Here is a 72,089-nt window from a genome sequence, read left to right on the forward strand (position 1 = left end):
GATATTTCCTCCTACAAACCTTTGACACATTGTCAAAGAGCTATTAAAAATATTAGAAGAAAAGTACTTGGTGATTTGAAAGAGTGATTTGATGATTTTAATGATGATGAAAAGAAGGAAGTTGAACAGCAATTTATCAATTATTTATGTATTAATGACCAATGGCCATCAGAAATTAAATCTGAGACACCTGATTCTTTGTATAATTCTTTAGATAACAAGTGGCACATTGCCATAGAAAAGGAACAAGAAATAAGAGAGGAAGTATTTGCACAATACTTTCCTAATGTGCCCAAAACTGAACTTTATGAAGTAGTGGAAAGATATAAGGGCCTCTTATTCATGAGAAGAAGGAGACTCTTGTTTCCAGAAGGAAAAGTTCCTGTAGTGGTCAAAGATACCCACTCCCTTGCTCAATCAGCTTTGCATCAAGTGGCTGAAGCCAACAAAAAGGCTGAGCAAGAACCGAAAAACACTCAACCAAATGAAGTATATGACAGTGAAGGAGAATCGGTCACTACTCAATTGGACCCAATTGATGTTGATGCCTTGAATGGTGAAAATGTTGCTCCAGATGCACCAATAGAAACATGAGGAAGACAAGAGAAAACAGGCAGAGAAAGAGAAGAAGAAACAGGAGGAAGAAAATAGAAAATAGGCAGAAATGGAAAAGAAGAAAAAGGAAGAAGAGAAGAAAAAAGCAGAAGAGGAGAGAAAAGAGGAAGAAAAGAGAAAAGAAGAGGAGAATAAGAAACAAGAAGAAGAGAAGAAGAAGATGGAAGCGGAATAGGAAAAGGAGAAGAAAAAGGAAGAGGAGAAGAAAAAGGAAGAGGAGAAGAGAAAGGAAGAGGAGAAGAGAAAGGAGCAAGAGAAGAAGAAGCAGGAAGAGGAGAAGAAGAAAGAGGATGAAGATGAAGAAAAGTGGAAAGAAGAGGAGAAAAAGAAGGCAGAAGAGGACAAGAAAAGAGCTAAAGAGAAAGAGGGAGTGGCACAGAGCACTCAGACGGAGACCCCAAAGGCAACCGATAGTCAAGCCAAATCACCTGACATTACCAATCCCATTGACCTCCAGTTTGGAAATGAATCAGAGTTGCTGCAGAGCATTAAGGTTGCCGAACAATGCATGGAAGTAATAAGGAGGAAGAAAGAGCAAGATGTGATCCAAGCTACGGTGGACACTCTTACTAGTTTGATACCCAGTACCAACCTCCCTAGTACCGATTCCTCTCTTGCACAATTAAAGCTCCTATGCACAGTTGTAGAAGACCAGGTGTAAATCCTGGAAGAGGTTGCAGAAGCAAATGCCAAGAAGGAGCATCAAAAGGCTCTGGACACTTCCTTGGTGAAAAAGTTAACAGAGCTTCGGTCTGATCTACAGAAGGTACAGAAGGACATTAGAGATGCAATGGATGAGGGCAAATTATTGCTAAGTAAGATATGTCAACCTCATTTATTCTGTGATGATGTGCTTGCTCAGAAAGCCAAACTGCAATCTGATATGAGGTCATTTATAAGCACCTTCAAGACGCCATATGATTTCTTCTCCACATATGGATAAACTGCTCACCGGTTTCAACTCCAGTCTGCAAGAATAGAGGTAGAGATAAGCAACCAGACACATAATTTGTAGGAACTTCAATTGGTCCTACTGCCAAGACTACAAATTCTTCATAAATGCTATCTAAATATGGATGCCCTAATGGTCACTCAAGAGATGAGTACCTTGGGTGCCATGGAAGAGCAGGTCTATCAGATGCAAACGGAGAATGAGGTTGCTACCTCATTGCTTGAATCATGGTCTTTATCCATGAAGACATTTATGCAGGACTTTAAATTAGTTTTTGAAAAGTTTCACTCTTTATTCTCATAAACTCTTTAAATTAGTTTTTAATGCTAATGGAACAGGGGTTTTTCAGTTGTACTTTGTCATTGTTGGCAAAGGGGGAGTAGTATTTTGTATTTTGATGCATGCTATGTATACTTTCATGTTTATCTTAGTAAGGAAGTAGTATACATTGTATTTTCTGCAAAAGGGATAGTGTATATGCTTAGGGGGAGTAATGTTGATTATGGCATAATTTTGTTGTAAAACACTTAGATGTCAAAATTTTTCTTAAGTGTTGCCATCAATGCCAAAGGGGGAGATTTTTGGCATTTTGATGATTATGTTGTGATTGTCATTGATGGACACACACTTGCTATGAGATCACTTTGTGAATGTATGAATTATGCTCAATAGGTAATTGTTCCAAACCAGTATCATGTTATAGTCTTTAGACTATTGATGTTATGTAGAAAGTGTTTACCGATATCAAGTGGTATAAAGACCCAAGCAGCATAGAGAGATCAAGTGGTTTAAGGATCTCAAGCAGAGTGGAGCAAAGGAGCCAGAAGTGGCAGTTATCTTTTTCCCAGTCTTCAATTTTTGTCAACCGGAAATCTATTTGAACTGGTATTTCTCTAAGTTACCAATCGGTAACCAGAAAAGTTGTATAAACTAGTAATACTCCGTGATGAGTTACCAACCAGTATATTTTTGTGATGAGTTACCATCCACTGACACTTTGATGGTGATTTTGTGTTGTGTTACCAAATGTGTCTAGATACAATTAACCTAGGAACTTGCAATGTAATCCTATTGGACCGACATGAAATCAGATTCCTTTTAAGGACATCATGTCTAGGGTTTTGTATGTGTATGTATGAGTGTAGCTGTTTGGTTTTGGTGGTCATCGAAGCTCTTGTATGTGTAATCTTAACTGAGAAGATCAAGTCTTTGTACTGAAACAAAGTGTGGATTTACTTAAGACTGAAGAAATGCTGAAGAGCATTAGCTATGAGCTACAATGGATCTAATCAAGAAGACTGTGCCATTTGCTAGATCATTCACTTATTGATTAATCACATCTTTGACAAGTCAGAAACTCTTAATCGAGTAAGCCCAGATATGCCTTTGTAAATCCTCTAACAAAGTGGTTCACATTTGTGGATCTGAAATCCTCTCACAAGGTAGTCTTTAATCGGACTTATCTCCTAATAGAGATTGAGATTCCTAACAGGATCTATTCTGGTAAAGAACATTGTATGACCTTAACCGGTCTGGTTACTATTCTGCAGATAGTTACTTGTGAGTTTCATCTCACCGTGGTTTTTCCCATTTAGGTTTCCATGTCAAAATCTCTTGTGTTATGGTGATTGTGCTTCTATGGGTGAATGCCTTATTTTCTATTTGGTTTGCATGTGCATTAGCCAGTTTGCTTGTTAAACTGTTTTACCGATTTACTGCTAGACTGTTAAAGTGTTTAAGTACAGTATTTTTTGGTATACTAATTCACTCCCCCCCTCTTAGTATTCATCATTAATAACTAGACACAGTTAATTTTTGAGAGTGTTGATGATCATGTGGATGAATTTCCTAAAGTCTCAGAAGGAACCAATTCAGAGAAAAAGGATGAAGATCCTTGCATTTTGTTTTTGGAACCAGAAACTATGAAATCTGAAACCGGCAAAGCAAATTATGATACCAATCCAACTAGAACAGATAAATTCAGAAGAGATGATGACAATGAAGAAGCTGAACCTAAAGATAATGATCATGTTATTCCTAGATATGTGATATTGAATCACAATCCTGAGCAAATTATTGGAGATAAGGATGTTGGAGTGCTAACTAGAAGAAGAATCAGAGAGAATTCTTGTATGATCTCCACCATTGAACCAAGAAGTGCTAAGGAGGCATTTGGTGATGATCATTGGGTTAAAGCTATGGAGGAGGAATTGGATCAAATTGAGAAAAAAAACACTTGGACCCTAGTAGCTCGACCGGTAAATAAAAATGTTATAGGTACTAAATGGGTATACAAGAAAAAGTTGAATGAAGATGGTGTTGTAGTTCACAACAAGGCAAGATTAGTCTGCAAGGGATATGCACAAGAAGAAGGAGAATATTATGGTGAAACTTTTGTAACAGTAGCAAGACTAGGTGTCAGAACTTTACTTGCATTTGTAGCCCATAAAAAGTTCAAGGTATATCAGATGGATGTTAAGTCTGCATTTTGGAATGGGATATTGGAAGAAGAGGTATACAGAGCAGCCAGATGGTTATGCTTTCACTAATGAGAAAGACATGGTATGCAAATTGCATAAGGATTTATATGGATTAAAGCAAGCACCCAGAGCATGGTATGAAAGGCTTCATACACATCTAATGAAGATAGGATTTCTGAGAACCAGTGATGATAGTAACATATATCTCAAGTCTGAAGGAGATGAAATACTGGTTAGTGAAGTATTTGTTGATGATATTATAGTTGGAGGTAATGATGTCATGAACAATAGTTTTGTAGAGGAAATGAAAAATGAGTTCGAAATGTCTTTAGTAGGGGAAATAAAAAATTTCATATGCTTGCAGATACAACAAATGAAGAATGGTATTTTCATTACACAGTCTAAGTATGTGAAAGAGGTTTTGAAGACATTTGGCATGAGTGACTGTAAACCAATTAGGAAACCAATGGTTATAGGTTGTAAGTTGTCCAAGGAAGATGAATCTAAGTTTGTTGATGAGAAGGAATATAGGTCAATGATTGACAAATTGCACTATGTTGTTCATATCAGACCGGACATAGCCCATGCAGTTGGCATAGTCACTAGATCTAGAAGAATCCTAAGGAGACACACCTGATAGCAACCAAGAGAATCTTTAGATACTTGAAAGGTACTGTTGACTATGGATTATGGTGTCCTTATGAAGGAAACTTTGATTTGAAGGCATACACAGATGTTGATTGGGCAGCAAATGTAGATGACCGGAAAAGCACAACCAGTGGAGCATTTTTTCTTGGAGGAAGGCTTGTTTCATGGAGTAGTAAAAAGTAGAGTTGTACTTCACAATATACTATTGAAGCTGAGTATGTTGCAGCTTATATGAATTGTACACAGGCTATTTGGATGAAGCACATTTTGGAAGGTTTTAAGATGAAGATTTCAGAACCTATAAAGATTTTTTGTGATAACACAAGTGCCATAAATATTTCCAAGAATATTGTTTTGCATGCACGAACCAAGCACATTGAATTGAAGTATCATTTCTTAAGGGAAAAAGTTTAGAGCAAAGATGTTATCTTAGAGCATGTTTCTACCAAGGAATAGCTTGTAGATATTTTTACCAAACCTCTGCCTAAGACTACTTTTGAGTATCTTATAAGTTTGTTAGGGGCTGTCCCTCTTTATGAAGTTAGTTGAACATGATGTTGACTGCATTAGTCCCTGAATCACTTGCAGAATTTTACAAGGGTTGATGTAGAAGTGGATGCATTCCACAGGGGGAGCATCAAGTTGCAGTATGTTGTTGATACACAGTGAAAATTTAACATTACATATTTTACTTTCAATTTGGCATTGTTGTCAAAGGGGGAGAAGAATTATGTGATTATGGGAAGGAAAACTAGTGACAGACTGAAGAAAGAGAGAGCATGTGAATACTTAGTAATGTAAACCAGGATTCCTATTCACAATCACAACAACAAAGTAATGGCATTGATATTTGTATTGCCATCACTGCCAAAGTGGGACATTGTTCGCATTTGCTTGAAAATTGCATTAATGATATGTTATGTTGTCATTGATGTCAATTGAACGGGTAATGATATTGTTGATATTGTCGTTATTGTTCGTATTGTCTTAACTGGTATGAAGAGCTTAGTGAAGGTTATTGTAAACTGGTATGGAAGTTTGTGAGTTGAACTGGTAATCAGAGTAAAAGGTTAAACCCTTTCTATGTTATGTAACTAGTAAACCCTACTAGTTGTTTTTGTTAAACCCTAACCAATTAAGGTTGTTGAATTGGTTATGTTGGTTTATGATATGATGTTGAGCGGTAATGTTGGTGACACGTAAGGTCATTGTATAAAGAAAAGTTCAAAATGTTTTCGTGCAATTGTTTGTCTAGGGAATGAGAAAAGTATATTGTATCTAATGCCAAACGTGTGATGAGTTACTGAGCTTGATGAAGCGGTAATCAAGGAGCGGTTAAGGTTTTCTTGATTGATGTGTAGAGATTGCTATGAAATCCAACGTGTTGGCAAATGCACACTCCAATGAGACATAGTAGATGATTGAAGGTTTTGTCATTGATGGCAACCTTACAATCCTATGACACCGGCAAGGAAATCCACTAACACCAGCAAAGTTAGATTCTACATCGGCACACAGACCACCAGCACCGACAGTGAAAGGAAGCATACCGGTACAGAAGCCGATAGGAATTTTATTGTTAATATATTTTGTTTATTATTGAAAAATCATTGTAAGCCAACTTGGCAATTTGTAAAATGACTCTTATATAAGAGAGATCATTGTAGAACATTTTGTAATAGATAGAGGAATGTAATTAGGCAAAATAAGGTAGACCTATTATGCGAATTATAGGTTAAGGGTTTATGTAAGAAGAAGAGCAGAAACCGGTACTAGATCTGGCATTATAGATGCTATTTTGAAGCAGTACAAAACACTGAATTTATATAATCCATTTTGTAAGTCAGTGAGACTTCCTATTTTGTATTTGAGCAGTGAGCTCTAGGCACTTGGCCTTACTGCATGTGCAGGCCCCTCTTGTAGCAGTAATATTCTCTTATTGGCCAGTAAGTGAATATTGTGGGTCACAAATCCCACTGAGGTTTTTCCCACACCGAGTTTCCTCATTAAAATATTGTGTTATGGTGTGTTTTTCATGTGGTTGCTTTTGTCTCTGTTTATTGCATTACTTTCTATTTACCGGTACACAATATTAATATGCTCTACCTATTTTAAGTTAAGAAAATCTTACAACCGGTTAGATACTAATTCACCCCTCCCCCTCTCAGTATCTGTGGGAATCCTAACAATTGGTATCAGAGCTTAGTCCTCTATTTTTAGAAGCCTAATAGCTTGAGGAAGATCTTGACACCGGTAGAGATGGAAAACTTGATGAAGCAACTTGAAGGAGCTCTCTCAGACTATGATGTAGAAAAATTGAAAAATATCAAACTTGAAGATGATCTAAAGGCTACTCAGGATATCATTCAAGCACTTCAAGAAAATATTAGTATTTCTAGAAACAAGAGAAGAGAACTTTGTGAAAAGATGCAAAATGAGAATGATGAAAAGGAAACTCTTAGTGATCTGATGAATAAGTTGAAACAAGAAAACATGACAACAAAGAATGAGATGCAAGATATGACTATGAGATTTTGTAAAGAAATTGAAGATAGAAATAAGAATGAAGAAGACTGAATGATGCTGCAAATGAAAACACAAGACTTAGTTATGAAAATGATATGTTGAAGACAGATCTGATGCATGCACAAAATGACTCGAATGAAATCATGAGACAAAAAGGTAACTTGGAAGGAGAACTGGCTGCTGCAAATCAACATAAAGAGAAATTCAAGAAAATCTCAGAAGAACTTGGTGACTTATTGAAGAATCAGAAACCTAATGGTGACACTAATGGCCTTGGCTTTGAAACTGGTGAAAGCTCTGGTACTGCAAACACACAGGATCATAGCAAACCAGTAAGACAACCTACTGCTTATAACTTTAATGGAAAATGCTTTAACTGTAACAAGTATGGTCATAGAGAAAATCAATGTAGATCTAGAAATTATCAAAATACCAATGCACCCACCGGTCAATGTTCAAAATGCAACAAAATTGGTCATAATTCTGAGAATTGCATAATGAATGTAAGATGTTATGTTTGTGGAAGATTTGGACATTTATCTAAGAAATGCAGAACACAAACAAAACTCCACCGGTAGAATAGAGTAGCACTCCACTGGCAGGAATCTCTTCATCTAATTGAAGAAAATTATTTTGAGGGTTTGGCAATCAATGAGAAATATGCTATTATTCCCTCAGTTCATGGTAAGAAGTTGAAATTACTTCTATACCCGCAGATATGTTAAGTAAGTACTTAACCGGCAAGCATTAAATGTGGTAGTTGGCAAATTGACATTATAAATTAGTGCTTTTGGCTTCATTTTACTTCATCGAGCATTCAAACATTCAAAGAGCGTGAAATTTCCAAAGCTAAGGCATTTCAAGCAAAGAGGCAAAGCATTTCAATAATCAATCTTTCCAAAGGTAGAAAAAGGTATTTATCATGGCATCCTCTTCTATACCTAAATTCATAGAAAACCCTACTGTAGTGGAAGTAATCAAGTGCCCTAGGCCCATTTTTCAGTTAGTTCCCGAGATAGCTAAAAAGGATGACAATGTTGGTGTATTTTCCCAAATTCCCAAAGGAGTTGTTTTTGCAGAAGACCCTAGAATGTACATCCATTGTCATATAGAAGAATTAGGTGATGAGGAAATCAAGAACATGTACAAGACTATCATATGTGATGATTCTGGTAATGTGAAACCTGAACACAAAATTATTGAAACCCTAGGATTCACTGAAATTCTCTGCATTCCTAAATTCCCCAAGGAAGTGATAAGGATAGTGTTGAGCAAGGTACATGGTGAATTTTTCCAACTGGATTCAATTCACAAAATCACTAAGGAAGTTGTAAAAGTTGTAATAGGGTTACCCTCCACCAGTAACAGACCTGACAAGACAAAGAAGGTCTCAAATGACCTGGTAATGAACCTAATAGGTGCAACATCTGACAAAAGGTCTTTAAGGATGAATGATGTAACTGACATAAATGTGAGATTCATTAGCATGATTTTAGGTTACAAAACAACACATGCAAACAGACTAAATTCAGTTTCTAGCTTATGCATAAAAAGTGCTCATGATATGGTTAAAGATAATGTGAAAATTGATATATGTGAATGGTTAAAGGATGAACTTATTGACAATATGGGAAAGATCAAGAAGGATAAGAAAGGGACATTTAGATTTGGTAACTTATGTGTTTGCTTAATGCTACATATAACCAAATGGGTGCCCGGTATAGGTAATAAGAACCTTGGATTTGACATATCGGTAGGCATACAACTATCTGACTTATTGAACAACATGGGTGAAAACAGAGAAAAGAATATTAATGAATACTTTCAAGCATTAAAGGCTAGAATGAACACTAGAGTAAGATTATCACAAACAATTGTAGATAAATATAAGGATGACATATGCTTTGTGATTAAGAAGGATGAGATCTAGATGGAAGCAGTTATCCCAAGAACAATTTGGGTTACTGAAATGGGTTATGAGACAGATGATCACATCATTGAAACATATGCTAAAGCCCTTCTGGAAGCACCCAATGAACCTAAGGAAGAGGTATTTCGCAGTGCGGAAACCATTGAAAATCAAATTTAATCCAAGAAGAGAGTGAAGAAAGTAGAAGCAATAGTGAGGAGAGATTCAAGGCAGGCTAAGGCTATCAAAGAAGATGTATTGAAACAAACTGGTATCACTGAAGATGAGTTACAGGCACAACAACCAGAAACTCGCCTTTCACCGGTAGCAACTTCTTCAGAGAGTGACATACCAGCAACATTTAGAATAATTGTAAGGAAAAGACAACCTTCATCGATATCCACACCTTCACCTAGAAGAACTAGACAAAAACAACAGGCAGTGAGGCCCCCGGTCAAGAAGACTACTCCTAAGAAGAAAAACTTGACACCAAAGAAAAGGACTCGACAAAATATTACTCTGATTGATAGACTGCTAGATGAAATAACAGAGGAAGGATAGCTGAAAAAATATCAACAAACTATATGACTCACTATCAGTTGATGATAAAGAAAAGGTTGAAAATAGTGTTATTTTACACTTGGATATCTACAAGAAGTTCTTGATGCAAGTTGTAGATGAATTACCAAATGAACTATTCAAGAGATTGGAAGCAAGAAGACAAGTTGTTGTAGAGCTTAACAAGAAAATTAAAGTTGAAAAATTGCTTGTTGTCTACCGAGTGAACTCTTTGAAAGAAATAGATGATCTAATTGCAGAGGCTAATCGATCAGTATTCTCTACTGCACACCAGCATATTGCACTAATGGTTGGAAGAGTAAATGAGGTAACAGAGGAAACTGAAAATGCATGGGATATATTCCTTGTTGAGAAGGAAAAATAGGAAGAGTATAGAAACCCTAAACCAATCAAGGTATATCAGAAAGACAAGGATAAGGGAAAAGGAAAGGTTGGTGGACCTCCAAGAATCAAAATAAGAGATAATTTATCCCCACCACCTCTGATTACTCCACTGGTAACAACAACTAAAGATCAATCGGTTGATGAGAGTATGGATATATCACAGGAGGATACAAATCCTAATTCTGAGGTACTATATACAGTAGATGTTGATACTCAGAAGGTCAACATTGTGGTAGATAAGGACACAACTGGTAAGATAGATAAGGCTAGTGAGCCACCGGTAACTGATAACATAGAAGGTAAACCGACAGATGGGAAAATACAACAACATGAAGAACAACAAACAGAGCAACAAGTAGAGAAACAAGCTCCAACACAGGAACAAGTTAATACAGAATCAATGCCACCGGCAACTACTGAGCAAAACAAACCATTTCTTAAGGAAATGGAAACACAGACTAACCTACCAGCGGTCACTACAAACAAGGATATTGCTCCCACCAGTGGAATTCAGAATGTTAGCTCTTCAACTGCAGGATTTAAATCAACAAATGTAACTGAAGTTCTTTTAGATTCTTTAAAGAAAATAACAGATTGTAGTTCACAGGCATATAAAGCTATAGATGACACAATTCCAATTTTGAAGATGATAGCTCCAAAATGCAATGTAGATAATAAGGATTCTTTGAGTCAACTTGACACTTTGTCTAAGTATATTATAGACAACACAGTGACAGTTGAACAAATAAAGGAGGAAGCATTCAAAGAGAAGTTAGAAAAAGAAAAATAGAAATTCTTTGAGGAACAAATAAAGAAGTGTACAAGGTAGTTTGACACACTTCTACCGGAACTGTGCATCACACTTAAGGAGTTCAGAACTTTGTATAGAGACACTTGTAAGACAAACTTTTTGACAGTTGACATAGACAAGAAAATGAGCAAGATACTGGAGGAAATTAATAAGCTAGCTGACAATTTTATTAATTTATCTGACTCATTATCAATTGTTGAGCAAAAGATAACAGGTCTTGAGGAAGAGTTACTAAAGCTAGAAAGGGAAAAGGAGAAAATAAAAAGTAAGGCTAAGGATCTTAAATGGAGATTAAGTCCAAAGTTGGACTACCTCACATGTTTAAGGAAAGAAATATTTAATGCATTAGTAAAGGGACAGAAAACACTGGCAGAGCAAATGCAACACCTCACTGGTATAGTTCAAAGGACAGAGGTCGCAATAAAAGACAGTAAAAAGTTCATTGAGAACTTGAATTTGGTTCTAGTAGAACTTTTTCAAATTGTAACCAATCGGTTACAAGGTTGAGACAGCAAACTACACTCTATTGACACTTTGACAACCTTTGTCATTGATGACAAAGGGGGAGTAGTGGTATGAGAAAAATCCAATAACTTAGGGATCATCTGCTCAAGGGGAGCACACATTTTTGGTAACAATTTTTGGACTTCAATTTTTGGATACACTTCTGAATTTTTCTCATGAGCGTTGCCATCAATGCCAAAGGGGGAGATTGTTGGCAAATGCACACTCCAATGAGACATCGTAGGTGATTGAAGGTTTTGTCATTGATGGCAGCCTTACAATCCTATGACACCAACAAGACAATCCACTAGCACCAGCAAAGTTAGATTCTACAATGGCACATAGACCACCGACATCAATAGTGAAAGGAAGCATATCGACACAGAAGCCAACAGGAATTTTATTGTTAATATATTTTGTTTATTATTGAAAAATCATTGTAAGCCGACTTGGCAATTTGTAAAATGACTCTTATATAAGAGAGATCATTGTAGAACATTTTGTAATAGATAGAGGAATATAATTAGGTGAAATAAGGTAGACCTATTATGTGAATTATAGGTTAAGGGTTTATGGAAGAAGCAGAGCAGAAACCGGTACTGGATCTGGCATTATAGATGCTATTTTGAAGCAGTACAAGACACTAGATTTATATAATCCATTTTGTAAGTCAATGAGACTTTCCATTTTGTATTTGAGTAGTGAGCTCTAGGCACTTGGCCTTCCTGCATGTCCAGGCCCCTCTTGTAGCAGTAATATTCTCTTATTGGCTAGTAAGTGAATATTGTGGGTCACAAATCCCACCGAGGTTTTTCCCACACCGGGTTTCCTCGTTAAAATATTGTATTATGGTGTGTTTTTTATGTGGTTGCTTTTTTCTCTATTTATTGCATTACTTTCTGTTTATCAGTACATAGTATTAATATGCTCTACATGTTTTAAGTTAAGAAAATCTTACAACCAGTTAGATACTAATTCACCCCCCCCTCTCAGTATCTGTGGGAATCCTAACACAACGGTCATGCTTGTACCGACTTGTTTGTAATTGCGATGAGAGGATTATATTTTTTGTTGTGTTACCGACCTAATTGATTTGTATTTAAGTTTGATGAAGTTGTTTTGTTTAGAGTTGGAAAGAGTTGGTACAAATCAGTTGAGTGTGTGGTTGCTGAACCAGAGAATGAGCCTATAGTTTGAGTAAAGGTAGATAGAAGCTTAAATGGATCTGAACAAGAAAATGTAGTGCTATTCAGACAGATCAAGAAACTTTTGTTGTTTTCTAACAATTATAGCATAATTGAAATCCCTTAACTGAGTAAGCTCTAACAAGCTTGGTTACTTATTAAATCCTCTAACAAGGTAGTCCATTAGATTGGATTTTCAAATCCTCTACTGAGGTTACTCCTTACAGGGTATTTGCTTCTAACAAGGCATTTGTAGTCAATCCCTTAACTGAGTGATTTCTAACAGGATCAGTTCTTAACGGGACTTTTGTAAAATCTTTAACAGGCTTGGCTCCTAATAGGACGAACTTCAAAAGAGTTCAGATATTATCTTGTGAGTCTCATCTCACCATGGTTTTTACCTATTTGGTTTTTCCACATATAAATACTTGTGTCATGTGGTGAATGTTTTTGTGGTTATGATCTTATGGTTGATTTGATTAACTATTTCTGATAAGGCATGATATCCGGAAGCATTGAGAAATAAAGCATTTGGATGTTTAAAAGTGAAATGTTATATATTGTTAAGTTGATGTAAGAGTCAACCAGTATTCTTATGAGTATTGATCTTGATAGTGGTATTTTATTGATAAGTTCACTTTGTATGTTTGAATTTGAGTTTGGGACATTTGTATTAGTTTTTCTAATTACTGATTCACCCTCCCCTTCTCAGTAATCTACCAAATACTTATCTTTCATCATACCATCATTCTATTGGTAGTGTGCCTTCTTTAAAGTTCACTGCTATAGATATTGTTGTACTTAATCAATTTTTCTATCTGTAAAGGCTAGCCATAAGTCCTCACTGCAAGATTACAGGGTTGGTTGCTAGGTGTAAATTAAAGCTACTTGTTGGCAGTCCCAACCAGTGTTGAGAGGGGAGGGGTGAATCAACACTTGATCAATTTTTTTTACAATAAATTTTTTTAACTCTAATCTGCATTTATTTAATATTCATAAATATAGTTAATCACCGATGTATAATATGCATGCATGAAAAGTTGATAGTGACACCAAGATTTATCTTGTGGAAACCCAAATGGGAGAAAACCACGGTGTGAGTAGGAACTCACAAAGTTTGTAGTCTTCTATAGTACGCCCAGTGAGGAGCCATCCTTGTTAGGAGATTACAAAGACACTATTAGGTGCCACCCGATTAAGGGATTTTATTTAAGGCCGGTTAGTGCCTTTACCTTGTTAAAGGTAGCCTGATTAAAGGACTTAAGAACATTAATTAGGATGTCATCCAGTTAAGGGATTTTACAAAAGGCACCTATTAAAGTCCACCGGTTAAGGGATTTAAGTTGCAATGGTTAGAAAGAAACAAATGGATGATCTGTTGAATTAGCTACTGATAGCTTGATCAGATCACAATGACAATCAAACTCTATCCACACTGGTTGTGTCTGCTCTACACAACACTAGTTTTCTTCTCACTCATTCGGCTTTGCACTCAGTCGGTCCTCTATCCCTTGGCCCTGCACTGAGTTGGTCCTCTGTCCCTCAACTCTGCACTCTATCGGTCCTCTAACCTTCAGTTCTACACTCAGCCATTCCTCTGACCTTCATCTCTACTAAATCCTTTTATCACTTCCTTTGACTCTGTTCTTCATTTTGGATCATCTTCTACAAGATCTGCCTTTTCCAAATTTTACAATCAAGAATTTATGAATGAACTCAAGAATACTTTATACATTTTCTATTGTCACCTTTAGGTGTTCCCTCAATCAAAGCAATCACAGATTTTGGAATATTTTAAATTCAAAATTTCCCACTCTTTCTCTATGCACCCTGCAATAATTTTGCCAAGTGTTCAACAAATTCTACCACCGCATCTCCAAAAAATAGTAACTTCTGGGTCAAGTTCAGTCATTTAAGTGCGAACTAGAAAATCCGTAGGTAATCATGGCTTGACTACATGATAACTCAAGTTGACCTTACCAACTTGTGATTTGGCATAGACACGGGCTCACCAACTCACCTTTTTCCACCACAACTGAATAACCGATCACCACTCCAAGATTTATGTTGATCACCTATCTTCCTTTTGTCATAGCAGTGTACCGGTATACCACTACACTTTTATATTACCGATTCATCCTTAGATTGCCAGTTTTTTGTGCTGGCATCAAGTCTCTTTCCATGTTTACCAATGAGGTTTTGGTTTTCATACAACCTCAAGTCTTCTTGCCTGAGTCATCTTTTGTGACTTCATCATTATCAGAATGACTGATCTTCTTGAATGACAGACCAGTTGGCTTAGTCTATCTTTCCTTGAGCTGATTAAACTTTTGGTCATTTGTTTCCAATCTTGTTTCCATGTGTTTTCAAGTCATCACCTTAGCTTACTGAAATACACCACTCTATTGATACCACTTCACTGGTCAGTGTTAGAAATCAATGACAAATATTACCTCATATATCAGTTCTCTGGATTGACCGGTTTTGCCAATGCCAACAATCTCCCCCTTTGGCATTGATGGAAACACTTCACAATCTGCCTTATCAGTTGCATGTTCTTCCTTCATTTGTGTACCGGTCATTACTTTTGCTATGATTATTGAATATCTCCCCCTAACACCGGTAATACTTTGATACAACAACTTTAGCTCAATCACTACTTACCAATTCTCAAACACTATAATCATATCTTCCCCTTTGACAACAATGCCAAAGATTCATTTCAGTACACTTACAAGACTGCTCCCCCTAACCGGAGTAGTCCACACTTATCAATCTAGTCTTAGAAAAAAAAATTAAAATAATACCAGATTGATATAGAGCCCTTTTTGCTTACTTTACTGCGGGTAGGGGCATAACCCCCAACTTATCTCTAAGATATTCAAAGGTGTCCTTCTGTAGTGGCTTGGTGAAGATATCAGCCACCTGCTCTTTTGTTGATATATACTCCAACATAACTTCCTTTACTTGAACTTGTTCCCTTAGATAGTGATATTTGATATCTATATGCTTTGTTTTGGAATGCATCACCGAATTATTGGATATGTCAATGGCACTAGTGTTGTCACAATGAATCACTACCGGTCCAATCACCTTTTCTTGGATACCTTCCAATAGTTGCTTGATCCAAACTATCTATGTGCAATTTATTGCAACAACTACATACTCAACCTTGGCTATGGATTGAGATATGTAGTTTTGTTTCTTTCTTGTCCAAGATACAATCCTATCTCCAAGAAAGAATGCACCTCCACTAGTGCTCTTTCTATCATCAATGTTCCCTTCCCAATCTAAATTAGTGAAGACACTTAAGTTGAAGTCTCCCTTATGTGGATACTAGAGACCATACTCATCAGTCCCCTTGAGGTATCTAAATATTCTCTTGATTGCCACCATGTGAGTCTCTTTCGGATTTGTAGAAAATATGGCAACCAAGCCAATAGCTTGTGCTATGTACTGCATGCTGCAACCTATCGATCATGAATCGGTAAAGTGTCTCATTCACTTCTTCAGCCTCATCATATTTAGAGAGCTTGCAACCTGTAACTATTGGAGTTCCAACAGGTTTGCAATCTTCCATTCCAAAAAAATTCAGAATTTCCCTTATGTACTTAGTCTGACTGATGAAGATTCCATTCTTTAGCTGTGAGACTTGTAGGCCAATAAAAAAATTTATCTCGCCAATCATGGACATCTCAAATTCTCGCTTCATTTTTTCTGCAAATCTTTTGCTCATCTCATCATCTCCTCCAAAGATGATGGCATCTAAAAAGATCTCAACAATTAGATGTTTTCCTTCAACTCCACTCTTCAAATACAGGTTACTGTTATCATTAGTTATTTTGAACCCTATGATTAGCAGATATGAGTGTAGCCTCTCATACCAAGATTTTGGTGCTTGTTTCAGGCCATATAGAGCCTTCTACAACTTGCATACCATATTTATTCCATCTTCAAATGCAAACCTTATGGTTTCTCTATGTATACTTCTTCCTCTAATAAACCATTTAAGAATGTCAATTTGACATCCATTTGCTAAACTTTAAAAAATTTGTAAGCAGCATAGGCCAGCAAAATTTTGACCCATTCCAGCCCAGCCACTGGTGCGAAGGTTTCTCCATAGTCCAAACTTTCTTCCTGAGCATAGCGCTTGTAGATTAATCTTGCTTTGTTTCTTATCACTTTACTGGTTTCATCAATCTTATTTCTAAACACCCATTTAATGCCTATCACATTTTTGTTTTCATGTCTGGGCACTAGGGTCCATGTTTCATTTTTCTCAATTTGCTCCAATTTTACTTCCATGGCTTTGACCCAGTCATCATCCTTTAGAGCCTCCTTTTCTATTTTGGGCTTAATTATGGAGAGCATACAACCATTCTCTCTTGCTCTTCTTCTTGTTATAACTCCTAAATATTTGTCACTGATGATATTTTCTACAGAGTGATTGTTTCTAACATACTTAGCCAATAGTGATTCACTTCTTGGAGCTTCTTCTACCGATTGTGCAGGTTCTACTTCACAAGCCTCTTCATTTGTCACTTCAATAGGATCTTCTTTAGCAAGTTCCACCGGTACATTATACTCGAACCCTTTATAGTCATCTGGTTGACTTTTCTATCCTGTTCATTTTCTCAGAGTACTCATCTACTCTATCATTTGCACTTTCCACAATCTTGTCATTCCTTTTGTTCAAACATCAGTATGCCTTACTCTTTGTGGAGTAACCTAAGAAGGTTCCTTCATCACTATTGAGATCAAATTTTCTTGTGTACTCATCCCTCTTGATATAGCACATGCTTCCAAATACTTTGAAATAACAAACATTAAGTGAGTATCCACACCATAATTCATAGGTAGTTTTATGTGTCCCTTTCTTTACCTATATCTGGTTCAAGGTGTATACAAACGTGCTTATGGCTTCTCTCCAAAAAATATGTCCAATGTCATTTTATATCATCAAAGTCCTTGCACAATCAATAAGAGTTCTATTTCTTCTTTCAGTAACCCCATTCTACTGAGGTGTTCTGGGTGCAGACATTTGTCTCATAATCCCCTGTTCCTTGCAGTAATTCATGAACTCTTGAGAGGTGAACTATCCTCCTCTAACTGATCTCAGACACTTCAAATTCTTACCGGTTCCTCTCTCTACTCGAGACCTAAAAAATTTAAACATATGAAAGGCTTCAGATTTTTCCTTCAAAAATATAGCCCATGTCATTCTTGATAAATCATCCACAAACAACATAAAATACCGGTCTCCATAGAAACTCTAGGTTCTCAAAGGACCGCAAAGGTTTGTATGAACTAATTCCAACACATTTTCAATGAAAAGGATTTACTGCTGAAACTAGACCCGGTCAACTTTCCTAGTTGACATTCTTTGCACATAGCATTTTCAGGTTTCACTATATTAGGCATACCTCTAACAGACTATCTTAATTACTTTTTCTATGCTATCAAATTTAACATGACACAGTCTTTTGTGCCACAACTAACTGTCTTCTACCTTATCCATTAGACAACTACCTATGGTGGTGTCTAGGTGAAACAGATTGCCTCTTGACTATTTACCAATAGCAATCCAACTTCTTGATTTGTCATTTATTTTTCATATTCCTTCATTCAATTCTAACTGGTAACCCTTATTGTTAAGTTGTGCAACACTGAACAAACTATATTTTAGCCCTTCTACCCAGTAGACATCATCACAATTTGTTTTATCATTCAGGGCTATAGATCCCTTACCTTTTGCTACACAAGGAGCATCATTTCTGAATCTCATAGTTCTTCCTTTGCAATCCTTCATGCTGAGGAATTTGTTTCTGTCACCGGTCATGTGTTGAGTGCAACCACTATCAATCACCCATTCTCCACACCGGTTTGTACTAGAAATCAATGCCATATCTCCTTCCTCTATGCTATCCTCCTTGACTACCACAAATGCAATTCCATCTCCATGAGATCCTTCTAATTATTCATTAGTAAATCCTTCTTCTGAAAGATAACACTCCTTCTTGCTCTTGTCTCTATAGCTTCTGAAATTATCCTTCATGTCTCTATTGTTGTGAGGACATCTTGAAGCAATATGACCTATCTTATTACATGAAAAGCACTTTAAGGGTAATTTACCTTTATACTTTCCTTTTCCTCTTGGTAATCTTCTTTCCAATAGAGCTTCAATTTCATCTTGCTCCTATTCCTCAGATAACAGGTTATCACTTTCATGGGAATGACCAGTTCTTGTAGTAGAACTAGTTTCAGTTTCTTTCCTTCTCCTTGTTGGTGCATGCATCATGGAGGCTTTGAAAGAAGCATCAATCTTTGGTACGTTTTTGTCATAATTTGTTAGTTCAAAAGCAATCAACTTACCAATCAGTGAGTCAAGAGATACATTAACTGTTCCCAAGAATCTGAGTTCCTGGATAGTAGAGACCCTTATGGCATATTGTGGTAGCAAGGTTCTCAAGATTTTTCTAACCACATCATCCTCAATATTTCCTCCAACACTTTTAATGGAGTTTACTACATCCTTTATTCTCTTGCTATACTGCTCTATGTTTTCTCCTTCCTGCATCCTCATCTCATTATATTTTCCTCTCAGGATGTCTACTTTAGCCTTTTGAACATGAGGATCTCCCCCATAGACTGTCTTCAGCTTATTCCATATATAAAAAGTTATTTTCAAATCTTGAACCTCAGCAAATTCATTATCAAAAAGAGTGCTGACAATTAGATCCATAGCAACAGTATTATCTTGCCTTTCCATGATCCGATCTGGAGTGAAAGTCACCGAAGGTTCAATGTACTCTGTGATTACATGATTCCATTAATGTTCTCCTAGGGATCTTAGATAAAGTTTCATTCTTCCACGCCATAAGGTGTAATTCTCCTTAGAGAACTTAGGACCCTCCTTTTGTATCATCTTGGATATTTTCTTAAGTTGATTAAGCTTCTTCTGATTCTAAGGACCTGATTGCTCTGATACCAATTATCACTCCCAACCAGTGTTGAGAGGGGAGGGGTGAATCAACACTTGATCCAAAAAAAATTACAATTAAAACTTTTAACTCTAATCTAAATTTATTTAATATTCATCAATATACTTAATCACTAAAGTAGAATATGCAAGCATGAAAAGTTGACAGTGACACCAAGAGTTATCTTGTGGAAACCCAAATGGGAGAAAACCACGGTCTGAGTAGGAACTCACAAAATTTGTACTCTTCTAGAGTATGCTCGGTGAGGATCCATCCCTATTAGGAGATTACAAAGACACTGTTAGGTGCCACCCGGTTAAAGGATTGTATTTAAGGTCAGTTAGTGTCTTTACCTTGTTAAAGGTAGCCTAATTAAAGGACTTAAGAACATCAATTAAGATGTCACTTGTTTAAGGGATTTTATAATGTTGTTTCCATGTGTTTGCAAGTCATCACCTTAGCTTACTGAAATACACCACTCTACAGATACCACTTCACAGGTCAGTGTTAGACATCAATGACAAATCTTAGCTCATATACCGGTTCTCTGGATTGATCGGTTTTGTTAATGCCAACACTTGTAAGATAAATGTATCATTCCTATCCTTGAGTAGATGTGCATTCAACTTCATTGAAGGATTGTCTTTTTTTTATGATTCATGCCTTCTCTATGGTAGCCTCCTTTGGTATTGTTCATGAAATCAAAACTCAGATACAACAATCAATCATAATTTGGCAACCACAATATTATGGATATCTCTTATTCCTATTGTCCATTGCTATGGATATTGCTTAGGACAGACGAATTTTTCACAATGCCCTTTTGATGTTCCATCTGATTTGATCACACTTGTCCCCTAGGACTGTGACTGTAACATGCTCTTTGTGTATTGATATTACTATCCTCTCTGATCTAGTCCTTGCACATGACTGTTATTCCTTGGTAACTGATAATTTTTTCATGATACACTATGCTTACTATTTTTTAATGTTCTTTAATCCTCTGCCATTAATAGTTATGAGCTACCCCTCATTTGTTGTCCTTTAGTTGCTCTATGAATACTTGAAATGATTGTAACCTTTGTTTTAGGACTCGGCTTTTGATTACTGCGCTAACTATGTTTTGACAATGATTTGTTCAAGACCTTATTTTATCTTCATTCATGTCATCAATGATAACTTGTCACGGCTCTATGCTATCATTGATCCTTTACTATCTTTTTGACAGTGAACTAAATTACTATATTTTCTCTGTAACTCTACCCTTGTCACTGTACTTGACAATGATTTCTCTACCTTGAATGTATATCTAGATGACTATCATGGAGATTCAGAAAGGTCTTCTTACTGTTTATAACATTGTTGGTTTTATGACAATGATTACCTCTAATCACTGGCTCTCGTTATCCATTGTCTCTATTGTGAGCTCTTTATTGTATTTGTTGCTACTATTCATGATCTGTCATGAGAGCATTCAAACATGACTTAAAACCACCATTTGATATTTGATGTGAATTTGCTACTTGATCCTTATTGCTCCAGTGTGGTTCCATTAAGCAATGATTTATTATTTATACCAGTGAATTCATCAATTCACTATTGTAAATGATGAACCCTTGCTTAATGAAACTATCCTTAAACAATAAAGATTATTGCCTCTATTATCATTAGATTACAACATGTCGCACTCAACCCTTGTGGGAGCCTCATTTTACTCCACATGTTGAAAATAGATAAAACAAAAAAGTGACAAGAATTTCACCTATACCTGCACAGGAAGCAAACATGTTAGAAAAAATATGTGCATATGACAGATGTATTTGATAATTCTCTCAATTTCATGGACATCTATGGTAATTGGAATGCATAACTATTTAGTACACATGAAGATCATTGGCGCGGTTCACCTATCACTCCATGCAAATTTTTGTGTGTTCTTTAATCTTTTGTGTCCTTTATGTTGTAATAAGTGGACCAACCATTTAGGACTTAATGAAGTCATGGTTGAGTTGTCCAATATTTTATTGTGTTCGGGATATTGATATCCTAGAAAGATGTTGTTAGGGATCCCACAGATACTGAGAGGGGGGAGTGAATCAGTATCTGACCGGTAAACGGAATTTCTTGACTTAAAACATGCAGAATATAATATAACAGTGTATCGGTATGCAAGAAATAATGCAATAAACAGAATCAAAAACATCCACATGAAAAGCACACCATAACACAAGATTTTAATGAGGAAACCCGGTGTGGGAAAAACCTCGGTGGGATTTGTGACCCACAATATTCACTCACTGGCCAATAAGAGAATATTACTTACAATAGGGGCCTGCACATGCAGGAAGGCCAACTGCCTAGAGCTCACTGCTCAATGGGAAGTCTCACTGACTTACAATAAGGATTATACAAATCCAATATCTTGTACTGATTTACAATAGCATCTTCAATGCTAGATTCAGTACTGGTTCCTACTCTATTCTTTACATATACCCTTTAACCTATATTTTGCACAATAGGTTTGCCTAATATTTTCCCTTTTGCTTACATCTACTATATCAATGTCTACAATGATCTCTTTTATATATGAGTCATTTTACAATTTGCCAAGTCGGCTTACACATTTTTACAATAATAAACAAAATATAATATAACAAAATCCTGTCGGTATACTTCCTTTCTTCTGTGCCAGTGTCGGTGTCCTGAGTGTCGGTGTAGAGTGTGATCAGTTGATGCTGGTATAATGCCTTTGTCGATACCATAAGATTGCAAGGTTGCCATGAATGACAAAACCTTCAATCACATATAATGTCTCATTGGAGTGTGCATATGTCAACAATCTCCCCCTTTGGCATTGATGGCAACACTCATGAGAAATTTCAAAAATGATCCAAAAATGTGAAGTCCATAAATGTTACCAAAAATGTGTGAGCTCCCCCTGAGCATATGATTCTTGTGATTTGAATTTTCTCATGCCACTACTCCCCCTTTGGCATCAATGAAAAAGGTTGTCAAGATGTCAGTAGAGTTTGTAGTTTCAACCTTGTAACTGGGTAGTTACAATTTGAAAAAGATCTACCAAAATCAAGTTTATAGTGTCCATAAACTTTTTGCTATCCTTTATTGTTGTCTCTATTCTCTTCACTGTACTGGTGAGATGCTGCAAATGCTATGTTGGTGTTTTCATTCCCCGTATTAGTGCCTCAGATACTTCCTTCCATAGAGATGCTAGATAGTCCAATCTTGGACTTAGTTTTGATCTCAATAGTTTTGCCTTATTTACTATTCTTTCTTTCTCTCTTTCCAATTTGAGTAGTTCTTCCTCAAAATTTGTTATCTTCTCCTAAAAAACTGATAGTGTATCAGGTGAGTATACAAAACTATCTGCAAGTTTATTGATCTCATCCTGTACCTTGCTCATTTTCTTGTCTATATCTACAGTCAAAAAGTTTGTTTTACAGGTATCTTTGTACAGATTTTTGTACTCTTTCAATAAATTACATAATTCTAGTAGAAGTGTGTCAAAATCTCTGTTACACTTCTTTATTTGCTCATCAAAGAATTTCTATTTTTCAACTTCTACTTTATACTTCAATGACTCTTCTTTTATTTTCTCAATTTTTTCTGGGATATATTTACACAGTGTATCAAGTTGTCCTAAAGAATCTTTATTGTCTATATTACAGTTGGTAGCAATTACCTTCAAAATTGGTATGGTATCATCAATTGCTTTGTAAGCTTGTGAGCTGCAATTGGTTATTTTCTTGATTGAGTCTAATAGTACCTCAGTCACATTAGTTGATTTGAAGCTTGATGATGAATCAACAATCTAAGTGCCGGTGGAAGTAACCAAGCTTGTATTGACCTCTGGTAGGTCTGTTTGTGTCTGCATTTCTTTAAGCAATGGTTTTTCTACTTCACTAGTTGTCGGTGGTACTGTTTCCTTATGTACCTATTCCTGTTGTTGTTGTTCCTATTCCGGAGCCTTTTTCTCTATTTGTTCCTCTATTTGTTGCATTACCTCAGTCTGTGTCTGAGTCTCTACCTTATGCTCTTTGTCTTCTATCAGTTTCTCCTATGTGTTATCAGTTTCCTCAGCTATCGGAGGCTCACTAGCCATATCAGTCTTATCAGTTGTATCTTTGTCTACCACTATGTTGATCTTTTGAGTATCAACATCCATAGTATATAAAACTTCAGGATTAGGATTATCATCCTCTACATCCATACTCTCAGCTGCCGGTTGATCTTTAGTAGTTGTTGTTTTTACTGGTGGAGTAATTAAAGGAGGTGGGGGTAAGTTGTCTCTAACCTTGATACTAGGTGGTCCACCAACTTTACCTTTCCCCTTGTCTCTATCTTTCTGATAAACTTTTATGGGTTTGGGGTTCCTGTACTCTTCTTGTTTTTCTTTCTCAACTAGGAATATATCCCATCCATTTTCTGTCTCCTCAGTCACCTCATTAACTCTTCCTACCATTAAAGCAACGTGCCGGTGTGTAGTAGAAAATATTGTCCAGTTTGCTTGAGCAATTAGGTTATCAATTTCTTGGGGAGAGGATATACAGGAAATAGCTTTTCAATCTTTATTTTCTTATCCATTTCTATTACTGCTTGGCTTCTTGCTTCTAGTCTTTTGAATAGTTCATCAGGAATTTCATTGACTACTTCCATCAAATTTTTTTTGTACATATCCATATGTAATATAACACTATTTTCAACTTGCTCTTTTTCATCAGCTGTTAAGGTGGCATATATTTTCTCTATGTTCTTCAATTTACCTTCCTCTGTGATTTCATTCAGTAGTATATCAAGAGGGGCCAAGTCTTTGTTTGTCCTCTTCTTCTTCTTGGGTGTCAGTTTCTTCTTTGGTGTGGCCTTTCTTACCAAAGATCTCACTGCTTGTTGTTTTTGCCTTGTCCTCCTGGGTGAGGGTGTGGTTGCCAATGAGGGATCTCTTTTTCTTACAACTCTTTTGAAAGTTGCAGGCATGTCACTCTCTGAAGAAGTACCTACCGGTGATAGGTGAGTTTCAGGTTGTGGAGCTGCTAACTCATCCTCTGTTATACCAGTTTTCTTCAGTACAACTTCTTTGATGGCTTTTGCTTGTCTGGAACCTTTCCTTACAACTACCTCAACCTTTTTCACTCTTTTCTTTGATTGTATTTGGCTTTCAATGGTTTTTGCACTACCAAATACTTCTTCCTTAGGTTCTCTGGGGGCTTCCAAAAGTGCTTTAGCATATGTTTCAACTATGTGATCATCTGTTTCATAGCCCATCTCGGTTACCCAAACTGTCCTAGGGATGACTGCTTCCATCTAGATTTCATCTTTCTTGATTACAAAGCATATTTCATCTTTGTATTTGTCAACAATCTTTTGTGATAACTTATTCTTTTCTTCATTTTGGCCTTTAATGCTTGAAAAAAGTCATGAATATTGTTTTGCTTGTTTTCTCCCATGTTATTGAATAGTTCTGTTAATTGTTTGCCTATCAATATATCATATCCAAGCTCTTTGTAGCCTATATCGGGAATCTGTTTTGTTATGTGTAGCATCAGACATACTAACAAATTTCCAAACCTGAAAGTTCCTTTCTTGTCCTTCTTGATCTTTCCAAGGTTGTCAATTAATTCATCTTTTAACCATTCACATATATCAATCTTTGCATTATCTGTGACCATATCATAATCACTCTTAATGCATACGCTTGAAACTGAATTGAGTCTATTTGCATGAGTAGCTTTATATCTTAAAATCATGCTGATAAATCTCACATTAAAGTCTATTACATCATTAACTCTTAGGGACCTCTTGTCGAATTTTGCACCAGTTAGGTTTATAACTAGGTCATTGGAAACCTTCTTGGTTTTATCAAGTCTTTTACTGGTGGTCGGTAACCCTATGACAGCTTTCACAGCTTCCTTAGTGATTTTGTGGACTGCATCTAACCAGAAAAACTCACCATGTACCCTGCTTAAGACTGTCCTAATCACATCCTTTGGAAATTCAGGAATGCTAAGGATCTCTGTAAATCCTAGGGTCTCAATGATCTTGTGTTCATCATTTACATTGCCGATTTTATCACATATCATAGTTTTAAACATGGTTTTAATTTCTTCATCTCCTAATTCCTTAATGTTGTAGTGGATGTACATTCTGGGGTCTTCAGAATAAACAACTCCCTTAGGAATTTGAAGAAAAGCACCTAAGGTATCATCTTTCTTTGCTACCTTGGGAACTAACTGAAATACGGGCCTAGGTCTTTTTATCACTTCAACAACAGTAGGTTTGCTATATATTCAATTGCAGAGGTGGATGCCATGATTAAATACCTTTTATTGTCTTAGGATGGATGATTGTTTGGAGTGTTCTTGCTTCTTGCTCGAAATGCCTTAGCTCAGAATCTTCACGCTCTTCGTAAATTTGAAATCTCAGTGAAATGAAATGAAGCCAAAACCTTAATTTTATAGTGTCTATTCGCCATCCACCACATTAATTGTATGTCGGTTAAGTGTTCACTTAACATTGTTTTCCGGTAATAAGTAATTTCCAACTTCTTATCTCTAACCGAGGGAATAATAGCACATGTATCAATAGATTGCCAAACCCTCAAGGAAATTTTCTTCAATTAGATGAAGAACTTCCTACCGGTGGAGCACTACTCTATCCTACAAGTGAAGCATCACTTTGTTCTATCGGTGAAGCATTGGTTTGTTCTATTGGTGGAGGAGTATTTCCAATATTTAGATCAGCTTTTCTAATCCATTGTTTTGAGAATTCTTGCTTAACCTCTTCAACTTTTTCTTTACCTTTCAAGCTAGAACTTTTGTTGTCTACCGGTGTTCCTTTACTTCTACAGAATTTAGCAATATGCCCAATCTTGTTACATGTATAACAAGTTACATTATTTTTCTGAATAGCTTTTCCATAACCTATGTTGGTTTGTGTTCTGCATTGATTAGATAAATGTCCAAATCTTCCACAAATATAACATCTGACATTCATTCTGCAGTTTTCAGACTTGTGACCTACTTTGTTGCATTTAGAACATTGACCGGTGGGTGTGTTGATATTCTGATAATTTCTAGATCTACATTCATTTGCTCTATGACCATACTTATTACAGTTAAAGCATTTTCCATTGAATTTATAAGCATTAGGTTGTCTTACCGGTTTGTTGTGATCCTGAGTATTTGCAGTACCGGAGCTTTCACCAACTTCAAAGCCAATTCCAAAAGTGTCACCTTTAGGTTTTTGATTCTTCAGCAAGGTGCCAAGTTCCTTTGAACTTTTCTTGAATTTTTCTTTATGTTGATTTGCAGTTTCTAGTTCTCTTTCTAAGACTTCTTTTTGTCTCATCAGTTCATTTGAGTCATTCTGAGTATGCATTAGATCTGTCTTCAACATGTCATTTTCATAGCTAAGTCTCGTGTTCTCATTTGCTGCATCACTTAGCCTTCTGGTCAATTCTTCTTCATTCTTCTTCCTATCCTCAATCTCTTTGCAAAATCTCATAGTCATATCCTACATCTCATTCTTCATTGTCATGATCTCTTGTTTCAACTTGCTTATCATATCATTAAGTGATTCATTTTCATCATTCTCATTTTGCAATTTTTCACAAAGTTCTCTTCTCTTATTTCTTGCAACAGTAAAATTTTCTTGAAGTGCCTGAATGATATCCTGAGCTGCCCTTAAATCATCTTTTAGTTTGATATTTTTCAATTTTTCTGCATCATAGTCTATAAGAGCTCCTTCAAGTTGCTTCATTAGATTTTCCATCTTTACCGGTGTTAAGATCTTCCTCAAGTTGTTAGGCTTTTGAATATAGAGGACCAAGCTCTGATACCAATTGTTAGGGATCCCACAGATACTGAGAGCAGGGGGTGAATCAGTATATAACTGGTAAATGGAATTTCTTGACTTAAAACATGCAGAACATAATATAACAGTGTACCAGTATGCAAGAAATAATGCAATAAATACAATAAAAAACATCCACATGAAAAGCACACCATAACACAAGATTTTAACGAGGAAACGTAGTGTGGGAAAAACCTCGGTGGGATTTGTGACCCACGATATTCACTCACTGGCCAATAAGAGAATATTACTTACAATAGGGGCCTGCACATGCAGGAAGGCCAACTGCCTAGAGCTCATTGCTCAATGGGAAGTCTCACTGACTTACAATAAGGATTATACAAATCCAATATCTTGTACTACTTTACAATAGCATCTTCAATGCCAGATTCAGTACCAGTTCCTGCTCCATTCTTTACATATACCCTTTAACCTATATTTCGCACAATAGGTCTGCCTAATATTTTCCCTTTTGCTTACATCTACTATATCAATGTCTACAATAATCTCTTTTATATATAAGAGTCATTTTACAATTTGCCAAGTCGGCTTACACATTTTTATAATAATAAACAAAATATAATAAAACAAAATCCTGTCGGCCTCTGTGTCGGTATACTTCCTTTCTTTTGTGCCAGTGTCGGTGTCCTGAGTGTCGGTGTAGAGAGTGATCAGCTGATGCCGGTATAATGCCTTTTCCGGTGGCATAAGATTGCAAGGTTGCCATCAATGACAAAACCTTCAATCACATACAATGTCTCATTGGAGTGTGCATATGCCAACAAATTTAATGTTGATGTTGTTCATGGGTACACTACTCGAAGAATAGAGTCATCATGTAGTAAGGGTGCAACACATTGTTTTAGTTCTCCTAGAATTCATAGAGGGCCTTTGAAGCCTTGGAGTACACTTGAGTGCAAGTTTGCAACCTAAGAATAAAAAAATGATGTAAAAATGCTAAGTAACATTTGCAACATTGAAAAAGTTGCACTTTTTGTTTTTGGCGGTGAAGAAGTTGGTTCTAACCAACTAAATCATGATGTTATAAGCAGAAGACAACATCATTATACAAGTTGGAAGATTTTGGAATGCAAAGCAAGTTTTGGTTGTAAGAAAAAACCTTGCTTTACATTGTTTTCACTATTATTTATTTGTTTTTGTGAATTGAATTTCTAATAAGGTAGATTTCAAGGGCTGATTGTGTCTGGTTGCAAAGATTCGACCATTCTCTGTGACTAGGTGCCAAACCCTTGTAAGCTAGGGTTTAAGCAAGAAATGGCTCTAACCTAAACATCCACTGATGGCACTGGTTGAAATCCTATGGAATGATAGGTTAGGGTCTGTAAATATATTTAGTGTGAGCTTTGTAGCTTTGTAGACCTATTTAGTGGTTTTACAATGATACCCTAGGCTCACAGCTAGGAGTTGGTGAGACTAAGACAACAAAAGATGTGTGTTTTCAGAGCACACATGGATTGGTAGAATAGAAGTGGATACATGTTTGAAGACCTCATTGAATTCCCTTTTGAGAATCCATGATTGGTTTTTGCAGAGGTTTTGACTGGTGAAGCCTTCTAAGGCCAAGTTTGCAAGTCACCAGGATAGGCCTAAAACCCTTGAAAATAGGACAGTTCTAGAAACCCCATTTGTACGGAGTACCCAAATGCCATTCTGCAATATTGTATGTAACTAGGAAAATGGTACTCATAAATGTAATTTATTTTGGGTCTTGTGTGGGTAGATGTGAAACTAAGCCCTGAAAACTGTATTAGGAGGGCTAATTGAATTAGGCCTATTTGGAGCCCAGTATAGCCAAGGTGACCTTGGGAAGGCTTGACAATGGGCTTAAAGGTGATCAAACCATTAGAAGACACCAAAGACACTATGTGAATTCATTTTACACTCATGGAACAAGTTTGTGAATTGAGATCCTTTGCGCAGATTGTTGGAGCGTTAGGAAGGTGTGATAGGGATTGAGGTGGAATCCTCAATAGGAAGAGTTGTTGTTAAAAACTTGTGGCTATACCTTAGAGGCAAGCTAAAGTGGATTAGGCCTTGGAGGTTTAACTAGCATAACCCTTACCAAGTACCATTGGATGGGCTTGAGTAGTTAGTATGTTGGAGAGAACAAGAAAGACAACTAGGTGTTTGGATCAACTCCAAGAATCTCTGCATGAATCATATTATATGTGTATAGATGTATGCACCTATTTTGACTGATGGTCCCTCATTTCTCTAACAACACTCTCTCTCTTAGATGCAGGTGACTAGGAGTAGCAAGGAGCATCAACTGGATGAAGGACAAGCAGAAGACCAAAAATGACACAAGGCAACTTGACCAGGACCAAGACTCGTCATTCAGGCAATGACAAATCACCATTCTTTATATGTGCATTTATTTTATTTTATGTCTATATATGTATATTATTTTCTTTCATTTCTACTAAAAGAGTTAGTCTCACAGCTTGTGTGAAACCTTATACATTTACATTATCAATAAAGATTACTTTTTCAGAAAAGATTATGCACTCTCTTCTATGTTATATGCATCTGCACAAATGCAATCTAGTACTATAATATTTTGATTTTGTTTATGCACATGAATGTAATGAAGCATAAATGAAAATATACCATACTCTTCATTTAAAAATCATAAATTCTACCTAATTGAGCTATTAGTTAAATTAGGTAACATTTTTGGCGACATCTACTATATGTTTTCCTGCTAAACATCTTGACTAGCTGCCTAAGCCTATCCATTGGGAATAGTGTCATTTAGAAACTTGAAAAAACCTCAAAAACAAACTGAACATACTGTAACTCAACATATTGAGAACTTGGAAACTTATTGAACACCAAATTGTAGAAGGAAAAGTACCTAAATATGTTGAACAATGCTTAGGGAATTCAAACTAGCATCTAAACAATGGTACAATAGCACTTATTGAAAGAAAAACACCTAATCTAGTATGTACAAGGTAGATCAAACCTCAAAACACCATTTGAGGTGTATCCCATTAACTGGGATAGGCAAAATTTCTCTATCCATCTTTGATAACTGAAATGTTGTTATGCTCTTTGTATTTGGTGATAATAAATGAGTCACTCCACATCCTATCAAACTTGTTCCATTGTCTTGGCTTGCTCTTTAATACATCCAATCTAAGCACAATATCACCCTCTCTGAATACTCTGGGTGTTTATTTCTTATCAAAGACTTGGAGTTGACGATATTACATGGACTTCATTGTCATATCTCTTAACTCCTCTAACTCCATGAGATGAGAATACCTGACTGTCATTGGGTCCTATTCCTCAAACATCTCTATTCGGTGCATAATATCAAGAGCTAGAAGCTCCACAGATAAAGGTAATCTTCTGTCCTTTCCATAAACTAGTACATATGGATAATTCCCGATGGACCTTTTGGGAGTTATCGTATCTACCAATAGTGAATATTTTAACTTGGTGTGCCAAATTCTTTGATCATCCTCCATGGTTCTTTCAATGATCCTTATTGGATTCTTGTTTGACGATTCAGCCAAACTATTACTCTATGGGTAATAATTTGATGAATTATTTAGATGAATATCATTCCTAACAACCCAATCACTTACTCTTAATCCAACAAATCCTAAAGCATTATTTGAAATGATTGATTCAGGTACTCCAAACCTAGTTACTAAGTCATCATAGAAGTTTAATACAACAGACTCATTGGCTTCTTTCAAAGCCACTTCTTCAGTCCATCTTGTAAAGTAATCGGAAGTAGTAAGTATCCATCTGTGGCCTGCACTTGAAGGTGGACTTATAGGTCCTATAAAATTAATGCCCCACCTCATGAAGGGTTGTTCCACTTGAATTGGCTACAAAGGAAAAGTTGGCAGCCTCTCTTTGCTTGCAAAAATGGTGCATTTATCACATTTTCTTTCCCAAGTATGGGCATCTTTAAATAAGGTTGGCCAATAATAGACATCTCTTGTTATCTTCCATGTAGTAGTTCTTGGGGTAGAATGACCCCCAACAGTTCCATCATGGAGCTCATGAAGCACTTTATCAACCTAATCATGATCAACACACCTTAACATCACACCATTAAGGATTTTCCTTAAAAGAACATTATCAACCAACACATAGGGAATTGACTGCAGTCTAAAATATCTCCTCTTAGCCCAATCTAAACCCAATGGACACTCACTTGTTTGCATGAAATGGGTCATGTCTTGGACCCAACCTACACCCAAGGCAAATGCAGCATTCTGAGGCTCATCATTAGTGACCAAAACAGTCTCTATCTTTGTTTTAGACCCTATAGCCAGCTATTCACATAACCCTTTACCCCTTACAAGCCTGGTTATCTTGATGTCAACTTCATACTCCATGACTTTTGTAATCCATCCCCCCCTTTCCTCATTCAAGTCGCTACTCAACAAAAATTCTTTCACACTAGGGTGAGAAACCATTAAATGTATCTTGTTATTATAAATCAAAGGCTTAAACTTTTTTAGACTCTTAATAACTACAAGAACATGCTTCTCTAAAAATTTGTACCTCTTTTCATTTTCCTCTAAACCTTGACTAAAAAAGGCAATAGATTGTTCAAATCCATCATTATTTTCCTGAACCAACATTGTAGAAATAATGTATATGGTACCAAAAGCATACAGAATGAAATCATTTGAGAAATATGAATTTACCAAAATAGGAGGTACTGATAAGGCCTCCTTAATAGCTTCAAAATTGTGCTTAGCTTCCCTAGTCTAGCTAAAAACTACTTTCTTTCTAAACATGGTAGTTAGTGGTTTTAATAGATTTGCAATATCTAGAATGAAACTTAGAAAATTAATTCTGCTAAGAAAACTCTGCAACCGCTTTTTGTGATTGGGCAAAGGCAACTCTAAAATAGCTTTTACTCTCTTGGGATCAATGGTAATCCCCTATTTTGACACTATGCATCCAAGAAGCTTGCCTTCATGGATAGCAAAGATACTCTTTTTGGTATTAAGAGATATACCAAACTCCCTACACCTCTCAAAAACTTGTCTAAGATGTGGCAAATGATCATCTGCATTCTTAGAGAATAAAATTATGTCATCAAGATAGATGAGCACTAGTTTATGAATTAAACCTTGAAATGCCATATCCATGGCCCTCTACAAGGTGGCACCAGTGTTGGAAAGGCCAAAAGGAATTCTTTTATAAGCCACAGCACCCCATTTTCTAGTAAAAGAAGTCTTGTATTGATCTTCCTTTTTGACTAAGACCTGGTTCTAGCTTGAATAACAATCAAGAAGAGAGAATCTTTCTGAACCAGCCAGTACTTGCAAGATCTACTCAATTGAGGGTAGCAGGTAATGATCCTTCAAAGAGGCTCTATTTAAATCCCTAAATTCAACATAAAGCCTAATCTCTCTATTTTTATTTCTAACCGGTACAAGGTTAGAGACCCAAGATGTATGCTTGATTGGTAAAATGATACTTTCCTCAATCATCTTGGTTAACTCCTTAATCATAAGAGGCTCTAGTTTTGGGTTTACTACAGCCCTCTATAATAGGTTTTGCATTGGGCTCTAACTCTATAGAATGTTGTGCAATTTTGGGGTCAAACCCTTTCAAATCTGAATACTCCCAATCAAATGCATCCTTAAATTATTGACAAAGAGATATAAATGCTTGCCTATCTTCTTGTGAACAGATTTTAACAATTTTAAGGAGCTTGCCTTTAAAAATTTTCAGCCCTTCATAGTGTTCTTCTTTGATTTGCATACCAGTTTTCCCTTTATTTAGCTAATCATTGATACTAAGGATGGATTCCAAGGTTACTAGACCCTTGGGCAACTTGTTTTCTCAGCTATATGATTTGATCATCATATTGTTGTTTAAGCTTCTCGTAATTTTCCACTGAAAACTCATCTTCCCTAAACATAAAACTCAACACATGTTCATCACTTTCGAATACTTTCTAATGAACATTATTATCAGGAATAGATGGCCTAACTATAATGTTGCACCTTTTCTTTCCTTACATCACTAGATATATCAAATTGTGCACCTATTGCAGCTAGCCTATTTGCATGCTTATTTTGTTGCCTAGGAATATAAATCAGATTTAAAGCATCAAATTCCTCTATCATATCCCAAACTTTACTCTTGTAATATTTAAGTACATCATTTTTAGTCATGTTCAAGCCTCTTACCTGTTTGACTATCAACTCATTGTCCCCAAATACCTATAGGCGACTTATCCCTCTTTTCCTCTTCCCATTCCAAACACTGAATCAAACCTTCATACTTGGCAATATTGTTAGAACAAGAGAAATAAAAATGAAAAGCCTAATAATACTTGTCACCTTGAGGGGAAATAAGCATTGCACCCTCACTAGCTCAATTCCTGCTTCTAGAGCTATCAAAGAAAATTTTCCATACTTCATCTTGTTGTTCTAACTGTTGCTCTGAACTCTTTTCAAGGTTTGGCATAATTGTCTCAAGTTCATGGATCATATATATCCCCAAACCAACTTATTAAATTTTGTCATGTGGATTGTCCATAATATTCTTTGCTTCCCATTCATTCAAGAGTATATCCAGTACACTTTCATTTTGCAAATCTAGAGCAATACCAAGCTCATTGTCATCCAAAACTATGTAGTTGGGATTTACAACACTTGTACATAAGGTTCAATGTGATATTTAGAAATTAGTTTAGAATTAATGGTTACTTTTATCCCATATCTAGTCCTAAACAACATATGGGACCAATCTGAGGACAAATAACCTCATATTTTAGTTGTAAAATCCCTTGACAAGCATAATGCAAAATAGGGTGGTAGGTCAATGACAAAAATATCTTTAAGAATGGAGAAGTTTGGGTAGGCATGAAGTGTAACGCTTGCATCCTTAATGACACCTATAGTTTGAATGGCTAACCCATCAAGCTGGGCCACTCCCTTCCTAAGAGGTTGATATTTTAAACCCACCTATCAACAATCTATTTGGGCATAACAAAGATGCTTGCCCCTAAATCTACCATATAGTTATGAACTAGCTTATCTCCTATTATCAATGAAACATAGAAGGGGGGAGGTTTGACATCTTTACCTGGTTGTTTGTTGTTGTCCTGAGGTGTACTTGTCAGAACAACCTTAAGTGGGTCAATTGAAACATCACTAGACACACTCAAATTAGATAAAGTAAATTGTAATAAGTCCTTTTGGCCTAGGATGGGTAGAGGATCCCACATAGAAATGGTCACATTCATTTTCTTCATATTATCAACACTATTGAAAGGTGCAACAACATTTACCTTCTGGTGGTTCCTTGCAACAACAAAGTCTGCTTGCAAGTGAGGCTACTCCTTGGTAGAACCTTATGTATTCCTTTGGAGTATGCGGGAGACTTGAGATGTGGATGGTTATGTAGCTTCTTTTCCTCTATTTACTTATTGTTCCATCTCAAAAGCTCTCTTTTTGGCTCTTGTATTAGCTGCAATTGGAGAATCATCCCTATTCACTCCACAAAAATTCCTCTCCCTGCCAATTTAAGAGAGTAGTATCACTTGGAGGTTGCTCCTGCTGCCATTGAGATCCATCACTAGGTACATTAGGTTGTGAACCTGAAACATTCAACACCATCAAAACTTGGTTGATGATCCCATTTGAGAGATAACATGATTAATGCTGAAAAAAAAGGGCGTGATACACCAAACTAACAAGGACTATGAAAACTCATATTTACATACACTTGATTACAAATGACAGAAACTAAATTTGCATAACCTATTACTGCATGCCTCTACATAAATATTTCACAAAGAGGTCACGATGCATTAACCCTTAAGAGGAAGATAACTTCACAATTAGAAAGTCACATGCAACTTGAAGACACATTTTGCAACCTGCATAAACATACTTTTGCAGATTAGGTATAAAAACATGAGATAAAGCTACAAGGAAATAAGAAAAATCTCACAAGAAACTTGATCAATCACCTAACAATATACAATACTAAAAGAACAAGAAGGTAATATCTCATCATCAATAGTATCCAATGTATTTTTTGTGTATCATATCCCAAATGAGTTACAAAGAATGCTCAAAATCTAACTAAGGACTGCAAAAATCACTAAGTCCAAAAAAGTGCATAATAAGAACTAGATACAAAAGATTCAACAAAGTGGTGGTATCCATCAACCTCCAAACAGTTGCACCAAAAAGGAACTGAAAACTACTTGGGGTCGGATGCCTCCAAAAGGCCTAAAATCTAGCAACTAGATTTCCTACAAATGAGATCCAAAAGGGTGAAAAAGTTCAATTTGACCAAGTCTGTCATGAAGGCATGGGAAACCACCTCCTAGATGTTGTTATACTCTCCAAAAAATAAAATAAAAACTCCTATATGCTCTCCGCATGTTTGATAAGTTCCTTTAACCTCCCTATATGCTTGCATAATCATAAACTTTCAACTAAGTCGTTCAAAGCACTCACAAGGTATGGTATTCCATTTTGCATTTTAAAATAGCAATGTGACTCAATGATTTATAACAACATCATTTAATTCAAAAGATTTACATTTTAAATTGATGCAAAAATAAAAAGACTCTAGCTCAACCTTACATAAGTCAAAGCAAAATACAAGCTTAAGGAGTTGTAAAATTTCACTAGGGCATCAAATAGACCCCAAATTACATTAGAATCATTGAAGTTTTTTAAAAGTATAGATAAAAATACCTTATGTTTGTTGGAATCGTTTAGGGTAATAAACCCTAAAGAACAAAAAAAATGATGCAAAACATTGCAAAAGCATTTCATTGTAACTCTTGAGCTTTCTGGAAGCTCTCTTTGTTGAAACTTCCATGGCGGATTCTGGAAACAAAAAGAATTCTCCATAAATCTCATGCCAAAAGGCAACATATATTTTGGGTAAGCTTCTCCTTGTGCAAACAAAGCTATCTTTCCATTATATGTAAACAAAAAAGTTTGCCTCTAGCTCTGGCTTGTAGCAAAAATGAACATTTCTTTTATCTTTCCTATGTTTTCATATTTGATTTCTCTATGAATGAAAATATGTAGAGATTTTGTGTATCTATTCCTTTCCTAAGTGGCCTCTTCATGCATTTTATATGGTTGTGGCTTGGCCCTAGGGTTTGTGCAGGCATAATGCATTCTATATTATCATTTTGTTTCAAAAATCGTAATCTCCATGTCAAGGGTTTGTGCACTTGTTTTGCAAGAAAATGAGGGCTTTACTTTGCATTCTCTTCAAAAAGAAAACAAACCCTAAAGCATTACCCCTCTATAGTGATCTTGAGGTTTCAATACCCATTCTGGGTTCATATTCTTTGCATCACTTTAGTGTTGTATTTTACTTGCAGGTCGTGACTTTAATCAGTGATCAGTTTATATAGACTTTGCAACCTTTCAGCCTAACATTTTTCTCTGTATAATCTTACTGCTACATTCTTTGTGATTTTTTCGATAGAGCTCATAATAGTCCATATTTTCTTCTATACTCTCACCCATGGTGATTGGTACTGTGATAATGATAAGGATTTCTATTTCCTTTGATTTTAGATTTGTATTCTATAATGCCCCGCCAAGAACCCCAAAGGAAAAACCACAACTAAGGGTGAAATAAACTTTTTTCTTTTTTTAAAAGTATAAATCACATTAAGTGCATTAATTACTACATTGCACAATAATGACACAAGCGGAAGACTTACACAAGAATTCCTAAAGGGTTACCAATGAAGAATAAAACTAAAAGTTAATTTCCACAATTACAATTAATCCAATTAACCATCATTTACTCATTGAACATAATAAGCCATATGCAATATCAGATTATTCCATTTAAAGATTGAAAGGATACAATATAATTTCTCTTAAATAAGAATTTACACCAATCATATAGAAAGCTGATAAATAACATCCAAAACTTAGGATTATGTTGACCATAAAATACATGGCTTTCAATAAAACATATAAAGTTAACAACTTACATCAGATTACAAGGTTACATAAATTCATTGATACAATTGACCACATAGGTCTCCAAATAATAATAATCTCTATAATGAGATAGAGAATGAGTCGCGAACCACAGGAATCACCCCATTGTGCTAGGAGATAGCATGGGACCCTCAAGAAAGCATAAGCCAGACATGGATGACAGAACAAATGACTCCATGATAGAACAATTCGACTCCACAATATTCTAGGTGACTCAACATCACAATACTTAAGTGGATCGACATCACAATACACAAGTGACCCTAAAGAGAGAGTGTCATCACATAGCTTATGATGGTTACCCTGGTAGGCCTCCATAGGTCCCAGCCCCCATCCTAGGTTATCCTGGTAACCTTTCCCGAACCTCTAGCTCCATCTAAGTCTCATGTGGACCCTACCAACCCTTCATGAAGATAAGGTAGTCGGTTTACATTCCAGGTCTTCCCACTATATCTTGAGCCTATACAAGTACTCAACCATGTGCGGGGTACAATATCTTATATAATGTTATAAACTAACCACCTCCTAATCAATTATTAGATTATCACTTATTAGCTGACTTTCGAGGGGTTATCTTGCCATCCACTTTAAGCGTGGCCCCCACTCAAAATTCACTCTCTCATAGGACACTAAACACCCTATGATGAAGCAGACAACCATAACACCACTATCCAATACAAGTGGTCAAAACAAAGACATACTAACTCTTGGATAACCATAAGGAAAAGACACTACTTGGCTAAGACAATGAGGTCATCATACATCCCTCTGTCAAAAGATACCAAATATGCCACAATAAGACAACTGAATCAAAGACAAGAAATAACCACAAATAATAGTCTTTGCAAGGAAAGCTAATTTCAGTAAGTCCACACTCAGACAATCTTTGAGAAAACAACATCATAGGCACTTGCAAAATTCATTGATTGAAAATTAAATAAAATACCCTACATTTAATGTATCATTCAGAAATGTCATTCATTTCTATATAATTTCCAAATCAATATTCCAATAAAGTAATGAAATCCATATTAAATATTTAACCAAATAAAAATATGAATTATATTAAGCATAGTATCTATTTCCAAAATTACATCCAAATATAACCATTTGATTTAATTTCCCAAGCCTTGATTTACAAGCTAAATAAAAATAAATCCATATTTACATATATATATATGAATATATATATATAAATATTAACAATAACTTTAATAAACTAAATTTTAAACTAACATATAAAATTTAACATTAAAACTTAACATTAAACTTTATTGCATATTAATAAAATAGCGGCACATTAAAGAGAACCCACATGAGAGGGGAAAAAGGCACACAAAGGGCATGGCCCTACCCGTGGTAGTGCTATTGTCGAAGGCAGGAGACACTACCTGTCGATAGTGCTGCTACCACCGGTAGCAGGCACTACCGCCTGATAGTGTTGCTACCATGGTAGCAAGACACTTTCGTCCCACATAGTGGGGCTATCCCGCCATGTGGGCAAGGGTTAAATTTTTTTTTATAATATACATTTTTTTTAAACAAATTCATATAAATTAAATCATCCCCTGTTCATCATTTTCACAGGAGCACATTCAGTGCCAGAATACAGAAATAAGAAAGGATATTCTTCAATAAGGTAAATGGTAAATTAACAACACACAAGAGCCCCAATTATATAAATATTTTGGGCAACATTAGAAGAATTTAAAAGAGATGAGAAGGATTTTGATAAATTTCTTCACTTCCATTACATAGGAAGAATTCCTTACATCTTGTAAGAGGCAAATAACCAATTTTTGCTAAAATAAACCCCAAATCTTGGGCAATTAGAAACTAGAAAATACACAGAAAACTAAATCTATTTCTTTCTATACCAAATAGAAGAGATAATCCAAGAACTAGATTTTGCAAGAACAAATAACAAACGACAAATAGAAAAATGAACCATTTCCTTTCAACATGCACCCATTTGATTAGAATTCAACAAAATCATCAATAACAACTACTCTTTCTTTCAATCTAACATTCAACAAGAATCTACAAAGTGATTTTTCAATTTTTCAAACACACGGGAAGCAAACTAAAAACATTCAAATTTTAATTGCAAACAAGAAGAAGATTATCAAACCTTCAAGCAATCCAAGAAGCAAATTTGTGGAAGAGTTTCAATCCTCCAAACCAAATCCATTTCCAAGTTCCTCTTCCAAAATGATTTTCCAAATTTTTCATTCAAAAATATGCCTCTTCTTCCTATGAACCTCCAGGAATATATGGGAAAAATATATTTTAACCTAAACAATCTAGGTTAAAAGTTTTCTCCACCTATCATAATAAACTATTTAAAAAGTAAAAGCAGACAGATTTATCTTTTTCACAAACAATTCTTTTCCAACAAAATAAAATACAAAAGTCAAATGGAAAGGTAAAAGGGAAAAAAATTTATTTATGGCATTTACTCATTTCTTTCCCCAATATAATAATACAACTTTAACACAATAACATGAGCGAATTTAACCATTTAATTCTAGCAACTCCTTTATTTAATTAAATCAATAATCTCAAGAGCATAATAATTAACTAATTATGCCAACACAAAAATAGCATCATTCACTCAATTAAATGACTATTCAAGTACTTCAAAGCATGCAAAATGAGGAATGATCAAACAACGACTCACAAGATAACAATACTAAAGCTCTATGACATGCATACCGGTCAAATGGGAAAAAGGACTGACTGACAACACTCACATGAGTGTGACTACGGGTCAAGTTAGGGTACCACAACTATCTCCTCCACTCCAATCAGAAAAAGAAGGTACGCTCGGACCTGTGAAACCAGGTCGAGATGATACCCCATACCTACCTACTACTTGTACCTGCAATGTCCTGCATCAATGAACCACACACATGCATTTACACAAATATATAAACAAACACGACACACACACCGATAAAGGAGAATCGTGACATTCCCTGTCTCACTAGAGTGAGTGAATTAAAATCATCCCCTCGTATCCCATACACTTGCAAACACGCAACATAAACATAACACATCGCACATATAAGGTAAAAGTGTCAGTCCATGATAATGATCCATAAAAATTGCATTAATCATAAGCACTGAGATACTGTATATCCAAATAACACATGAAATAACATCGCATAAAGTTTGAATCAATATACAGTAATGTATCCACTGAACAGTCAACTGAATTCAAACATAAATACAAAAAGAGTTTGATCGAGGAGGGGTACTACATATTCTCTATGATATGGCAGTGATTGGTCTTTAACTATGAAATTCACTCATTTTTTTTCTTTGTATCCTCTATGATCTTTATGATTGACTGTCCCAATAGACTTTTGAGAGCTCCTAGTGATTCTTACTGCTAATCTTCTATTGGTATTATGCCTTCTTCAAAGTCCACTTCTATGGATATTGTTGCATTTAATAAATTTTTCTATCCTTAAAGGCGTACCATAGGTCCTCACTACAACATTACATGGTTGGTTGCTAGGTTTAAGGTAATGCTACTTGTAAGATAACTTTGTCATTCCTATCCTTGAGTAGATGTGCATTCATCTTCATTGAAGGACTACCCTTTTTTTTGACGATTCATGCCTTCTCTGTGGTAGTCTCCTTTAGCATTGTTCACGAAAGAAAACTCAGATATAACAGTCAATCATAATTTGACAACCACAATATTATGGATATCTCTTATTCCTAGTGTCCACTGCTATGGATATTACTTAGGATGGAGGTATTGCTCACAATATGCCCTTTTGATGTTGCATTTGATTTGATTACAATTGTCCCTTGGGACCGTGACTGTAACATGCTCTCCATGCATTGAGATTATTTTCCTCTCTGATCTAGTCCTTGCACATGATTGCCTATTAATGCCTTGGTAACTGATAATTTTTTCATGATGCACTATGCTTACTATTTTTTAATTCTCTTTAATCCTCTTCTATCAACAATTACCAACTACCCCTCATTTGTTGTCCTTTGGCTGCTCTATGAATTCTTGAGATGATTGTAACCTTTGTTTTAGGATTGGACTTTTGATTACTACTCTAATTGTGTTTTGACAGTGATTTTCTCAAGGCCTTCCTTTATCTTCATTCATGTCATCAATGATAACTTGTCACAACTCTATTCTATCATTGATCCTTTATTGTCTTTTTGATAGTGAACTAAATCACCATAGTTTATTTGTAACTCTACCCCTGTCACTATACTTGACAATGATTTCTCTTCCTTGAATGTATATCTAGTTGACTATGGAGATTCTAGAAAAGTCTTCTTATGGTCTATAACACTGCTCATTTTATGACAATGATTACCTTTAATCACAATTTCTCTGTGTCCATTATCTCTATTGTGAGTTCTTTATTGTATCTGCTGCTACTATTCATGATATGTCATGAAGCATTCAAATGGGACTTAAATCTACCATTTGATCTTTGATGTGAATTTGTTGCTTGATTAAAATTGCTCCAATGTGGTTCCATCAAGAAATGATTTATTATTTATACCAGTAAATTCATCAATTCATTATTGTGAATGATGAAACCTTGCTTAATGGAACTATCATGAAACAATAAAGATTATTGCCTCTGTTATGATTAGTTTGCAACATGTTGGGCTCAACCCTTGTGGGAGCCTCATTTTACTCCACATGCTAAAAATAGACAAAACAAAATAGTGACAAGAATTTCACCTATACCTCCACACAAAGAAAACATGTTAGAAAAAATATGTGTATATGACAGATGTGTTTGATAATTCTCCTTCTTTCTTGGACATCTATGGTGATTGGAATGCATAACTATTTTAGTGCACATGAAGATTAGATTATATGTTTATAGATGTATGCACCTATTTTGAAGTATGATCCCTCATTGCTCTAACATCACTCTCTCTCTTACATTCAGGAAACTAGGAGTAGCAAGGAGCATCAATTGGATGAAGGACAAGCGAAAGACCAAAAATGATACAAGGCAACTTGACCAGGACCAGGACTCATCATTCAAGCAATGGCAGGTCACCTTTCTTTATATGTGCATTTATTTTCCTTTATGTCTATAAATGTATATTATTTTCATTCATTTGCACTAAAAGAGTTATTCTCATGACTTGTGTGAGACCTTACACATTACATTATTAATAAAGATTAATTTTTTTGAAAATATTATGCACTCTCTTATATGTTATATGCATCTGCATAAATACAATCTAGTACTATAATATTCTGATTTTGTTTATGTACATGAATGAAATGTAGCAGAAATAAAAATGTACCTTACTCTTCATTTAAAAATCATAAAAACTCTACATGATTGATCTATTAGAAAAATTAGGTAACAATAACCACAGTACTAAAACAACATCCAATTAAGATAAGAATGATATTTAACAACAACAACATATTTGAGACCCAAGTACTTCCAAAATAACCAACACAACAACTGCAACAACAACACAACAAGATAACTCTGCACCACAGACATTTTCGACCAAACTAGAACAAGAAGTTTGGCATTAATGACAACCACAACAACACATCAACTCATATTTCCAACACCTCCTACAATTTTTGTGTATGGGTGCATTGGTTCATGGGTCAGTGAGCAATACAATTTTTTTTTGTTTAATCTTTTCATAAGATCATTTGTCTACATAAAATTGTCATAGTTCTATCATATTTAACCAGTTGTTAATTTTCCACTCATTGATACTATGTGAGAGATGATGGATTGTAGTGATTCAACAAGGGAGAACCTAAGGGATTTTTTTGGTACTAGATCTTTCAACCTTGCAATTAATACCTCAAGTTGTTTTTTTTATTTTACCTATATATTTTCTTGTATTCTTTAAGGATGTTGAGGCATTGAAGGAGAGCTTTTTTTGTTGTTCTCAAGTTGGGTTTTGATGAGGAATTTATTCATGTGAAAGGGGTATTATACCTCTTGTACCTAGTAGGTTCAACACCTAGGTCCTAATCACATATGTTACTTAAGTTTACTTAGGGAACACAGGTAAATTCTCTATTTTAGTTGATAGTTATAACATTATTACTTTTCCACCTTAAATGGATGATAAGTTACCACTTTATGTCTCAATTCATCAGATTAAGGCACATAATAATCTAATGCCATCTTATGTTATTCTTGGCCTATATTACCAAGGGATCCTTTGTAACATTATTTCAAGACATATCATCACATCATTTGCATCCTTGATAAAATAACAGTATTCTTTCGTTGTTGATCTCTCATTTACTTTCACGAAGTCCCTTGATCTTGGGTGGTTATAATATTAATTCAATATTGTATGATATAGATAATTCTATACCAACTCTAACATGATATTAGATCTCATGGGATTTCTTCTTGTTAGTCTTATTTAAGAGATCTAGGTTGTAAATCTTGGTCCATTTTGAGGGTTTTGTTTTCATGGCTTTGTATTGTAGGTCAAAATTTGTTCTTGTTCGTACAAATTTGAGTTCACCATTGGATTCAAAAGGTTTGAGAAAGTTAATTTTTCTTTTTTTTTCCATCCAAATCAAACATTAATAGCTAGATCTATGAGGGTTTGAAGGTGGGAGGTGGTTGCTAGGTTTAGGAGTTACTTGTCATTTCTAAGCAATTTGAACAAAATTGACCTCGTCATCACTCTTAGAAGGCATAATAACCCTAAGATCAAGTATTAATTCATCAAATTACAAGCATTTTTCCCTCCATGGTTGGACAAACATTATAAATGAAAATATCATCATAATTACACTAGTTCAGTGAAAAAAAAAATAGTATGAAAAATAGTTTAATTTAATTTATATTAAATATTTCTCAAAAAAAAACTAAAGGGCTATCTATATAGGGTACCAATGCATATTTTCCTCTACACAATACTACCACCCAACCACCTTTCATAGGTTGATGCAAGCCCAGAATAGGATGCAAGCATAAGCATAACTAGTAGAGATCCACCGTGTGGCACAAAGTTACACACTACCTCCATTTACCATAAACCCATTGTCTTGACTAGAACATTCTAGTGTTAATTATATTTCCTATAACAATTTTTCTACTAATTTCTTGGGTGATTGAGGCATATTCTAGGTAGGTGAAATATTCTACCCAAATTCCCTCTTGATGTTAGCACTATGTTAGTATGTCATAAAAATTTTACCCCCCTCTCCAATGAGATTTTTAGTTTGATAGGAGAACTTCAAATAGCAATGTCAGAGGCTTATGAACTCCTTTTTTAGTGACATGTTTTTAATTTGGGGTAGAATTTTATGCTTATTATAGTGGTGCAATTGGTTTATGATTTTGATGCCTATTTTTTCCATAAATTCCCAATTCTCACAAGTGTTATTGACTAGTCCTCATTTTGGAACCTTCAAGGGATCCATTTGGGATCATTTGAAAGTGCATGATTTTTTATATAATTTGTAGTGGTGTCATTAGATTTATCACATTCTATGTAAAAATAATGCTTTGATCATATGGCCAAATTTGGTATTTGTCAACAATAAGATAGGGTTTAGCCTGTTGTTTTTGCCATCTAGCATTTGTAAACATACTCAGATCATATTTTGTTGGGGGGATTCTCAATTGAGTAATTTTGGGGGTAATCTTGTAGTAGTTGATTACATTCGTTTGCATGTTGTTTTGTTCAAATGATGGGAAAATATCAAATTAAACTCCTTGTAGACACCTAAAATTAATTAAAATAATATTTAATTAATTGCTCTTCCTTTCATAATTAATTTTATTAATTATGTTAACTTGGTATTCTTCTTAAAATTAATTAAATTATATTTAATTAATTTTTCCTCCTCAACCATATAATTAATTATATGATCCCTCATTCTTCAAAAATTTGATTTAATTCCCAACTTTAGCCAAATTCTTCAATATTCCTCCTAATCGCAATTAGTTAATTAATTTACAATTAATTAGCTAATATCCTAATTCCTACAAATATTCTTGCTAATCCCCTTCATCAATCTAATTAACCAAGGCCTAATCCTCATTAACCATTTTCCACAATTTAAAATTCCCTCGCATCTCCCAAGTCCACATGTGAATCCCCATCTTAAATGCATTTGCATGCATAGGTCACTTCCACTTCCATCTCATCTTTGACCTTGGGTGCTCACACATATTGGAGAATGCTCTTCTCCATAAGAGCCACCCTACACTTTCCCTTTCCATCCAAATGTCATCCTTCTTAATTAAAGGACTCTTGTACCTTGCCAAAAGTGTTTCCACTTGTCATCCTTATGTTCTTCCCATTATGTGCTCACACATGTGTGAGAACACCTTTCCCTCTCCCCATGCAAAGTGTTCTTCCCAAGACACTTCACCTTGTGCCACAAGTGTTGGTTTCACTATGTTGTCATTGATGGCAACATGGCAGCTTATTTCGGCTTCATGTTTTGATTTAGTTGTGTACTGGCACCGACAGGATAGAAGGATTTATTTGGTTAGTAGCAATGCAAGTCGACATGGTTTAGAATAATATTATCGGTATTGGAGGCCGACATCTCTTGGATCTGGCATCAACAATTGTTTTTGATATTCATGTATTTATGTTATCTAGATGACATGTATATTAGTATTGTAATTATCATTGTAAGTCGACATAAAGCATGATAAGTTGTATAGGGTATATAGGTCAGTTGGATTAGATCATTTTGATATTGTATTGGGATATATGTGGATGTGATATGATGTGAATATGTATTAGGAAGGAGATGTGAAATATATTTGAGAGATCATGTATGTGAGGATATTTATGTAAGGATTATTCCAGTAAAGGGTTTAGGGTTTCAGACCAGAACAGACAGAGCTTAATCGGAACTATATTCAGGTATAGCAGATGTTATCTTTTGCAGTTCAACAATTCTTTGAATTGTAGTCTGGATTTATATGTAGTCAGTGAGGCTCCTTTTGTGATTGAGTAGTGTGCTCTAGGCTGTAAGCCTTCCTACAAGTGCGGGCCCCTATATTTTGTAATATCTCTTCATATGGCCAGTGGATTGATATTGTGGGTCACAAATCCCATCGTGGTTTTTCCTCTTTGAGGTTTTCCATATATAATTATGTGTGTTATGGTTTTCATTTATGTGATTGGCTTATTGGTTGCTTTACTTCTTTCAATTTTGTATGTACCAGTATATACCGGTTGGTGTATGCATGTTTTAATAAGGTTAAAATTGATCATTCTAGTATAACACTGATCCACCCCCCCTCTAAGTGTTATTGGATTCCAGCAATTGGTATTAGATCCTTGTGCCTCGAAGAAAGTTTAACAGCTTGAGGGAGATCATGAATCTGAAATCCATGGATATGGGTTTGGAAAAGCAACTTGAGATGGCACTCTAAGATTATGATGCTAAAAGGTTGAAGAAATTAAAGCTACAAGATGAATTGAAATTTTCTAAGGACTTCATTCTTGTCCTATAGGAGAGGTTGTCATCTATTCAAGCTAGGACGAAGGAACTTTTGCAAAATCAGGATGATGAAAAGAAAGATGCACTAAAGGAACAATGTCAGAAACTAAGTTAGGAGAATGTGGTCATTGATGAATAATGATCAATAGTTAGTACCAAACTAGTACTAAGAGGGGGGGGTGAATCAGTACAGACAAAAAAATCTTTCCCTGAACCAGTTTGACTGCAAAGACTGCACTTAACTGGTAAACAGTATCACCGGTCTAAAGCAAGGCACTATCAGTAAAACATAGTGAGAATGTGAAAGACATAAACCGGTAACACTTAGATCTCCACACAATCTAATATCTCATTTCCACTTCACCCGTGTGCATAAACAAGTAATATATCATCAAAAATATAATGACTACTGTTTCAACATGCTTTACCACTTGACAGAAAATATTAAAGCATCACATGAAAAGCATCACACATGACACACTGATTTTTCACGTGGAAACCCAACTGGGGAAAACCACGGTGGGGATGAATACCCACAAGTTGTTCTTTGAACTCTTCTGAAGTCTGCTCTGTTAGGAGCCTAGTCCGGTTAAAGACTTTTACAATAGGTTTTGCTAGGAACCGATCCTGCTAGGGATCACCCAATTAAGGGATGGATAAACACCTGGTTAAAGGTTACCTCACAAGAGGATTTGAAGAACTCATTGAATTGAGTCACCCTGTTAAAGGATTTACACAAAAGCCTATTAAAGCTACCCAGTTAACGGATTTTCCAACTGTTGAAATGGTTAGAAGTCAACAGGTAATACACTAATCTGATAATAGCACACAATGCCAAGGCAGATCCTCTTTAGCTCCTTTACTTCTGCAATCACACTCTGCAGGTATCAACACACTTCTTCGATCTGGCAAGAATCAAGTATCTCTTCACTTGGATACACACATAACATTTGCAAACAACTTCAAAATGAAAAACATCATCAACCTTATAGGAAACAGATAGGTCAGTAGCATAAACCCTAAACCCTAAACATTTAGGTTTAACAATTCAGTTGGCTCAATCCTGACCATTAATCATACTGCATTGAATACAATAGTCTTGAACAGATCTCAAGATTTTCTCCAATGTTCATTATTTTCCACTTCAGGAAGTTGATAACCCATCACACGCTCTCCACCATTTACATAGACTTCGCACATTCCCAAGGTAGATAGGATCAATCTCCATGCAAGATCCTCAAGGAAATCCTTCATGCGCACAAGGTTGACGTAGTAACATAATTTGATCTTCATTACAATGCTAACTTCATCACAAGACGTCATCGATTGAATCACACAAGCTTGGAATGCATCAACCAGAAACCCTGAAGCTGAGACTACCAACCGATAGTCATGCCAAATGAAACCCTGATACAAAACTTCCCATATACAGGTTCTCATTCCAACATACCACTTCACTTTTTCACATATACCGGTTCTCTTGCCAGTTTGCTTACTTCAATATACCGGTTCATACTTCAGCATATTGACATCAATGACAACATACAATACCATCATGTCATCAAGCTCTGCACATATGCCAACAATCTCCCCCTTTGGCATTGATGGCATTATACAAAGATATCTCTCTACTTCACATCTTCTCCCCAATACTATAGATATCTTCTTCACTTCAAATCTTCTCCCCCTTTGACAATAATGCCAAAGTGGAGGCACAAACAGCTATGTTCCACTATGCTGCTTCCCCTAAGGAGTAGCATCCTTCAACACACCAATCCTAAAAAAAGAATTATCAATGCAATACCTGACTGATGTGGAGATCACACCTTTAGTTCACCTCTTGAAGGGGCAGTACCCCTAATTCACCTCTTAAATAGGTAAATGTAGCCTTCCATAGAGGCTTGGTGATTATGTCTGCTAACTGCTCCTTACTAGAAACATGTTCCAATACAACCTCTTTGTTTTGAACCTTCTCCCTCAAGAAATGATACTTGAGCTCGAAGTGCTTGGTTCTAGCATGCAAAACCGGATTCTTGGAAATATTAATTGCATGTGTTATCACAAAATATACTTACCGGTTCAAATATAGGAACTTTGAAACCACTTAACACATGATTCATCTAAATTGTCTAGGTGTAGTTCATAAATGCTGCAACATATTCCGCTTCTGCTGTAGATTAAGAGATACAACTCTGCTTCTTACTCATCCATGAGACTAGTCTACCACCAAGAAAGAATGCACCATCGGTTGTGCTCTTTTGGTCGTCCACATTACCAGCCCAATCAGAATTTGTAAACACTTTGAAGTTGAAATCATTACTATATGGATACCACAATCCATATTCAATAGTTCCCTTTAGATATCTAAGAATTCGCTTAACTGCTACCAAGTGGGGTTCTCTTTGACTTTTCTAAAACTATGCAGTAATGCCCACTACATGTGCAATGTCCAGTCTACTATACATACTATAGTGCAACTTACCAATCATTGATCGGTATTCCTTCTCATTCACCAACGTTGAGTCATCCTCTTTTGAAAATTTACAACCGGTCACCATGGGTGTACCAACTGGCTTGCTGTCTTCCATACCAAATGTCTTCAACACATCTCTGACATACTTGGACTAAGTGATAAAGATACCATCCTTCATTTGTTGAATCTGTAGTCCATTGAAAAACCTAATCTCCTTTATAAGTGACATCTCAAATTCCTTCTTCATCTCATCTGCAAAATCATGACTCATCTTGTCATCTCCATCAAAAATTATGTCATCAACAAATACTTCACAGATCAGAATTTGATCTACTTCTGACTTCAAATAGATATTGTTACCTTCACTTGTTCTTTCAAATCCAATCTTCACAAGATGGGAGTGTAAGCATTCATACCATGCTCTAGGTGCCTACTTTAATCTATACAAGGCCTTATGTAGCCTACACACCATGTCGCTATCTTCTGATAGGGCAAACCCATCTGGTTGCTCTATATACACCTCCTCTTTAAGTATTCCATTCAAGAATGCAGATTTTACATCCATTTGATATACGTTGAATCCCTTGAAGGCTGCATATGCAAGAAGCATACAAACTCCTTCCAATCTAGCTACTGGAGCAAAGGTTTCTCCATAGTCTTCTCCTTCTTCTTGAGCATATCCCTTACACACTAGTCTAGCTTTGTTTCTTACCACTGTGCCATCATCATTTAGCTTATTTCTAAAAAACCCATTTGGTGCCAATGACATTTTTATGCTCAGGTCTGGGTACCAAAGACCATGTGCCATTCTTTTCTATCTGGTCAAGTTCCTCTTCCATTGCCTTGATCAAGTCTTCATCTTTATGTGCCTCTTTAAAAGTTTTAGGCTCAAATTCAGAGATCATGCAAGAGTTTTCTCTGACATTTCTTCTTGTAATAATTCCTACATCCTTATCTCCTATGATCTGCTTTGGATCATTATTCATCTTAATATACCTAGGAATGATCTTAGTTGTTTTCTCTTGCTTTTCTTCTTCATCCTCATCTTCATTAGCATCAGCATCTACCGGTGTAGGAGCATTGTTGCTGGTACTAGGCTGTTTTGCAACCGGTTCCCAGAAGGTTACAACCAGTTCATCTACCACTTGCTCACTATTGGTTTCCTTAGGTTTCTTAGAAGTTTCATCAACTCTAACATTGATACTTTCAACAATTCTCTAAGTCCTATTATTGAAACATTTGAGAGATTTGTTCTTGGTAGAATACCTTAGGAATATTCCCTCATCACATTTTGCATCAAACTTGCTCTGATGTTCACTCCTCTTGATATAACATTTGCTACCAAACACTCTAAAGTAGCTTACCACTTGTGTCTTACCAGTCCAATACTCATAAGGAGTTTTATCCTTACCTTTATTGATGAGTACTCGGTTCATAGTGTAGACTGCAGTGCGCACTGCTTCTCTCCAGAAAGTGTGAGCAACCTTCCCTCGAATCAACATCATTTTGGCTGCTTCAACTACAGTCTGGTTGTTCCTCTCTGCTAGGTCATTCTACTATGGAGTCTGGGGGGCAAATAGTTGCCTCTTGATGCTATTTTCATTATAGTACTTATTGAACTCACTAGAAGTGAACTCACCTCCTTGGTCAGTTCTAAGGCATTTGATTCTCTTACCACTTTCTTTTTCAACCAGTGATCTAAAGGCTTTAAACTTTCCAAAAGCTTCAGACTTGTCTTTCAAGAATGTGACCCACATCATTCTTGAGCAGTCATCAGTGAGAATCATAAAGTACCTATCTCCCTGCACACTCCTAGTTTTCATAGGACCACACAAATCAGTATGCATAAGATCAAGTAAATTGTCTGCAGTGAAAGATTTACCTTTGAAGGTTGAGGATGACATTTTCCCTAGTTGACACTCTCTGCACAAAGGATTCTCCAATTTTCTCAGCACGGGCAATCCTCTAACTGCCTTGATCTTACTGGCCTTCACAATATTATCAAAGTTTACATGGCAAAGTCTCCTGTGCCATATCCATCTATCACCAAACTTAGCCATTAGACATGTACTGATATTTGCATTTAGTTGAAATAAGTTACCTCTGGTCTGCATACTGGTGGCCATCAGTTCACCACTCTTTCCTTTTATTTTGCACACTCCATCTTTGAATTCTAGAGTGAGTCCATTATCATTCAGCTAGGCAACACTCAAAAGGTTGTGCCTGAGACCTTCTACCCAATACACATTATCAGTGTTGCTTTTTCCATTTAGAGAGATGGACCCTCTGCCTTTTACCATACATGGTGCATCATTACCAAATTGGACCACACCACCATCATACTCTTCCAGAGACGTAAATTTACTTCGGTCACCAGTCATGTGTTGAGAACAACCATTGTCAATAATCCACTCATTGGAATTATCAAAGCGGGAGACAAGAGCCTTCTTGTTCGACACATCTTCCTTAACTTCTACAAACACAATGTCTTCACTTTCTTCATCTTCTGATTCCTCATCAGTGACACCTTCATCAACTGATACAAAACAATTTCTCATGTTTCCTCCTTTGAACTTCTCCGGTTTGTCCTTATTATCACCATTAGGATAGTTTACAGCAATGTGTCCTATCCTATTGCAAGAAAAGCATTTCAAAGGGAGCTTACCTCTGTATTTACCAGTTCCCTTAGGAAGTCTCTTGGCAAGAAGAGCTTCAAATTCCATTAGGATCTCCTCATCATCCATTTCTCTACTTTGTCTTGGTTCACAACTGGTACTAGCTTCTTTTCCCTTTCTAGATGGTGCAGCAGATGTTCTAATGGTTGATTCAGTCTTCTGAATACTGCCATCATAATTATTTATCTCATATGCAGTCAACTTAGCAATGATAGAGTCTAGGGATACCTTTGTCTTGTCTATAGACCTCAAATCCTGAATAGCAGCAACCCTTATTGCATAGACTGGTAACAAGGATCTCAAGACTTTGCTAACAACAGTGGAATCAACTATTTTACCTCCTACACTCTTGATGTCTCCAACAACAATTTTGATTCTTTTTCCATATTGTTGAATGGTCTCTTCTACAACCATCTACATGTCTTGAAACTTTCCCCTAAGGCTCTCTTCCTTAGCTTGTTTCACATGCTCATCACCGCCATAGATATTCTCTAGAGCATCCCATACTTCTTTTGGATTGTCTTTATCCTAAACATCAATAAACTTAATGTCAGCTAGACTGTTGATTAGGGCTTCCATGAGTTGCCCATTCTCCTGAATCTCTCTTATTTGATCATCGGTGAGAGTACCAATAGGGATAACATAAGCATTCTCAACATAGCTCTAGTGTTGAGCACCCATGCTTCTAATGTAGGTCTTCATTTTTTCCTTCCATATCTTAAAGTTATCTCTGTTAAACTTTGAACCTTCCCTCTTCATCATTAGAGTAGGATCTTTTCCTCAAGTGGTTAATCATATAGCACAGAGGACCTAGAGGATGCTCTGATACCAATTGATGAATAATGATGAATAGTTAGTACCAAAATAGTACTAAGAGGGGGGGGGGTGAATCAGTATAGACAAAAAAAACTTTCCCTAAACCAATTTGACTGCAAAGACTGCACTTAACTAGTAAATAGTAACACCGGTCTAAATCAGGACACTACCGGTAAAACACAGTGAGAATGTGAAAGACATAAACTGGTAACACTTAGATCTCCATACAATCTAATATCTCATTTCCACTTCACCTGTGTGCTTAAACAAGTAATATATCATCAGAAATATAATGACTACTGTTTCAACATGCTTTACTACTTGACAAAAAATATTAAAGCATCACACATGACACACTGATTTTTCACGTGGAAACCCAACTGGGAAAAACCACGGTGGAGATAAATACCCACAAGTTGTTCTTTGAACTCTTCTGAAGTCCCCTTTTTTAGGAGCCTAGTCTGGTTAAAGACTTTTACAATAGGTTCTACTAGAAACTAATCCTACTAGGGATCACCCAGTTAAGGGATGGCTAAATACACAATTAAAGGTTAAAACCCTATTAAAGGTTACCTCGCAAGAGGATTTGAAGAACTCATTGAATTGAGTCACCCTTTTAAAGGATTTACACAAAAGCCTATTAAAGCTACCCGGTTAAGGGGTTTTCCAACTACTGAAATGGTTAGGAGTCAATAGGTAATACACTGATCTGATAACAGCACACAATGCCAAGGCAGATCCTCTTTAGCTCCTTTTCTTCTGCAATCAAACTCTACAGGTATCAACACACTTCTCCGGTCTGGCAAGAATCAAGTATCTCTTCACTTGGATACAAACATAACATTTGCCAATAACTTGAAAATGAAAAACATCATTGACCTTATAGGAAACAAATAAGTCGGTAGCATAAACCCTAAACCCTAAACATTTAGGTTTAACAATTCAGTCAGTTCAATCCTAACCGTTATACTGCATTGCATACAACAGTCTTGAACAGATCTCAAGATATTCTCCAACGTTCATTCTTTGCCACTTCAAGAAGTTGATAACCCATCATGCGGTCTCCACCGTTTACAGAGACTTCGCATATTCCTGAGGTAGATAGGATCAATCTCCATGCAAGATCCTCAAGGAAATCCTTCACGTGCATAAGGCTGACATGGCAACACGATTTGATCTTCATTACAATGCTAACTTAATCACAAGATGTCATCAGTTGAATCACACAGGCTTGGAATGCATAAATAGGAAACCCTGAAGCTGAGACTACCAACCCGTCGTCATGCCAAATGAAACCCCGATACAAAACTTCTCGTATACTAGTTCTCATTCCAACATATTGCTTCACTTGTTCACATATACCGATTCACAATATCATATCAGTTTTCTTGCCAGTTTGCTTACTTCAGCATATTGACATCAATGACAACATACAATATCATCATGTCATCAAGCTCTGCACATATGCCAACAATCATGAGAAATGAAATGCAAGCTATAACTATGAGAATGTCTAAAGATATTGAGGACCAGAAGAAAAAGGAATAAAATCTTGATGTATCTTTGAAGAACAAATTTCAAGAATGTGGTAGGTCAGTTCATGAGAATGATATGTTGAGAACTGATTTAGTACAATCATAGAGTAATGAACAAGAGCTTGAGAGACAAATGATAATTCTGAGAGATGATCTAACTACTGCAAGTGAGTACAAAGAAAAATACAAGATTAGTTTAGAACTAGATGAGTTATTGAAGAGACAAAGGCAGAATCGAGATTCCCGTGGACTTGGATTTGAGAAAGGACAGAGTTCTAGTACTGCTAATGAAGATCAAAACCATAAGGTACCGGTAAGGCAGTTTAATGCTTATAAATTTAATGGTAGATGTTTTGTTTGCAATAAATTTGGTCAAATGCCTAGGCAATGTAGAAATAGAGAAAATCAAAGCCCTGATTCCACTACCAGTCAATATTCTAAATGCAATAAGTATGGTCATAAGACAGAAGATTGCAAAATGAATGTTAAATGCTATGCATGTGGAAAGTTTGGACATATGGCTAATTAGTGCAGGTCAAAAAATTATACTGGTTTTATAAAAGCATTTCAAAAGAATAATGTTACATGTTATGCATGTAATGAGGTTGGACATATAGCTAAAATTTGTAGAAGCCAAAATCCACCAGTTGGTAATGAAGGATCAAATGAGAAAGGGAAAGAAAAGGTTAGTGAAATCTAGCAATATCATACCTAGAGATGGATGAAGAAGACTGAAGAATAATTAGCAGATGGGAATGCAATGGTTACTTATCTGGTAGAGGAGGTTGCTTCTGCACCGACAGGTATCTCATCCGGTAATTGAGCGAGATACCTTAGGGGTAGGCAAAATTCATGAAGATGTTGCATATGCCCTAGGAAGAGGTTCTGGAAGATGTTCCAGAAATTGGAGATTCTTATCCAATATGGAGATGTTTTATCGAGATCCGGTATCTTTCACCGGAAGTCATTGATGTCAGTGAAATATTAGGGTTTAACTTGGAGGTTAAAAGTTTGAACCTACTTCATTTTTTTTATCACCTTGCATTTAGAGAAATTTAGTGTGATTAATAAAAATTTCGAGCGATCAAAGTCAATTCAGTGTGATCAGATATCTTCTTGAGCGATTTCACTGCAACTGGAAGAGTTTGTTAGGTTTTTTCACTAGAAGTGATTAACAGGTACTTATCTTTAATAATGGAAGAAAGATAATCATCTATTCCTATCTTTGTTGCAAACCCAACTGTTGTTGAGGTCAAGGACCATCCCAGACCAATTTTCAAGCGGTATCCGCATGTGGCTACCCTAGAGTTGGAGCATTTTCCCATGTTCCAGAAGGAGTTGTGTATGTCAAAGATGTTAGAGCATACATACATTATCAGATTGAGGATTTGGGGACATCTGATATAAAGATCATGTACATGAGGGAGCTTATGGGAGATTCTCGAAAGATCAAACCTGCATACAAGCACATTGAAGACTTAGGGTTTGCCGACATTCTGGACATTTTAGAATTTGAAGATGAAATAGTTAGGTATGTTTTAAGCATAGTACATGGAGAGATTATCTGGTTGGATAGACCTTACAAGATCACCAAGGAAGCCATCAAGGCAATCACTAGTTTGCCATAGGTTGGGCAACATCCAGATAAGAAGGTCTCTAATGATTATGTCAACAAAACCATAGGTGCAATTTTGGATAAGAGATCTATGAGAATCAACACTATTACGGACACAGACATCAGATTGGTAGCATGATCATCGGTTATAAGGTAACTCAGTCAAACTGATAGAATTATGTTTCTACCTCCTGCATTTTCGCAGCTTATAAGATGATGAGAGAAAATGCAAAATTGGATCTATGTGGTTGGATGTTAGACGAATTATTAATAAACCTAGGAAAGATTAAAGGTGAAAAGAAAGGGACTTTTCGGTATGGCAACTTAATTTTTTACTTAATTTTATTTTTCATGAATGACACTCCCAGTTTTGGGAAGAGACAATGGGCATTTGATATCCCGGTAGGGAGACAATTGAAACAGTCAATTGCTACATTGGGTAGTCAAAGGGATGACAAAGTATGGGGATATTTTAAGGGATTCCAAAAGTCTATGAAATCTAGGGAAAGGCTTCCTAAGTATATTATTGAGAAATACTCAACTAACTTATGCTTCATGGTGCAGAAAAATGAAACACTCATGGAAGTGATCAAGCCCTAGAAGATCAAGATTGAGGAAATGGGCTATGAAGTTGATGCACAGATCCTTGATACTTATGCAAATATGTTGATTGATGCACCTGTTGATGAATTCAAGAATCCCTATGGTACTCCAAAATAGAAGACACAAGAGGTTGAAATAGAGTTCAACCGGAAGAAAAGAGAGAAGCGGGAAGGAAAGGAAAGCAAGTTTGTAGAAAAGGTTTCACAAGACATCAAAGCATTAATTGATGTTGTCCCGGAGAAAGGCAGGAAGAGAAAAGGACTAGAAGTGTTCATTGAGTCTATCACAACAGAGTCTACATCTGAGGATGACACACCCCTAGAATTCAAAATGGTTATAAGGAAGAAAATAGAGGAAACCAAGGTAGAGGCTAAAAAGCAACTAGTTAGGAAAGTTACATTCAAGTTACCAACACAAAAGAAAGCACCCAAAGTAACAACTTCAGCTCCATCTAGTACTGGTAGAAGGAAGAAGAAGAATGACATTGATACGATAATTCAATCCGGTAATGTAACTATCATTCCAGTAAAAACTTGTGCAAAGTTAGTATATGAAATAACTAAGGATCGCATGTTAAAGAATGTACAATTTTACTATGATCGTTTAGAGAATGATGAAGAAAGAGAGGTAGAGGAAGCAATATTGTTTTTTTGGATATTTATAAGAAAGCCTTGATAGAAATTGAAAAACAAATACCAGTATAATTGTATGATATGTTAGATGCTAGGAGAGTATCAACAATGCAAAAAGACAAACACATAAAAATTCAAGAGCTCTTATATGTTTGTGTTTCTATTACTCCAAAAGAAATGGATAGGACACTTGACGTGGAAGATAGGAAAGTCTTTAACAACAAACATAGAATAACTAGTCTTATGCTAGGAAGGGTAAATGAGATAATAAAGAAAACCCACAAGGCATGGGTTAATTTATTTGAAGAGAACCAGGGTTTATTTACTTCACTAGAATCAAAGATAGACACTGTAGACACCCTAGTTGAAGGAAAAGGAAAGGGTCTTATGGGTACTTCACCCTCAATTTTGAAAAACATTAAGGGAGTGGAAATTAAGCCCCTGGTAGATACAATATGTAGACAAATATTGAGATAGCGGCAAATACAAAGAGTATAAAAGTTGATAATATACATGATACTAATGTTGAGGATAATAGTCCTCTGGATACAAATGTACAAGATGAGATTACACTTCCTACAGAGGAACCAATAGTTATAGAAACTAGACCAAGTGGTGAAGCCATGGGTGCAAGTGAGGAATCTTTAAAGGATAAATCATCAGAGGAGAAGAAAGGGGAATCCAATAGGGAACCAATAGTAGGTCCATCATTGTTGTCAATTGACACCTCGCAGGTTGTGAAGAAAAACATAACCGAGATGAGTCCTATTGAACTCATGATGATGGCTCCACAAAAATTGATGAAGGAGGGATCTATGGATAAAGGGATTATTGATCAGTCTATCACTATCTTGCATAGACTAGTCCCAGAGTGCAAGATTGACAGAGAAGTGATCCCATCCAGCAAGCTTAAGACAATTATTGAGCACATTTCAAAGGATTTTCAATCCTTGCAGTAGATTTCAAACTGACAAGCACTGGAGATGTTCACATAGGCTAAAAGAGCTTCATTTGATCAAGTAATTGAGTTTGAGAGGAAGAAGATTGATGAAAAGTTGAAACTGCTAGACAATTCTTTAAAATAGTGTACAAATCTTTATAGGGTATGTTGTAACACAGATGTACTTATAGTTAATGTGGATAAGAAGATTAAGGAATTTAAGGAGAAAATTGCAAGTATAGCTAATTCTTTTGATGGATTGAGTTCATTGACTTCATACATTAATCATCAAATTTTGGTTTTGGAAGCTCAAATTTCTGGTCTTGAGAAAGAAAAAGACAAAATCATTAGAAGAGCCATAAGTCTGAGAGGCTTGGTGAGTCCCCAGTTGGATTCACTCATTGTACATAAGGAGTGTATGGATATGGTTAGAAAGCCCATACCAACAAAGTTAAGTGAGAAAGAATCATTTTCTCATATACTAAATGGACTTGTATCTATTGGAGAAGGCATATCCAGAAATTTTCAAATTTGTTAAGCTCCGGTAAGATATTTTTGGGATACTCATTATACAGTTTTGGGATTTTGGTATTCTTTTTATAAATTTTGATGGCATTGATGTCAAAGGGGGAGTGATATAGATGTAAAAAATAAAAAAGGGAGTTGTATACATTAGGGGGAGATATGGAGATCTATGGGAGTACAGAGTATATTGTATTGATGAATATTCAACTCAGGGGGAGCAGGCAGGATGAAACCGGCAAATGAAACCTTAACCATTTTTCACATGAGTGTTGTCATCAATCCCAAAGGGGGAGATTGTTGGAAATTGGCACTCAATTGGTTGGTTTCACTATGTTGTCATTGATGGCAACATGGCAGCTTATTCTGGCTTCATGTTTTGATTCAGTTGTGTACCGACACCGACACCGACACCGATAACATAGAAGGATTTCTTTGGTTACCAACAATGCAGGCCGACATGGTTTAGAATAAGGTTATCGGTATTGGAGGTCGACATCTCTTGGATCTAGCATCGACAATTGTTTTAGATATTCATGTATTTATGTTATCTAGCCGACATGTATATTGATATTGTAATTATCTTTATAAGCCGACATAAGGCATGATAAGTTCTATAGAGTATATAGGTCAGTTGGATTAGATCATTTTGATATTATATTGGGATATATGTGGATGTGATATAATGTGGATGTGATATAATGTGAATATGTATTAGGAAGGAGATGCAAAATATATCTGAGATATCATGTATGTGAGGATATTTATGTAGAGATTATTTTGGTAAAGGGTTTAGGTTTTCAGACCAGAACAAACAGAGCTTAATCGGAACTGTATTCAGGCATAGGAGATTCCATCTTTTAAAGTTCAACACTTCTTTGAATTGTAGTCTATATTTATATGTATTCAATGAGGCTCCTTTTATGATTGAGTGGTGTGCTCTAGGCTGTAAGCGTTCCTCCAAGTGCAAGCCCCTATATTTTGTAATATCTCTTCATATGGCCAATGGATTGATATAGTGGGTCACAAATCCCATCGTGGTTTTTCCTCTTTGAGGTTTTCCATGTAAAATTTTGTGTTATGGTTCTCATTTATGTGATTGGCTTATTGGTTACTTTACTTCTTTCAATTTTGTATGTGCCGGTATACCCATTGGTGTATGCATGTTTTAATAAGGTTAAAATGTTCTGGTAATCTATGACAACTGATTCACCCCCCCTCTTAGTTGTCTTCCAGTTATTTGAACTATCTAACACCTTCATCATCACCTATTGCACAATCAAATGAAGAAGAAACATTAGATACATAGAAATACATAGAGGAGGACTTTCCTTATGAAGACAAATATATTTATCCAAATTCATTGATAGATAAAACTGATGCTCATATATGTCCTATAACCACAATCTCTTATGTGAATGAAGGTAGAAATCTACCTCTCATATTTCTAGACTTCTATTTTGGTATAACACTGACTCACACCCCCCCCCCTCTCAGTTTTATTGTATTCCAACAACATGTCACAAGGGTACAAACCCAAGCCACCTCATCTTCTCTCACTTAATCCCAATGCTTCATCATCTTTCAATCTCAACCATACATTTCAAATTCAAAAGTCTATAAATTGGAGTCTCTTCTCTTCACAAATCCTCCACTTCATTTTCACTCTTATGTTGTTCAATTATCTCCATATCCATGACATTTTTTCATCCTCATAATTCCCATTTGATCACCCAATCCACTCACCTTATCCTAATAATACCAAATTACCTTTGCAATCCATCATCCTAATCAAATCATCCATTTAATCAATCAATCCATCTTCATTATTGTGTAACTTGGAGAGCATCTAACACTCAATCTAACAAGAGAAAATCAAATGGAGCATGGGTGCATCCTTTTCTAGTTCTATCCATGGAGCATGAAGGTAACATAGTCTGTTATATGTGATGTGTTTGCATTGGTTTATATGTTTATGCATTTTTAATAAACTTGTTACTTTTCATAGCTTTCATTTTGGTAGTCCTGGTGGGACCCACGTACCTTAATTCTAACCAAAAAATTAATTTTTTGGTGAAGTTGACACATACTGGTAAGAAGAATGACATCTGCGACTGCAAAACATCATTTGCGCCTCTGAAATGGCATCTCCGTTTTTAAATCAGCGTCTCTGCTCTAACATTTTTGTCACTGCAAGGTTTTCTGAATTTTCTAGTTTTCAAAGTAACTATTTTCTGGAGGTCTACAAATCAACATTTATGACAACAAAATGACATATTCACCTTTGAGTTGGCATATCTAATTCTACAAATCAGTGTCTACACTTTATCAATTTTTTGTCTTTGCAAGTTTTTTGAATCTTCTATCTGTTCCAGGTCTGATAATCAGTATTTACACCACTGCTTCAACATCCTAACCTTCACTAACATTTTGATCTATGCAAGATTTAAATATTTCAGATTTTTTGAGCTAACTATTTGTTGTAGGGACCTGAATTGATTTTTCCACCTTTGTCGTAGCATTTGCGTAGGCGGAACACCGTCTTCGCCTGCTAAACAGTGTCCCCGCCTGAGATTAGTTTTTTTTGCATTTTGTGCTAACTCTAAAATTTGTGTAGCTTGTCCATGACCATTAAAGACTAATTAACAAACTACTAATTCATGGTTTTGTAGGTTTGCTAGTAAAAGACCTATTTTATCACTAAGTGTATGTTACTTATTTGAGTAGAATAGATATTTTTTGTCACTTACAAGGTAGTAGGTATATGCTCTCCCCCTATACAAGCTTGGGTGATCAAAAAGCTATACCTAACTTTTTGTTATTAGATTAGAACCTGAAATATCCTAGAGGTATCCTCTCCCCTTTGGTCGGTGCAAGAGAAACCATGATATTTCCTTAGAGATCCTACCTCCTAGTGTGTTTCACCTATGAGAGGGAACGAATCAAAGAAGTACTTTCAATTTGGTCCACTAAATAAATGTACTAGGGTGAAAACACAAGTCTTCTTGGTGAAAAGGGTATTTCGATGATTCCCCTAGTATCCACATTCATGTGAGATATGTAAAAATCCTCTCATGAGGACTAGGATAGGCTCTTAAGTAATTCATCACTGAATATATAGCCATCAAGTCCTCAAATTATGAATAGGCACCATTTGTTGTAGTTGGCCCAAAACCCATACTCACTAATTCAAGGAATGTGGATCGTATCCCAAAGTTAACCCTTCATGTACCCTTCATTATGAGGTATGAAATTATTCAATTAAAAAGGTTTATGAACCTTCAAGGAATTGAGATCTGGTGTGCTTATTCTATGGTGGGGTATCTAGTGTCACCAGGTCTCTACATATCCACTTCATCTAAGGTATTGTTATTTACAGTGAAGGGCCTTAATGAGTAGTATCCACTTTCCCACCTAGGTTGGACATGATTACAAGTTTTTTCACTTTTTGTGACCAGTTATGTTACAACTGGGATAATCTAGTCCCTCCTTTAACTCATGCTCACTTAAGTTCTGACATTGGCCAATGTGTATTCTTGTTTGAAATATCTTGCCAAGAAAACAAATTTCCAAAATTCCAAATTTGACCAAAATTTACCCATCCTATTCAAAACTTTCCATTGGCACCCTTTTCCCTGATTTGACGTCTTCACCCGTAAAATACCATCTTTTCCTATGATAACCCTGGACTGTCAAACATCGTCTCCATTTGTCAATTGATGTCTCTGCCCCAGTTTCGCCATCTTCGCCTAAGAAAAATTGTCAACTTGTCTCCTTAAATGTCAATAAACCATATACAAAAGTCCATTTACCATCAAGTCAAAAAGAAGAAGCCTGGTCAAAAGGAGATCCTAAAGAGATGAATCTTTTTGTACATAAATTGCAAGCTCTTGCTAAAATGTCGAGTCTTCCTACACAACTTCTAAGACTTTCTTAATGGATTTACCACAAAATTTGAGCACGAACCCATGAGATCATGTTCCTTTTCAAAAAGAGTTATCTTGACACAAAGACTAAATGGGAATCGCTGCATCTTTCCATTTACTATTCCTCATCCAACAATATCCTACTAAAATCTTGACCATCTTAGTAACCTTTGTCTTTTGTCACCCATCCATCTTCTAACAATTCTTTCATAGTCAACCTTTCATAATCCTTGTGGACATAGTGCATCAACCAAAAATCAATCCTCTGATCCAAATTTATCCAAATCACATCCAGTAATCACTGATCCCTAAACCAAGGTTAGAAATTTGCAAAAGTCTAGTCTAGATCTTTTATCATTTGAGAATCCCTAATTAGTATAGTGCTTGAGAAACTATCTCTCTCAAGTATTGTACCTATCTAGCCTTGATCATTTGTGTTGATCCAAACCCTCATCCACATCCAATATTTCTTAGGAACCTTGCCTATCCTAAGTTTGAAAAGACTTAATCCTAATCTAATCATAATCAATGGATCTAGTAGATTTAACCTAGATTCCTTTTTATCTTGCTTCCAAACCAAATCATTGATCCCTACACCTCATCTAATTTTTCTATCCCAAGATTAGATTTTATCCAGTCCAACCTCACCTAATCTAAATCAAAGGACTAAGGTTTTGATGCAATCAAAGGCAAGGAGATCTAATGAAGGACAACCCAACCTTGCAGCTAAATGCATAAATAATGCACAACATACTAGTAACCGGTAACCAGATGCCAGAAACAGCAGAAAGAACTACCAGTAACATAACAAAATACATAACCAATAAATAACTTGAATAAATCTTATTACAATATGAAGATTTACACATAGCACATTCTGGATCACAATCCAAGATACAAAGAATGCTTATAACACAATTACAAGATCTGTAGTTCATCCACATACCATATCGGCTTTGAAAAATAATTTGTCGGTTCTACCTTAATCCGGACCTCGGGCTTCTGACCTCAGTCCATCAGTTCAAGAATCTCGTTGCATCTACATCTTCGCTCGATCTCTAAACTCTATCCTCTATCTTCTAACTTCTATCCTCTCAAATGATTTGCAAACCTCTATTTATACCGTCCGCAAATTGTTACAACTTAATCAAGTTAGCCTAAAGACCAATCGGTTCATGAAACGTGCAACGGTAACATGTTGGCCCAAATCACTAAGAACAAACACAAAAACATAAAATGATATGTGAACCTCTGGGAATACTGGCCAAGGCCCAAAGAAACATCTCCAATGATCTGCAAGTCATGGAGATCAACTACAACTTCATCCAACTTTGCTCAACACATTGCCAAACTAACCGGTAAGAACATATCAACCGCGCCAAAATCGGAATGCACATCTCCCCAAAAACAAAGCCAAATGCTATGAAACACAAACATGACAAAGATCACAAACACAAGGGAATAAACGCAGAGCCATGATGCTAAAACACTCGAACATGAAGTAATGCCATGATCTCAAGAAATTCCAATGAAAACTACTCAACCGGTAAGAACTAGATCGGTGCTCCTGCATCAACTCATGGGGTTATTTGAAAAGTGAGTCGCATCACTTGTTCTAGTTTGGCAATCAGTTAGTAGGTACTTGCAACTACCTCAGGGGGTTCGACGATCTGACTACACCTTTTGGTTGCCTCTCCACGATGATCTATCAGTCCAAACTACGGTTTGCCTAAAATGGCAATATATTCAAGTCCCCGCCCACTAACTGCCTCAAGCTCAAGCTCTAGGACTAGCTATTTACCTACAAACCTTGCTCTGCCTCAAGTTTGATGATCTGAACAAGTCCACAGGTTGCCTCGACTTTCTCTCCAACCAACTGGTGCACAAACAACACTTTGTCCAACAACAGGTTCACAAACCATCTCTGATACCACTTGATGCATTCATTGGTAGGGAGATCCAATGAAGGACAACCGAACCTTGCAGCTAAACACATAAATCATACACAACATACTAGTAACTGGTAACCAAATGCCAGAAACAACATAAATAACAACCGGTATAATAACAAAACACATAACTAGTAAATAACTTGAATAAATCTTATTACAATCTGAAGAGTTACACATGCCACATGTTGGATCATAGTATGGGATACAAGTAATGCTTATAACACAATTACAAGATCCACAGATCATCTACATATCATATCATCTTTTGTAAATAGTCTGTCAGTTCTACATTAATTTGGACCTCAGCCTTTCAGCTATTAGGACCCGGGAGGCAACTGAGAGGGGGGGTGAATCAGTTGACTATGAATTTCAACCTAAATACAACTTAATCAAACTTGATACTTAATACCAGTAAACTAAAATTAACATCGGTTAACAGATTAACAGTTAATACCAATACCGTTGAAACTTAATGCATAAAACAGAAAGAGAAACAATATCCACAACACATAACACAGAGATTTTTACGTGGAAACCCTGTAGGGAGAAAAACCATGGTGGGAAACCTTACCCACAATCGGATGATACTACTATAGATAGTATGTGTATACAAATGGGGTTTGCACATGCAGAAAGGCCAAGCGCCTAGAGCTCACTAATCAATCACAATATAGGAGTCACACTGACTACAATTGGATGGTTAAATCCAATGATAATGTACTGGTCAAAGTAGCATCTCCAATGTTGGATTTAGTACCAGTTAAGCTCTGATAATCACCTTCAAACCTTCCTTGAACCTTCTCTATGGTTTGGTCATATGATCTTCAATATTCACACATACCATGTTACAATACCATCACCTTACATACCATATATCTTCTCTTCTATCTCATCAATTGAGATCTTACATATATACCAAAACCTGAGACCAAATGTGTAGGTCGGCTCACTAAGAATATTATAATAAAATCAATTACAAATAAGTCAAGATGCAATGCATCATGTCGGCTCAATACATTTACAATAATATCCAATTAATAAATCATATCCATAATGTGTCGTGTTGATCTAGAATAGATAATGTATACCAATCCATAACTTAGACTAATTTGCCGGTAACAGCAAATATGTCAACCCAATTAGACCATTAACCAAAACACCAAAACCAAGTATTCAAACCATGTCTTTGACATAACCAAGTGATTTCCAGATGATAACAAGTCATCCTCAGTGCCAGTGAACAATATAACATGTGACTGTGCATAAATCACTCAACTTGCCAGTGAACACAATGTGCAAGTCCAACATAACCAAAGATCTCTAAAAGGATAAGTGTTGACATCAATGAAAAAACTAATGCAACACATCCATAATACCAACACCGACCTTAGTCCACCAGTTTAGAATCTCACCAGACCTACATCTTCGCTCAATCTCTAAACTATATCCTCTCAAATGATTCGTAAACCTCTATTTATACCGTCCACAAATTATAACAACTTAATCAAGTCAGCCCAAATACCAACTGGTTCATGAAATGTGCAAGGGTAACATGTTGGCCCAAATCACTAAGAACAAACACAAAAACATAAAATGATGTGTGGACCTCTAGGAATACCTATCAAGGCCCAAAGCAACATATCCAATGATCTTCAAGTCATAGAGATCAACTGCAACATGATCCAACTTTTCTCAACACACTACCAGACTAACAGGTAAGAACAGATCAACCGGTCCAAAACAGGAATCCACATCTCACCGAAAACAAAGCCAAATGCTATGAAACTCAAACATGAAAAAGATCATGAACACAAGGGAATAAACCCAAAATCACAATGCTAAAACACTCGAACATGAAGAAATGGCATGATCTCAAGCAATTCCACTGAAAACTACTCAATCGGTAAGAACTAGACCAGTGCTCCTGCATCAGGTTTTATTTAATCCCATCCAATTTCACCTTATCCTACCCCTAGGGTCAAATTTATCAATCATCAAACCAAAGTATTAAGTCCAAATCCCCATCTTATATTCCTTCATCCTTCTAATGCATTTACACATCCATATTAGTCCCACATTCCTCCATCCTTGTCATCATGAGGCTACCCTTGTATGGTCTATACATGCGCGCAAAAGCAAAATATGGCTGCCCAAAGAGATGAACTCCTTGATCCCAATTCCTATTTTGACTATGAAAATCAAGAAGAGGAAATATATGTGGACCAACTTGAACATTCATCTCACTTGCAAACTTTCCTAAGAGATCCATGTAACCACAAGATTATAGAAAAGCTGATAAAATTCAATCTAGGTGGTTTCCTAATAGAACTCATTAAAAAAGGGGCAAGATTACTATCCGACTTTGATAGGACTATCCTTGAAAATCTCATGGAAAATGATTTTTCTAATTGTCTTGTCCTTGACACCATCATCAATCCTCAATCAAACACTTCCATACCTACAATAACTACAAATCTTACCATCTGACCATCCACAACTTCCGCACCTTTGAACAATTTTGCCAACAATATGAATACTAGCCTTCTACCCATTAGTATAGCACCTGCTTCATGCCCTCTGACCGCTTCATAAATGACTATATATTCCTACCAATATATTGGTGGTAGCATTCCAGTTATGTCCACTCATATCCCTGCATCCAATTCAACTCTTGAATTTCATAGTTTGTAATATCAAGCACCCAACATCACCAAGGAGAGCCAAGAAATGATAAAAAACCTAAAGGGAATCACAAGAAGTCTTATACATTTGAAGAAATATGTCCTTTTCCTTTCTACTCATCACTCTCAGTGGCTCCTTATCCACCTGGCTTTGAGATATCTAAGTTTGACAAGTATAAAGACAAAGGAGATCCTATGGAACATGCTAGAGAATTCTACATAGCTTTCCAAGAGGTCTCTGATAGTGATGTTTACCTGAGAAGATTCTTTCCCAAAAGTCTAAGTGGGTGCGCTCTTTTTTGGTTCAATGCCTTACCTCATGGCTCTATCACATCATTCCCCAATCTTGTTGAAACAATTGTGGCTCATTATGAGTACAACATTGAGAGTGATGTATGCACGGTTGAACTATGTAATACCAAGTAGAGAAATGGAGAGAACTTTGCCAGCTTTTTATAAAGGTAGTGTCCCCTCACTAGAAAATTCCCTTAGGTCATCCTCAAGTCATACCAAGTTGAGTTATTCCTTCACAACCTTATACTCAAGATGTCCTATCATTCGAGTTTCCATTGTCTTGAGAGATTTGAAGAAGTCACTAAAAATGTTCTAGCTCTAGAAAGACTTCTTCTTGAATAAGGGGTCCTTAAGCCATATCAAAAAGATTCCCAAAGGTCGTCATCTAATGACAAATTTAAGTATTGGTCCAAAAACAAAAATATTTTCAATGATAGTGTGACCGATCCTAAACATGTCCAAACCATTACCATACCATCCAATCCATCGACCACAAATAACGTGTCTCATACCCAATCCAATCCTCATAACCAAACCAAACCCTGTAACACCGTAACAATTCCCAATCGATCATCTCATCTTAATAATCAACCTCGGTGAGAGTAAACTCCACTTATTGAACCTATAGAGTTTGTCTTCCAAAACATTTTCCACACCAATGCCATGGTCTTATCTATGACCCGTCCTTATTAACCAAATCAACCCAGAACTTGGTGGAATAATGAAAATGAATATTGCAATTACCATTGTGTCCAAGGTCATGATACTAGAATGTTAATTAAGTTTAATAATTACATTCAGGAACTTATTTACAAAGGTGACGTCAAATTTGTAGTTGCTAAACCTAAAATCTCAAATGATAAGCTTAAAATGTATCAGGTTCCTTTTCCTAAGCATGGTAAAGATAAAGGCTCATCATCTCATTCCATCCCTCATGTCATGCCCAAAATTTAGGGCAAAAACGAAACGATTTTTTTTTTTTTAAATACTAATTAATTATCAAGTTTGCTCACACGACAAGCGTTAATGAAATTTCCATAATTATATTCGAGCTAATTCTGAAACGAACCAAGCATTGATAATTTGTTTAATTCTAATTGCGGAAAACTAACTGGTTTAATTTTATCTCCACGAGATACCTAGTCATTAAGTTTATTAAATCAATCACGCTAAAGAAAAAGGAGAGGAAAATTAATTCAATCTCCAATATGACTATATAGTCTAAACAACCATTTTAAAATTTTAATGCTCTAATTAAATTAACTAGGGCAATATTAAGCATTTAACATGCTAAAAACATTTGAAATTTATAAGACCAGGCTTTATTCATAAATTTGTATATTTCTTTTTTTTTCTTTTACTACCCATTAGAAACCAATACAGAGGTATTTAAATATTTAAATCTCTACTAATTACTTACTCCAAATTATAACCAGAATATTATATACATATATATATATATATATATATATATATAATTAAATAATTACTCCAAAATATAACCATATATATATATATATATATATAATTATATGCTTACTCCAAAATATAACCAGAATTATATATATATATATATATCTATATATATATATATTCATATATATATATATATAGATATATATATATTTACATATATTTAAATATTTTAATTCTTTTAAAACAAACATAACTTTCCAAAACAATAATCAATATTTTTCCAACCCTAATTAGGGTTCTATTTTTTTTTAAATATAATAACAACTCGAAACTATCATGAAAATTTTATTTCATTTACCCTAGCCCTACCCGGGCTAGGGTTTAATCTCTTTATTTTTTTATTGCCACAAAAATTCCACAGGGCCGAACAACGGCAGCGGCCATTTTTTTATGCAGGGTTTGAAGAAGGCGAAGGCTGTGGGCGCCACTGTGTGAACGCACAGTGGCGGCGCGGCACCACTGTGTGTCCACACAATGGGCGTCGCTTGTGGCTCGCACCACTGTGTGTCCACACAGTGGCGGCCGCGGCCGTCCACTGTGTGCCCACACAGTGGGCGCCGCGCGGCCCACACTGTGTGTACACACAGTGGGGTCCGCGTGGATCCCAAATTTTTTTTAATTTAGTTTTTTTTTTTTTAAATAATTGATATATAACTTAGGCTCTATTATTTATTTATTTTAATTGCTGATAAAAGAATTTGAAGTAGATCTTTTGCTAAACTTTTATTCTAACACATTTTTTTTTAAAACACATCATACTATTCTGAATAAAACACATTCATTGATTTTTCCACTAATAAAACAATTACTTAAAACACCCTTATTCTTTTAAATACTTGGGATCTTTCAGCAAAATAACTCATACTTTTCAACAAGTAGAATATAGATAAAATTTATTTGAAAACTAATTTTTCCATAATACAAAAGAAGCTTTTGCATGCAACTCAAGGAGGCTTTTCTTTTTCTGAAACAAAACAGAAGTAGAAATAAAACAAGCTTTTTTTTACAACTCCAAGATATTTTGCAAATTTTACAGGATGTTTCTTTGTTTAGCTACAACAATAAACCTTAAGACTATTTTCAAGAATTACAACTTGCCTCTCATTTCTATGAATGAGGGCATACTTCTGAATCAAAAATAAAAACAAATATTTGCAAATGGATTTAAGTATCTTCAACAATAATCTTCTGTACCTTTTCATGGTTCCCATTCTCTTCTCCTGACTTTCCTGCATAAGAGAAACACAATATGACCACGGAGTGCTCACCTCCCAGCCTAGGCTAACTGGTAGCCACCCCCGAGCTCGGAGAACCAATTCCTAGACGGGTAACAAACAGGCAAACACATAGAAGGCAAATACATACAGATTTTCAGACACACTCCCAACTTGGCTTCACAGCACCACACTTTGGTGATGATCTTTTCAAAGGGTGGTAGTGGACCAATACCCTGAGGAGAACTGCAAGTATGAAATAAACAAGAAGCCACCTCATGGCACAATAATTATATCAAGAATCTCAACCCCTTATTCCTTATGCCCCCCAAAGGCATTCTAGCCTTATTTCCCTCCTTATGACCCCCATTGCACAAATAGGCCATGCAACAAGGGTCACACAAAGATCCCTTGTGATCGCTCTCAAAAGAGAGTCTCTCACTCGAGGGTTGTCACTGCTACCACCCACAAGATCCTCTTCTCTCCCAAGAGTAAGAGGTCTTGAGAAAACTCCCAAAACACAAACAAATCATAATGCAAAAATACCAAATGAATTTCAAAAGAAACATTCAAGAACACAGATTTCTTACACCAACATACTTCCAGACATAAGCAAGAAGAAGAAATTATAATGAATAATTGAAACCAACCTTAATCTGCCCAAAGGTATTATGATATTTGAGGAAGAGCTGCCCAATCCACGAATCTTTTTCCTTCTACCCTTCGTCAATTTTTTTATTCCATCCTATTATTTTCTTTTCAAAATTTCTCTTGTCTCCAAAAATGGAGAGTGGGTGATTACCCTCCAATTCCCAAAAATCTTTCTTAAGAAGCTCATTCTCTGAGTTCTCACAAGTTTCTAAAAACCAAAAAGGAAAGAAAAGCAGAATGCAAAAAGACTCTCCTTCCAAAAAGAAAAATCTTAATCAGATTTAAACTTCTAATTTTCAATTTTCGCTCAACTCAAAAAAACCAATTTCTAAAGCATTAAAAAGATCATTAAAAAGTAGAAACTTGCCTAAAATTACCCCTAACCCCTAGGTATACCTTATGGGCTTTAGGAAACCCTATTAAACTACCCCTAGGTGTTCATTTAACCCATTTTAAACCCCTCTGAAGTTTATTTTCGGGTCAAACATATCTTGACCACCCCAAATATTATATTCCCAAAGTATTTATGACAACACATTATTTTATTTAAGAAGAACTATAATTAAAAACTTTCCCACCAAGAGACCAAATAAAACATTTAAATTTAAATCCACACATGTCAAGTGACACAAATAAAACACTTTTACAAAATAAAACATGAAATTGTCTCCTGTGGTTTTACACATTAAATTTAAATAACACTTAACACTCATGCAGCATATACTGCTACGAATAAAATACAACACAAACGGGGTGTTGTCTCTCCAAATAGACAACCCCTGGCTTACGAACGTACGTAAGTCTAGGTTTGGTTCTCCGTAATTTTCCATGGTCACATGGTAAATTTCCTGCGCATCTCAATTTACACATTAGTACTTTCAAATATCCACATATAATATAATTCAAAGGAATAACAATACACATCATCACTTGCATACAATTTTCATCTGCACAGATTATATACATCTTTTATCAATCAAAGTTCTCATAAACAATTTCATCCCAATTCACATAAACTTAACCATACATCATAGTTCTATTATCATAGAAAAGTCCTGCAAATTAAATAACGACATCTATCATTGCAATATCATCTTATCTAACAATCAAGTAGTGTTCTATCTCATAAGGCATATAAGTAAAATCATCAAATCATACCAATGTTAT

This window comes from Cryptomeria japonica, chromosome 5 (assembly GCF_030272615.1).
Source record: "Cryptomeria japonica chromosome 5, Sugi_1.0, whole genome shotgun sequence".
Lineage (NCBI taxonomy): Eukaryota > Viridiplantae > Streptophyta > Pinopsida > Cupressales > Cupressaceae > Cryptomeria > Cryptomeria japonica.